Here is a 67,302-nt window from a genome sequence, read left to right on the forward strand (position 1 = left end):
CTGCTGGCCCCTCTCATTCCCTACCTGAGCTGCTTCCCCCTAACTTACCTAGCTGAGCTCCTTGCCCCTCGCTACGTACTTGAGCAGATGTTTGCTCACTTGGCTTCCTTACTGGTTGTCCCCTCCCTTCCCTACCTCACCTGCTATCCCTTCCTTTTCCCTAGCTGAGCTGCATGCCCTTCCTTTTCCCTAGCTGAGCTGCATGCCCTTCCTTTTCCCTAGCTGAGCTGCATGCCCTTCCTTTTCCCTAGCTGAGCTGCATGCCCTTCCTTTTCCCTAGCTGAGCTGCATGCCCTTCCTTTTCCCTACCTGAGCTGCATGCCCTTCCTTTTCCCTACCTGAGCTGCATGCCCTTCCTTTTCCCTACCTGAGCTGCATGCCCTTCCTTTTCCCTACCTGAGCTGCATGCCCTTCCTTTTCCCTACCTGAGCTGCATGCCCTTCCTTTTCCCTACCTGAGCTGCATGCCCTTCCTTTTCCCTACCTGAGCTGCATGCCCTTCCTTTTCCCTACCTGAGCTGCTGTCCCCTCCCTTCCCTACCTGAGCTGCTTGCCCCTCGCCTCCTTTTTCTTGGTGCTCTTGCCTTTTCCTGCTACTCACTCCCAATCTCAACACTTGCCTGCTCTGCTTGCTGCTCTGACAAGTGCCTCTTAACTCTGCTCGCAGCTTCTCTCCTTCTGCATGCCCTTCTCTATTCCCTTCTCGTGCCCTTCAGGCTTCTGCTCCCCTTGCTGAGCAAGCCCATGCCCGGTAGCTCCCCTTCAACCTCCTCCGCCCTTTGCCTTTCTCCACACAGATGCTTGCTTCTGGCCAGCACTCCTGCCCGCTGCCTAGCCCACAGCCCGCATCTCTTGGGGAGACAGCAAGGTGGCCTGGAGCTACCCACACCTCCTCCCGGGCACGGCTTCTCAGCTTTGCTTCAAGCCCACAAAAAGCCCCAAGGAGCTCCTCTTACCTTTGGGCTCAGCTTCTTCTCCTGCCGTGCAGCTCCTGTGCCAGTCCGGGGCTCAGCTCTTCCCACACTCCACCATTCCTGCAAGATTGCTTTCTCTCATTCACTGCCTTCCTTTGCTTTCCTTTGCCCTGCTACCCTTAGCTTCCCTACTTGCTTCCTCTACATTTACGTGCACCGCTTTGTACTTCTGAGTCTCTTCTTTGCCTCTTCTTTCTCTATTTTCCCTTCAACCCTCCCCTCCCCCCTCCCTCCCATTTTTCCCTTCCTCCCCTCCCCTCTCTCCTCTCCCCCCCTCTTTCCCTTCCCCTCCCCTCCCGTACCCCCCCTTTTCTCCCTTTCCCCTCCCCTTCCCCCTTGCCTTATGGCAAACTCACCTTTCCTGCTCTTCACTCCCTCCTTCTTCATTCTCCTGCCTTTTGCTGCTACTCTCGCCCTGCTTTCCCTTGCTGTGCTCTGCTTTGCTTTCTCTACATTTTGGCCATCCAGTCTTTTCTCAGCTGTTATTCTTGACTGTTTACTTGGCTTTTTTCTTCTTTTCTCATTTCTTTTTTTTCTGACCTTTTTGGGCTTTTTTCTTTTTCTTCTTTTTTTATGCTTTCGTTTCTTTTTTCATTTCATTGCACTTGTTCTTTTTTTTTCTCTCTTTTCGTTTTTTGTTTTCATCTATTTTTTCTCATTTTAATTTTGGTTTTCTTTTTTCATTTTCACTCTTTTTTTCTTTTTTTTTTTTCCTAATTTTTTCATTGCACTTTTCTTTTTTATTTCATTTTTCTCTCTCTTTTCTCATTTTTTTCTATTTTCATTTTTTCTTTTTCATCTTGGTTTTCTCTTTTTGTTTTCCATTTTTTTTTTCTTTTTTCCTTTTTTATTTTTTTCCTTTATTACTCTTTTTTTTCCCTTTCTCTTTTTTCTTTCACCTTTTTTTCTTGTTTTTCATTTTTCTTTTTTTTTTTTTTATAATCATAGGTACTCCTGAAACCCCCTTTAAGCCCTCCCTACCCTCCCCATTCTTTCTTTTCACCCTCACCTCCCCCCTTGCCCTATCCTACCATTCCCTTGCCTGCTCTTCTTACCTGCGCTGCTGTCCCTTCCTTTACCTACCTGAGCTGCTTGTTCCAAAAATTACCTAGCTGACCTGCTTGCCCCTCGCTTTCCTAGCTGAGCTGCTGGCCCCTCTCATTCCCTACCTGAGCTGCTTCCCCCTAACTTACCTAGCTGAGCTCCTTGCCCCTCGCTACGTACTTGAGCAGATGTATGCTCACTTGGCTTCCTTACTGGTTGTCCCCTCCCTTCCCTAGCTGAGCTGCATGCCCTTCCTTTTCCCTAGCTGAGCTGCATGCCCTTCCTTTTCCCTAGCTGAGCTGCATGCCCTTCCTTTTCCCTAGCTGAGCTGCATGCCCTTCCTTTTCCCTAGCTGAGCTGCATGCCCTTCCTTTTCCCTAGCTGAGCTGCATGCCCTTCCTTTTCCCTAGCTGAGCTGCATGCCCTTCCTTTTCCCTAGCTGAGCTGCATGCCCTTCCTTTTCCCTAGCTGAGCTGCATGCCCTTCCTTTTCCCTACCTGAGCTGCATGCCCTTCCTTTTCCCTAGCTGAGCTGCATGCCCTTCCTTTTCCCTAGCTGAGCTGCATGCCCTTCCTTTTCCCTAGCTGAGCTGCATGCCCTTCCTTTTCCCTAGCTGAGCTGCATGCCCTTCCTTTTCCCTAGCTGAGCTGCATGCCCTTCCTTTTCCCTAGCTGAGCTGCATGCCCTTCCTTTTCCCTAGCTGAGCTGCTGTCCCCTCCCTTCCCTAGCTGAGCTGCATGCCCTTCCTTTTCCCTACCTGAGCTGCTTGCCCCTCCCCTCCTTTTTCTTGGTGCTCTTGCCTTTTCCTGCTACTCACTCCCAATCTCAACAATTGCCTGCTCTGCTTGCTGCTCTGACAAGTGCCTCTTAACTCTGCTCGCAGCTTCTCTCCTTCTGCATGCCCTTCTCTATTCCCTTCTCGTGCCCTTCAGGCTTCTGCTCCCCTTGCTGAGCAAGCCCATGCCCGGTAGCTCCCCTTCAACCTCCTCCGCCCTTTGCCTTTCTCCACACAGATGCTTGCTTCTGGCCAGCACTCCTGCCCGCTGCCTAGCCCACAGCCCGCATCTCTTGGGGAGACAGCAAGGTGGCCTGGAGCTACCCACACCTCCTCCCGGGCACGGCTTCTCAGCTTTGCTTCAAGCCCACAAAAAGCCCCAAGGAGCTCCTCTTACCTTTGGGCTCAGCTTCTTCTCCTGCCGTGCAGCTCCTGTGCCAGGCCGGGGCTCAGCTCTTCCCACACTCCACCATTCCTGCAAGATTGCTTTCTCTCATTCACTGCCTTCCTTTGCTTTCCTTTGCCCTGCTACCCTTAGCTTCCCTACTTGCTTCCTCTACATTTACGTGCACCGCTTTGTACTTCTGAGTCTCTTCTTTGCCTCTTCTTTCTCTATTTTCCCTTCAACCCTCCCCTCCCCCCTCCCTCCCATTTTTCCCTTCCTGCCCTCCCCTCTCTCCTCTCCCCCCTCCTTCCCTTCCCCTCCCCTCCCCTCCCGTACCCCCCCTTTTCTCCCTTTCCCCTCCCCTTCCCCCTTGCCTTATGGCAAACTCACCTTTCCTGCTCTTCACTCCCTCCTTCTTCATTCTCCTGCCTTTTGCTGCTACTCTCGCCTTGCTTTCCCTTGCTGTGCTCTGCTTTGCTTTCTCTACATTTTGGCCATCCAGTCTTTTCTCAGCTGTTATTCTTGACTGTTTACTTGGCTTTTTTCTTCTTTTCTCATTTCTTTTTTTTCTGACCTTTTTGGGCTTTTTTCTTTTTCTTCTTTTTTTTATGCTTTCGTTTCTTTTTTCATTTCATTGCACGTGTTCTTTTTTTTTTTCTCTTTTCGTTTTTTTTTTGTTTTCATCTATTTTTTCTCATTTTCATCTTGGTTTTCTTTTTTCATTTTCACTCTTTTTTTCTTTTTTTTTTTCCTAATTTTTTCATTGCACTTCTCTTTTTTATTTCATTTTTCTCTCTCTTTTCTCATTTTTTTCTATTTTCATCTTTTTCTTTTTCATCTTGGTTTTCTCTTTTTGTTTTCCATTTTTTTTTTCTTTTTTCCTTTTTTATTTTTTTCCTTTATTACTCTTTTTTTTCCCTTTCTCTTTTTTCTTTCACCTTTTTTTCTTGTTTTTCATTTTTCTTTTTTTTTTTTTTTTTTTATAATCATAGGTACTCCTGAAACCCCCTTTAAGCCCTCCCTACCCTCCCCATTCTTTCTTTTCACCCTCACCTCCCCCCTTGCCCTATCCTACCATTCCCTTGCCTGCTCTTCTTACCTGCGCTGCTGTCCCTTCCTTTACCTACCTGAGCTGCTTGTTCCAAAAATTACCTAGCTGACCTGCTTGCCCCTCGCTTTCCTAGCTGAGCTGCTGGCCCCTCTCATTCCCTACCTGAGCTGCTTCCCCCTAACTTACCTAGCTGAGCTCCTTGCCCCTCGCTACGTACTTGAGCAGATGTTTGCTCACTTGGCTTCCTTACTGGTTGTCCCCTCCCTTCCCTACCTTACCTGCTATCCCTTCCTTTTCCCTAGCTGAGCTGCATGCCCTTCCTTTTCCCTAGCTGAGCTGCATGCCCTTCCTTTTCCCTAGCTGAGCTGCATGCCCTTCCTTTTCCCTAGCTGAGCTGCATGCCCTTCCTTTTCCCTAGCTGAGCTGCATGCCCTTCCTTTTCCCTAGCTGAGCTGCATGCCCTTCCTTTTCCCTAGCTGAGCTGCATGCCCTTCCTTTTCCCTACCTGAGCTGCATGCCCTTCCTTTTCCCTAGCTGAGCTGCATGCCCTTCCTTTTCCCTACCTGAGCTGCTGTCCCCTCCCTTCCCTAGCTGAGCTGCATGCCCTTCCTTTTCCCTACCTGAGCTGCTTGCCCCTCGCCTCCTTTTTCTTGGTGCTCTTGCCTTTTCCTGCTACTCACTCCCAATCTCAACAATTGCCTGCTCTGCTTGCTGCTCTGACAAGTGCCTCTTAGCTCTGCTCGCAGCTTCTCTCCTTCTGCATGCCCTTCTCTATTCCCTTCTCGTGCCCTTCAGGCTTCTGCTCCCCTTGCTGAGCAAGCCCATGCCCGGTAGCTCCCCTTCAACCTCCTCCGCCCTTTGCCTTTCTCCACACAGATGCTTGCTTCTGGCCAGCACTCCTGCCCGCTGCCTAGCCCACAGCCCGCATCTCTTGGGGAGACAGCAAGGTGGCCTGGAGCTACCCACACCTCCTCCCGGGCACGGCTTCTCAGCTTTGCTTCAAGCCCACAAAAAGCCCCAAGGAGCTCCTCTTACCTTTGGGCTCAGCTTCTTCTCCTGCCGTGCAGCTCCTGTGCCAGGCCGGGGCTCAGCTCTTCCCACACTCCACCATTCCTGCAAGATTGCTTTCTCTCATTCACTGCCTTCCTTTGCTTTCCTTTGCCCTGCTACCCTTAGCTTCCCTACTTGCTTCCTCTACATTTACGTGCACCGCTTTGTACTTCTGAGTCTCTTCTTTGCCTCTTCTTTCTCTATTTTCCCTTCAACCCTCCCCTCCCCCCTCCCTCCCATTTTTCCCTTCCTCCCCTCCCCTCTCTCCTCTCCCCCCCTCTTTCCCTTCCCCTCCCCTCCTGTACCCCCCTTTTCTCCCTTTCCCCTCCCCTTCCCCCTTGCCTTATGGCAAACTCACCTTTCCTGCTCTTCACTCCCTCCTTCTTCATTCTCCTGCCTTTTGCTGCTACTCTCGCCTTGCTTTCCCTTGCTGTGCTCTGCTTTGCTTTCTCTACATTTTGGCCATCCAGTCTTTTCTCAGCTGTTATTCTTGACTGTTTACTTGGCTTTTTTCTTCTTTTCTCATTTCTTTTTTTTCTGACCTTTTTGGGCTTTTTTCTTTTTCTTCTTTTTTTATGCTTTCGTTTCTTTTTTCATTTCATTGCACTTGTTCTTTTTTTTTCTCTCTTTTCGTTTTTTTTTTGTTTTCATCTATTTTTTCTCATTTTCATCTTGGTTTTCTTTTTTCATTTTCACTCTTTTTTTCTTTTTTTTTTTTCCTAATTTTTTCATTGCACTTTTCTTTTTTATTTCATTTTTCTCTCTCTTTTCTCATTTTTTTCTATTTTCATCTTTTTCTTTTTCATCTTGGTTTTCTCTTTTTGTTTTCCATTTTTTTTTTCTTTTTTCCTTTTTTATTTTTTTCCTTTATTACTCTTTTTTTTCCCTTTCTCTTTTTTCTTTCACCTTTTTTTCTTGTTTTTCATTTTTCTTTTTTTTTTTTTTTTATAATCATAGGTACTCCTGAAACCCCCTTTAAGCCCTCCCTACCCTCCCCATTCTTTCTTTTCACCCTCACCTCCCCCCTTGCCCTATCCTACCATTCCCTTGCCTGCTCTTCTTACCTGCGCTGCTGTCCCTTCCTTTACCTACCTGAGCTGCTTGTTCCAAAAATTACCTAGCTGACCTGCTTGCCCCTCGCTTTCCTAGCTGAGCTGCTGGCCCCTCTCATTCCCTACCTGAGCTGCTTCCCCCTAACTTACCTAGCTGAGCTCCTTGCCCCTCGCTACGTACTTGAGCAGATGTTTGCTCACTTGGCTTCCTTACTGGTTGTCCCCTCCCTTCCCTACCTCACCTGCTATCCCTTCCTTTTCCCTACCTGAGCTGCATGCCCTTCCTTTTCCCTAGCTGAGCTGCATGCCCTTCCTTTTCCCTAGCTGAGCTGCATGCCCTTCCTTTTCCCTAGCTGAGCTGCATGCCCTTCCTTTTCCCTAGCTGAGCTGCATGCCCTTCCTTTTCCCTAGCTGAGCTGCATGCCCTTCCTTTTCCCTACCTGAGCTGCATGCCCTTCCTTTTCCCTACCTGAGCTGCATGCCCTTCCTTTTCCCTACCTGAGCTGCATGCCCTTCCTTTTCCCTACCTGAGCTGCATGCCCTTCCTTTTCCCTACCTGAGCTGCATGCCCTTCCTTTTCCCTACCTGAGCTGCTGTCCCCTCCCTTCCCTACCTGAGCTGCTTGCCCCTCGCCTCCTTTTTCTTGGTGCTCTTGCCTTTTCCTGCTACTCACTCCCAATCTCAACACTTGCCTGCTCTGCTTGCTGCTCTGACAAGTGCCTCTTAACTCTGCTCGCAGCTTCTCTCCTTCTGCATGCCCTTCTCTATTCCCTTCTCGTGCCCTTCAGGCTTCTGCTCCCCTTGCTGAGCAAGCCCATGCCCGGTAGCTCCCCTTCAACCTCCTCCGCCCTTTGCCTTTCTCCACACAGATGCTTGCTTCTGGCCAGCACTCCTGCCCGCTGCCTAGCCCACAGCCCGCATCTCTTGGGGAGACAGCAAGGTGGCCTGGAGCTACCCACACCTCCTCCCGGGCACGGCTTCTCAGCTTTGCTTCAAGCCCACAAAAAGCCCCAAGGAGCTCCTCTTACCTTTGGGCTCAGCTTCTTCTCCTGCCGTGCAGCTCCTGTGCCAGGCCGGGGCTCAGCTCTTCCCACACTCCACCATTCCTGCAAGATTGCTTTCTCTCATTCACTGCCTTCCTTTGCTTTCCTTTGCCCTGCTACCCTTAGCTTCCCTACTTGCTTCCTCTACATTTACGTGCACCGCTTTGTACTTCTGAGTCTCTTCTTTGCCTCTTCTTTCTCTATTTTCCCTTCAACCCTCCCCTCCCCCCTCCCTCCCATTTTTCCCTTCCTCCCCTCCCCTCTCTCCTCTCCCCCCCTCTTTCCCTTCCCCTCCCCTCCCGTACCCCCCCTTTTCTCCCTTTCCCCTCCCCTTCCCCCTTGCCTTATGGCAAACTCACCTTTCCTGCTCTTCACTCCCTCCTTCTTCATTCTCCTGCCTTTTGCTGCTACTCTCGCCCTGCTTTCCCTTGCTGTGCTCTGCTTTGCTTTCTCTACATTTTGGCCATCCAGTCTTTTCTCAGCTGTTATTCTTGACTGTTTACTTGGCTTTTTTCTTCTTTTCTCATTTCTTTTTTTTCTGACCTTTTTGGGCTTTTTTCTTTTTCTTCTTTTTTTATGCTTTCGTTTCTTTTTTCATTTCATTGCACTTGTTCTTTTTTTTTCTCTCTTTTCGTTTTTTGTTTTCATCTATTTTTTCTCATTTTAATTTTGGTTTTCTTTTTTCATTTTCACTCTTTTTTTCTTTTTTTTTTTTCCTAATTTTTTCATTGCACTTTTCTTTTTTATTTCATTTTTCTCTCTCTTTTCTCATTTTTTTCTATTTTCATTTTTTCTTTTTCATCTTGGTTTTCTCTTTTTGTTTTCCATTTTTTTTTTCTTTTTTCCTTTTTTATTTTTTTCCTTTATTACTCTTTTTTTTCCCTTTCTCTTTTTTCTTTCACCTTTTTTTCTTGTTTTTCATTTTTCTTTTTTTTTTTTTTATAATCATAGGTACTCCTGAAACCCCCTTTAAGCCCTCCCTACCCTCCCCATTCTTTCTTTTCACCCTCACCTCCCCCCTTGCCCTATCCTACCATTCCCTTGCCTGCTCTTCTTACCTGCGCTGCTGTCCCTTCCTTTACCTACCTGAGCTGCTTGTTCCAAAAATTACCTAGCTGACCTGCTTGCCCCTCGCTTTCCTAGCTGAGCTGCTGGCCCCTCTCATTCCCTACCTGAGCTGCTTCCCCCTAACTTACCTAGCTGAGCTCCTTGCCCCTCGCTACGTACTTGAGCAGATGTATGCTCACTTGGCTTCCTTACTGGTTGTCCCCTCCCTTCCCTAGCTGAGCTGCATGCCCTTCCTTTTCCCTAGCTGAGCTGCATGCCCTTCCTTTTCCCTAGCTGAGCTGCATGCCCTTCCTTTTCCCTAGCTGAGCTGCATGCCCTTCCTTTTCCCTAGCTGAGCTGCATGCCCTTCCTTTTCCCTAGCTGAGCTGCATGCCCTTCCTTTTCCCTAGCTGAGCTGCTTGCCCCTCCCCTCCTTTTTCTTGGTGCTCTTGCCTTTTCCTGCTACTCACTCCCAATCTCAACACTTGCCTGCTCTGCTTACTGCTCTGACAAGTGCCTCTTAACTCTGCTCGCAGCTTCTCTCCTTCTGCATGCCCTTCTCTATTCCCTTCTCGTGCCCTTCAGGCTTCTGCTCCTCTTGCTGAGCAAGCCCATGCCCGGTAGCTCCCCTTCAACCTCCTCCGCCCTTTGCCTTTCTCCACACAGATGCTTGCTTCTGGCCAGCACTCCTGCCCGCTGCCTAGCCCACAGCCCGCATCTCTTGGGGAGACAGCAAGGTGGCCTGGAGCTACCCACACCTCCTCCCGGGCACGGCTTCTCAGCTTTGCTTCAAGCCCACAAAAAGCCCCAAGGAGCTCCTCTTACCTTTGGGCTCAGCTTCTTCTCCTGCCGTGCAGCTCCTGTGCCAGGCCGGGGCTCAGCTCTTCCCACACTCCACCATTCCTGCAAGATTGCTTTCTCTCATTCACTGCCTTCCTTTGCTTTCCTTTGCCCTGCTACCCTTAGCTTCCCTACTTGCTTCCTCTACATTTACGTGCACCGCTTTGTACTTCTGAGTCTCTTCTTTGCCTCTTCTTTCTCTATTTTCCCTTCAACCCTCCCCTCCCCCCTCCCTCCCATTTTTCCCTTCCTCCCCTCCCCTCTCTCCTCTCCCCCCTCCTTCCCTTCCCCTCCCCTCCCGTACCCCCCCTTTTCTCCCTTTCCCCTCCCCTTCCCCCTTGCCTTATGGCAAACTCACCTTTCCTGCTCTTCACTCCCTCCTTCTTCATTCTCCTGCCTTTTGCTGCTACTCTCGCCTTGCTTTCCCTTGCTGTGCTCTGCTTTGCTTTCTCTACATTTTGGCCATCCAGTCTTTTCTCAGCTGTTATTCTTGACTGTTTACTTGGCTTTTTTCTTCTTTTCTCATTTCTTTTTTTTCTGACCTTTTTGGGCTTTTTTCTTTTTCTTCTTTTTTTATGCTTTCGTTTCTTTTTTCATTTCATTGCACGTGTTCTTTTTTTTTTCTCCCTTCCTTTTTTTTTTTTGTTTTCATCTATTTTTTCTCATTTTCATCTTGGTTTTCTTTTTCCTTTTCACTCTTTTTTTCTTTTTTTTTTATTCTTTTTTTCTTTTTTTTTCATTGCACTTTTCTTTTTTATTTCATTTTTCTCTCTCTTTTCTCATTTTTTTCTATTTTCATCGTTTTCTTTTTCATCTTGGTTTTCTCTTTTTGTTTTCCATTTTTTTCCATTTTTTTCTTTTTTATTTTTTTCCTTTATTACTCTTTTTTTTCCCTTTCTCTTTTTTCTTTCACCTTTTTTTCTTGTTTTTCATTTTTCTTTTTTTTTTTTTTTTTTTTTTTTTATAATCATAGGTACTCCTGAAACCCCCTTTAAGCCCTCCCTACCCTCCCCATTCTTTCTTTTCACCCTCACCTCCCCCCTTGCCCTATCCTACCATTCCCTTGCCTGCTCTTCTTACCTGCGCTGCTGTCCCTTCCTTTACCTGCCTGAGCTGCTTGTTCCAAAAATTACCTAGCTGACCTGCTTGCCCCTCGCTTTCCTAGCTGAGCTGCTGGCCCCTCTCATTCCCTACCTGAGCTGCTTCCCCCTAACTTACCTAGCTGAGCTCCTTGCCCCTCGCTACGTACTTGAGCAGATGTTTGCTCACTTGGCTTCCTTACTGGTTGTCCCCTCACTTACCTACCTCACCTGCTATCCACTCACCTTCCCAGCTTAGCTGCTGTCCCCTCCCTTCCCTACCTGAGCTGCATGCCCTTCCTTTTCCCTAGCTGAGCTGCATGCCCTTCCTTTTCCCTAGCTGAGCTGCATGCCCTTCCTTTTCCCTACCTGAGCTGCTTGCCCCTCGCCTCCTTTTTCTTGGTGCTCTTGCCTTTTCCTGCTACTCACTCCCAATCTCAACAATTGCCTGCTCTGCTTGCTGCTCTGACAAGTGCCTCTTAACTCTGCTCGCAGCTTCTCTCCTTCTGCATGCCCTTCTCTATTCCCTTCTCGTGCCCTTCAGGCTTCTGCTCCCCTTGCTGAGCAAGCCCATGCCCGGTAGCTCCCCTTCAACCTCCTCCGCCCTTTGCCTTTCTCCACACAGATGCTTGCTTCTGGCCAGCACTCCTGCCCGCTGCCTAGCCCACAGCCCGCATCTCTTGGGGAGACAGCAAGGTGGCCTGGAGCTACCCACACCTCCTCCCGGGCACGGCTTCTCAGCTTTGCTTCAAGCCCACAAAAAGCCCCAAGGAGCTCCTCTTACCTTTGGGCTCAGCTTCTTCTCCTGCCGTGCAGCTCCTGTGCCAGGCCGGGGCTCAGCTCTTCCCACACTCCACCATTCCTGCAAGATTGCTTTCTCTCATTCACTGCCTTCCTTTGCTTTCCTTTGCCCTGCTACCCTTAGCTTCCCTACTTGCTTCCTCTACATTTACGTGCACCGCTTTGTACTTCTGAGTCTCTTCTTTGCCTCTTCTTTATTTTCCCTTCAACCCTCCCCTCCCCCCTCCCTCCCATTTTTCTCTTCGTTTCCTCCCCTCTCTCCTCTCCCCCCCTCTTTCCCTTCCCCTCCCCTCCTGTACCCCCCTTTTCTCCCTTTCCCCTCCCCTTCCCCCTTGCCTTATGGCAAACTCACCTTTCCTGCTCTTCACTCCCTCCTTCTTCATTCTCCTGCCTTTTGCTGCTACTCTCGCCTTGCTTTCCCTTGCTGTGCTCTGCTTTGCTTTCTCTACATTTTGGCCATCCAGTCTTTTCTCAGCTGTTATTCTTGACTGTTTACTTGGCTTTTTTCTTCTTTTCTCATTTCTTTTTTTTCTGACCTTTTTGGGCTTTTTTCTTTTTCTTCTTTTTTTATGCTTTCGTTTCTTTTTTCATTTCATTGCACTTGTTCTTTTTTTTTCTCTCTTTTCGTTTTTTTTTTGTTTTCATCTATTTTTTCTCATTTTCATCTTGGTTTTCTTTTTTCATTTTCACTCTTTTTTTCTTTTTTTTTTTTTCCTAATTTTTTCATTGCACTTTTCTTTTTTATTTCATTTTTCTCTCTCTTTTCTCATTTTTTTCTATTTTCATCTTTTTCTTTTTCATCTTGGTTTTCTCTTTTTGTTTTCCATTTTTTTTTTCTTTTTTCCTTTTTTATTTTTTTCCTTTATTACTCTTTTTTTTCCCTTTCTCTTTTTTCTTTCACCTTTTTTTCTTGTTTTTCATTTTTCTTTTTTTTTTTTTTTTTTTTTATAATCATAGGTACTCCTGAAACCCCCTTTAAGCCCTCCCTACCCTCCCCATTCTTTCTTTTCACCCTCACCTCCCCCCTTGCCCTATCCTACCATTCCCTTGCCTGCTCTTCTTACCTGCGCTGCTGTCCCTTCCTTTACCTACCTGAGCTGCTTGTTCCAAAAATTACCTAGCTGACCTGCTTGCCCCTCGCTTTCCTAGCTGAGCTGCTGGCCCCTCTCATTCCCTACCTGAGCTGCTTCCCCCTAACTTACCTAGCTGAGCTCCTTGCCCCTCGCTACGTACTTGAGCAGATGTTTGCTCACTTGGCTTCCTTACTGGTTGTCCCCTCCCTTCCCTACCTCACATGCTATCCCTTCCTTTTCCCTAGCTGAGCTGCATGCCCTTCCTTTTCCCTAGCTGAGCTGCATGCCCTTCCTTTTCCCTAGCTGAGCTGCATGCCCTTCCTTTTCCCTAGCTGAGCTGCATGCCCTTCCTTTTCCCTAGCTGAGCTGCATGCCCTTCCTTTTCCCTAGCTGAGCTGCATGCCCTTCCTTTTCCCTAGCTGAGCTGCATGCCCTTCCTTTTCCCTAGCTGAGCTGCATGCCCTTCCTTTTCCCTAGCTGAGCTGCATGCCCTTCCTTTTCCCTAGCTGAGCTGCATGCCCTTCCTTTTCCCTAGCTGAGCTGCATGCCCTTCCTTTTCCCTACCTGAGCTGCATGCCCTTCCTTTTCCCTACCTGAGCTGCATGCCCTTCCTTTTCCCTACCTGAGCTGCATGCCCTTCCTTTTCCCTACCTGAGCTGCATGCCCTTCCTTTTCCCTACCTGAGCTGCATGCCCTTCCTTTTCCCTACCTGAGCTGCATGCCCTTCCTTTTCCCTACCTGAGCTGCTTGCCCCTCCCTTCCCTACCTGAGCTGCTTGCCCCTCGCCTCCTTTTTCTTGGTGCTCTTGCCTTTTCCTGCTACTCACTCCCAATCTCAACACTTGCCTGCTCTGCTTGCTGCTCTGACAAGTGCCTCTTAACTCTGCTCGCAGCTTCTCTCCTTCTGCATGCCCTTCTCTATTCCCTTCTCGTGCCCTTCAGGCTTCTGCTCCCCTTGCTGAGCAAGCCCATGCCCGGTAGCTCCCCTTCAACCTCCTCCGCCCTTTGCCTTTCTCCACACAGATGCTTGCTTCTGGCCAGCACTCCTGCCCGCTGCCTAGCCCACAGCCCGCATCTCTTGGGGAGACAGCAAGGTGGCCTGGAGCTACCCACACCTCCTCCCGGGCACGGCTTCTCAGCTTTGCTTCAAGCCCACAAAAAGCCCCAAGGAGCTCCTCTTACCTTTGGGCTCAGCTTCTTCTCCTGCCGTGCAGCTCCTGTGCCAGGCCGGGGCTCAGCTCTTCCCACACTCCACCATTCCTGCAAGATTGCTTTCTCTCATTCACTGCCTTCCTTTGCTTTCCTTTGCCCTGCTACCCTTAGCTTCCCTACTTGCTTCCTCTACATTTACGTGCACCGCTTTGTACTTCTGAGTCTCTTCTTTGCCTCTTCTTTCTCTATTTTCCCTTCAACCCTCCCCTCCCCCCTCCCTCCCATTTTTCCCTTCCTGCCCTCCCCTCTCTCCTCTCCCCCCCTCCTTCCCTTCCCCTCCCCTCCCCTCCCGTACCCCCCCTTTTCTCCCTTTCCCCTCCCCTTCCCCCTTGCCTTATGGCAAACTCACCTTTCCTGCTCTTCACTCCCTCCTTCTTCATTCTCCTGCCTTTTGCTGCTACTCTCGCCTTGCTTTCCCTTGCTGTGCTCTGCTTTGCTTTCTCTACATTTTGGCCATCCAGTCTTTTCTCAGCTGTTATTCTTGACTGTTTACTTGGCTTTTTTCTTCTTTTCTCATTTCTTTTTTTTCTGACCTTTTTGGGCTTTTTTCTTTTTCTTCTTTTTTTTATGCTTTCGTTTCTTTTTTCATTTCATTGCACGTGTTCTTTTTTTTTTCTCCCTTCCTTTTTTTTTTTTGTTTTCATCTATTTTTTCTCATTTTCATCTTGGTTTTCTTTTTTCATTTTCACTCTTTTTTTCTTTTTTTTTTATTCTTTTTTTCTTTTTTTTTCATTGCACTTTTCTTTTTTATTTCATTTTTCTCTCTCTTTTCTCATTTTTTTCTATTTTCATTTTTTCTTTTTCATCTTGGTTTTCTCTTTTTGTTTTCCATTTTTTTCTTTTTTCCTTTTTTATTTTTTTCCTTTATTACTCTTTTTTTTCCCTTTCTCTTTTTTCTTTCACCTTTTTTTCTTGTTTTTCATTTTTCTTTTTTTTTTTTTTTTTTTTTTTTATAATCATAGGTACTCCTGAAACCCCCTTTAAGCCCTCCCTACCCTCCCCATTCTTTCTTTTCACCCTCACCTCCCCCCTTGCCCTATCCTACCATTCCCTTGCCTGCTCTTCTTACCTGCGCTGCTGTCCCTTCCTTTACCTACCTGAGCTGCTTGTTCCAAAAATTACCTAGCTGACCTGCTTGCCCCTCGCTTTCCTAGCTGAGCTGCTGGCCCCTCTCATTCCCTACCTGAGCTGCTTCCCCCTAACTTACCTAGCTGAGCTCCTTGCCCCTCGCTACGTACTTGAGCAGATGTTTGCTCACTTGGCTTCCTTACTGGATGTCCCCTCCCTTCCCTACCTCACCTGCTATCCCCTCCCTTCCCTACCTGAGCTGCATGCCCTTCCTTTTCCCTAGCTGAGCTGCATGCCCTTCCTTTTCCCTAGCTGAGCTGCATGCCCTTCCTTTTCCCTAGCTGAGCTGCATGCCCTTCCTTTTCCCTAGCTGAGCTGCATGCCCTTCCTTTTCCCTAGCTGAGCTGCATGCCCTTCCTTTTCCCTAGCTGAGCTGCATGCCCTTCCTTTTCCCTAGCTGAGCTGCATGCCCTTCCTTTTCCCTAGCTGAGCTGCATGCCCTTCCTTTTCCCTAGCTGAGCTGCATGCCCTTCCTTTTCCCTAGCTGAGCTGCATGCCCTTCCTTTTCCCTAGCTGAGCTGCATGCCCTTCCTTTTCCCTAGCTGAGCTGCATGCCCTTCCTTTTCCCTACCTGAGCTGCATGCCCTTCCTTTTCCCTACCTGAGCTGCATGCCCTTCCTTTTCCCTACCTGAGCTGCTGTCCCCTCCCTTCCCTACCTGAGCTGCATGCCCTTCCTTTTCCCTACCTGAGCTCCTTGCCCCTCGCCTCCTTTTTCTTGGTGCTCTTGCCTTTTCCTGCTACTCACTCCCAATCTCAACAATTGCCTGCTCTGCTTGCTGCTCTGACAAGTGCCTCTTAACTCTGCTCGCAGGTTCTCTCCTTCTGCATGCCCTTCTCTATTCCCTTCTCGTGCCCTTCAGGCTTCTGCTCCCCTTGCTGAGCAAGCCCATGCCCGGTAGCTCCCCTTCAACCTCCTCCGCCCTTTGCCTTTCTCCACACAGATGCTTGCTTCTGGCCAGCACTCCTGCCCGCAGCCTAGCCTACAGCCCGCATCTCTTGGGGAGACAGCAAGGTGGCCTGGAGCTCCCCACACCTCCTCCCGGGCACGGCTTCTCAGCTTTGCTTCAAGCCCACAAAAAGCCCCAAGGAGCTCCTCTTACCTTTGGGCTCCGCTTCTTCTCCTGCCGTGCAGCTCCTGTGCCAGGCCGGGGCACAGCTCTTCCCACACTCCACCATTCCTGCAAGATTGCTTTCTCTCATTCACTGCCTTCCTTTGCTTTCCTTTGCCCTGCTACCCTTAGCTTCCCTACTTGCTTCCTCTACATTTACGTGCACCGCTTTGTACTTCTGAGTCTCTTCTTTGACTCTTCTTTCTCTATTTTCCCTTCAACTCTCCCCTCCCCCCTCCCTCCCATTTTTCCCTTCCTCCCCTCCCCTCTCTCCTCTCCCCCCCTCCTTCCCTTCCCCTCCCCTCCTGTACCCCCCCTTTTCTCCCTTTCCCCTCCCCTTCCCCCTTGCCTTATGGCAAACTCACCTTTCCTGCTCTTCACTCCCTCCTTCTTCATTCTCCTGCCTTTTGCTGCTACTCTCGCCTTGCTTTCCCTTGCTGTGCTCTGCTTTGCTTTCTCTACATTTTGGCCATCCAGTCTTTTCTCAGCTGTTATTCTTGACTGTTTACTTGGCTTTTTTCTTCTTTTCTCATTTCTTTTTTTTCTGACCTTTTTGGGCTTTTTTCTTTTTCTTCTTTTTTTATGCTTTCGTTTCTTTTTTCATTTCATTGCACTTGTTCTTTTTTTTTCTCTCTTTTCGTTTTTTTTTTGTTTTCATCTATTTTTTCTCATTTTCATCTTGGTTTTCTTTTTTCATTTTCACTCTTTTTTTCTTTTTTTTTTTTTCCTAATTTTTTCATTGCACTTTTCTTTTTTATTTCATTTTTCTCTCTCTTTTCTCATTTTTTTCTATTTTCATCTTTTTCTTTTTCATCTTGGTTTTCTCTTTTTGTTTTCCATTTTTTTTTTCTTTTTTCCTTTTTTATTTTTTTCCTTTATTACTCTTTTTTTTCCCTTTCTCTTTTTTCTTTCACCTTTTTTTCTTGTTTTTCATTTTTCTTTTTTTTTTTTTTTTTTTTTTATAATCATAGGTACTCCTGAAACCCCCTTTAAGCCCTCCCTACCCTCCCCATTCTTTCTTTTCACCCTCACCTCCCCCCTTGCCCTATCCTACCATTCCCTTGCCTGCTCTTCTTACCTGCGCTGCTGTCCCTTCCTTTACCTACCTGAGCTGCTTGTTCCAAAAATTACCTAGCTGACCTGCTTGCCCCTCGCTTTCCTAGCTGAGCTGCTGGCCCCTCTCATTCCCTACCTGAGCTGCTTCCCCCTAACTTACCTAGCTAAGCTCCTTGCCCCTCGCTACGTACTTGAGCAGATGTATGCTCACTTGGCTTCCTTACTGGTTGTCCCCTCCCTTCCCTACCTCACCTGCTATCCCCTCCCTTCCCTAGCTGAGCTGCATGCCCTTCCTTTTCCCTAGCTGAGCTGCATGCCCTTCCTTTTCCCTAGCTGAGCTGCATGCCCTTCCTTTTCCCTAGCTGAGCTGCATGCCCTTCCTTTTCCCTAGCTGAGCTGCATGCCCTTCCTTTTCCCTAGCTGAGCTGCATGCCCTTCCTTTTCCCTAGCTGAGCTGCATGCCCTTCCTTTTCCCTAGCTGAGCTGCATGCCCTTCCTTTTCCCTAGCTGAGCTGCATGCCCTTCCTTTTCCCTAGCTGAGCTGCATGCCCTTCCTTTTCCCTAGCTGAGCTGCATGCCCTTCCTTTTCCCTAGCTGAGCTGCATGCCCTTCCTTTTCCCTAGCTGAGCTGCATGCCCTTCCTTTTCCCTAGCTGAGCTGCATGCCCTTCCTTTTCCCTAGCTGAGCTGCATGCCCTTCCTTTTCCCTAGCTGAGCTGCATGCCCTTCCTTTTCCCTAGCTGAGCTGCTGTCCCCTCCCTTCCCTAGCTGAGCTGCATGCCCTTCCTTTTCCCTAGCTGAGCTGCTGTCCCCTCCCTTCCCTAGCTGAGCTGCATGCCCTTCCTTTTCCCTACCTGAGCTGCTTGCCCCTCGCCTCCTTTTTCTTGGTGCTCTTGCCTTTTCCTGCTACTCACTCCCAATCTCAACACTTGCCTGCTCTGCTTGCTGCTCTGACAAGTGCCTCTTAACTCTGCTCGCAGCTTCTCTCCTTCTGCATGCCCTTCTCTATTCCCTTCTCGTGCCCTTCAGGCTTCTGCTCCTCTTGCTGAGCAAGCCCATGCCCGGTAGCTCCCCTTCAACCTCCTCCGCCCTTTGCATTTCTCCACATAGATGCTTGCTTCTGGCCAGCTCTCCTGCCCGCTGCCTAGCCCACAGCCCGTATCTCTTGGGGAGACAGCAAGGTGGCCTGGAGCTACCCACACCTCCTCCCGGGCACGGCTTCTCAGCTTTGCTTTAAGCCCACAAAAAGCCCCAAGGAGCTCCTCTTACCTTTGGGCTCAGCTTCTTCTCCTGCCGTGCAGCTCCTGTGCCAGGCCGGGGCTCAGCTCTTCCCACACTCCACCATTCCTGCAAGATTGCTTTCTCTCATTCACTGCCTTCCTTTGCTTTCCTTTGCCCTGCTACCCTTAGCTTCCATACTTGCTTCCTCTACATTTACGTGCACCGCTTTTTACTTCTGAGTCTCTTCTTTGCCTCTTCTTTCTCTATTTTCCTTTCAACCCTCCCCTCCCCCCTCCCTCCCATTTTTCCCTTCCTCCCCTCCCCTCTCTCCTCTCCCCCCCTCCTTCCCTTCCCCTCCCCTCCTGTACCCCCCCTTTTCTCCCTTTCCCCTCCCCTTCCCCCTCGCCTTATGGCAAACTCACCTTTCCTGCTCTTCACTCCCTCCTTCTTCATTCTCCTGCCTTTTGCTGCTACTCTCGCCTTGCTTTCCCTTGCTGTGCTCTGCTTTGCTTTCTCTACATTTTGGCCATCCAGTCTTTTCTCAGCTGTTATTCTTGACTGTTTACTTGGCTTTTTTCTTCTTTTCTCATTTCTTTTTTTTCTGACCTTTTTGGGCTTTTTTCTTTTTCTTCTTTTTTTATGCTTTCGTTTCTTTTTTCATTTCATTGCACTTGTTCTTTTTTTTTTTTTTTTCGCTTTTCCTTTTTTTTTTTTGTTTTCATCTATTTTTTCTCATTTTCATCTTGGTTTTCTATTTTCATTTTCACTCTTTTTTTCTTTTTTTTTATTCTTTTTTTCTTTTTTTTCATTGCACTTTTCTTTTTTATTTCATTTTTCTCTCTCTTTTCTCATTTTTTTCTATTTTCATCTTTTTCTTTTTCATCTTGGTTTTCTCTTTTTGTTTTCCATTTTTTTTTTCTTTTTTCCTTTTTTATTTTTTTCCTTTATTACTCTTTTTTTTCCCTTTCTCTTTTTTCTTTCACTTTTTTTTCTTGGTTTTCATTTTTTCTTTTTTTTTTTTTATAATCATAGGTACTCCTGAAACCCCCTTTAAGCCCTCCCTACCCTCCCCATTCTTTCTTTTCACCCTCACCTCCCCCCTTGCCCTATCCTACCATTCCCTTGCCTGCTCTTCTTACCTGCGCTGCTGTCCCTTCCTTTACCTACCTGAGCTGCTTGTTCCAAAAATTACCTAGCTGACCTGCTTGCCCCTCGCTTTCCTAGCTGAGCTGCTGGCCCCTCTCATTCCCTACCTGAGCTGCTTCCCCCTAACTTACCTAGCTGAGCTCCTTGCCCCTCGCTACGTACTTGAGCAGATGTTTGCTCACTTGGCTTCCTTACTGGTTGTCCCCTCACTTACCTACCTCACCTGCTATCCACTCACTTTCCCAGCTTAGCTGCTGTCCCCTCCCTTCCCTACCTGAGCTGCATGCCCTTCCTTTTCCCTACCTGAGCTGCATGCCCTTCCTTTTCCCTACCTGAGCTGCTGTCCCCTCCCTTCCCTACCTGAGCTGCATGCCCTTCCTTTTCCCTACCTGAGCTGCTTGCCCCTCGCCTCCTTTTTCTTGGTGCTCTTGCCTTTTCCTGCTACTCACTCCCAATCTCAACACTTGCCTGCTCTGCTTGCTGCTCTGACAAGTGCCTCTTAACTCTGCTCGCAGCTTCTCTCCTTCTGCATGCCCTTCTCTATTCCCTTCTCGTGCCCTTCAGGCTTCTGCTCCCCTTGCTGAGCAAGCCCATGCCCGGTAGCTCCCCTTCAACCTCCTCCGCCCTTTGCCTTTCTCCACACAGATGCTTGCTTCTGGCCAGCACTCCTGCCCGCTGCCTAGCCCACAGCCCGCATCTCTTGGGGAGACAGCAAGGTGGCCTGGAGCTACCCACACCTCCTCCCGGGCACGGCTTCTCAGCTTTGCTTCAAGCCCACAAAAAGCCCCAAGGAGCTCCTCTTACCTTTGGGCTCAGCTTCTTCTCCTGCCGTGCAGCTCCTGTGCCAGGCCGGGGCTCAGCTCTTCCCACACTCCACCATTCCTGCAAGATTGCTTTCTCTCATTCACTGCCTTCCTTTGCTTTCCTTTGCCCTGCTACCCTTATCTTCCCTACTTGCTTCCTCTACATTTACGTGCATCGCTTTGTACTTCTGAGTCTCTTCTTTGCCTCTTCTTTCTCTATTTTCCTTTCAACCCTCCCCTCCCCCCTCCCTCCCATTTTTCCCTTCCTCCCCTCCCCTCTCTCCTCTCCCCCCCTCCTTCCCTTCCCCTCCCCTCCCGTACCCCCCCTTTTCTCCCTTTCCCCTCCCCTTCCCCCTCGCCTTATGGCAAACTCACCTTTCCTGCTCTTCACTCCCTCCTTCTTCATTCTCCTGCCTTTTGCTGCTACTCTCGCCTTGCTTTCCCTTGCTGTGCTCTGCTTTGCTTTCTCTACATTTTGGCCATCCAGTCTTTTCTCAGCTGTTATTCTTGACTGTTTACTTGGCTTTTTTCTTCTTTTCTCATTTCTTTTTTTTCTGACCTTTTTGGGCTTTTTTCTTTTTCTTCTTTTTTTATGCTTTCGTTTCTTTTTTCATTTCATTGCACTTGTTCTTTTTTTTTCTCTCTTTTCGTTTTTTTTTTGTTTTCATCTATTTTTTCTCATTTTCATCTTGGTTTTCTTTTTTCATTTTCACTCTTTTTTTCTTTTTTTTTTTTCCTAATTTTTTCATTGCACTTTTCTTTTTTATTTCATTTTTCTCTCTCTTTTCTCATTTTTTTCTATTTTCATCTTTTTCTTTTTCATCTTGGTTTTCTCTTTTTGTTTTCCATTTTTTTTTTCTTTTTTCCTTTTTTATTTTTTTCCTTTATTACTCTTTTTTTTCCCTTTCTCTTTTTTCTTTCACCTTTTTTTCTTGTTTTTCATTTTTCTTTTTTTTTTTTTTTTATAATCATAGGTACTCCTGAAACCCCCTTTAAGCCCTCCCTACCCTCCCCATTCTTTCTTTTCACCCTCACCTCCCCCCTTGCCCTATCCTACCATTCCCTTGCCTGCTCTTCTTACCTGCGCTGCTGTCCCTTCCTTTACCTACCTGAGCTGCTTGTTCCAAAATTACCTAGCTGACCTGCTTGCCCCTCGCTTTCCTAGCTGAGCTGCTGGCCCCTCTCATTCCCTACCTGAGCTGCTTCCCCCTAACTTACCTAGCTGAGCTCCTTGCCCCTCGCTACGTACTTGAGCAGATGTTTGCTCACTTGGCTTCCTTACTGGTTGTCCCCTCCCTTCCCTAGCTGAGCTGCATGCCCTTCCTTTTCCCTAGCTGAGCTGCATGCCCTTCCTTTTCCCTAGCTGAGCTGCATGCCCTTCCTTTTCCCTAGCTGAGCTGCATGCCCTTCCTTTTCCCTAGCTGAGCTGCATGCCCTTCCTTTTCCCTAGCTGAGCTGCATGCCCTTCCTTTTCCCTAGCTGAGCTGCATGCCCTTCCTTTTCCCTAGCTGAGCTGCATGCCCTTCCTTTTCCCTAGCTGAGCTGCATGCCCTTCCTTTTCCCTAGCTGAGCTGCATGCCCTTCCTTTTCCCTAGCTGAGCTGCATGCCCTTCCTTTTCCCTAGCTGAGCTGCATGCCCTTCCTTTTCCCTAGCTGAGCTGCATGCCCTTCCTTTTCCCTAGCTGAGCTGCATGCCCTTCCTTTTCCCTAGCTGAGCTGCATGCCCTTCCTTTTCCCTAGCTGAGCTGCATGCCCTTCCTTTTCCCTAGCTGAGCTGCATGCCCTTCCTTTTCCCTAGCTGAGCTGCATGCCCTTCCTTTTCCCTAGCTGAGCTGCATGCCCTTCCTTTTCCCTAGCTGAGCTGCATGCCCTTCCTTTTCCCTAGCTGAGCTGCATGCCCTTCCTTTTCCCTAGCTGAGCTGCATGCCCTTCCTTTTCCCTAGCTGAGCTGCTGTCCCCTCCCTTCCCTAGCTGAGCTGCATGCCCTTCCTTTTCCCTACCTGAGCTGCATGCCCCTCCCCTCCTTTTTCTTGGTGCTCTTGCCTTTTCCTGCTACTCACTCCCAATCTCAACACTTGCCTGCTCTGCTTGCTGCTCTGACAAGTGCCTCTTAACTCTGCTCGCAGCTTCTCTCCTTCTGCATGCCCTTCTCTATTCCCTTCTCGTGCCCTTCAGGCTTCTGCTCCCCTTGCTGAGCAAGCCCATGCCCGGTAGCTCCCCTTCAACCTCCTCCGCCCTTTGCCTTTCTCCACACAGATGCTTGCTTCTGGCCAGCACTCCTGCCCGCTGCCTAGCCCACAGCCCGCATCTCTTGGGGAGACAGCAAGGTGGCCTGGAGCTACCCACACCTCCTCCCGGGCACGGCTTCTCAGCTTTGCTTCAAGCCCACAAAAAGCCCCAAGGAGCTCCTCTTACCTTTGGGCTCAGCTTCTTCTCCTGCCGTGCAGCTCCTGTGCCAGGCCGGGGCTCAGCTCTTCCCACACTCCACCATTCCTGCAAGATTGCTTTCTCTCATTCACTGCCTTCCTTTGCTTTCCTTTGCCCTGCTACCCTTAGCTTCCCTACTTGCTTCCTCTACATTTACGTGCACCGCTTTGTACTTCTGAGTCTCTTCTTTGCCTCTTCTTTCTCTATTTTCCCTTCAACCCTCCCCTCCCCCCTCCCTCCCATTTTTCCCTTCCTCCCCTCCCCTCTCTCCTCTCCCCCCCTCCTTCCCTTCCCCTCCCCTCCTGTACCCCCCCTTTTCTCCCTTTCCCCTCCCCTTCCCCTCGCCTTATGGCAAACTCACCTTTCCTGCTCTTCACTCCCTCCTTCTTCATTCTCCTGCCTTTTGCTGCTACTCTCGCCTTGCTTTCCCTTGCTGTGCTCTGCTTTGCTTTCTCTACATTTTGGCCATCCAGTCTTTTCTCAGCTGTTATTCTTGACTGTTTACTTGGCTTTTTTCTTCTTTTCTCATTTCTTTTTTTTCTGACCTTTTTGGGCTTTTTTCTTTTTCTTCTTTTTTTTATGCTTTCGTTTCTTTTTTCATTTCATTGCACTTGTTCTTTTTTTTTTTTTCTCTTTTCCTTTTTTTTTTTGTTTTCATCTATTTTTTCTCATTTTCATCTTGGTTTTCTTTTTTCATTTTCACTCTTTTTTTCTTTTTTTTTATTCTTTTTTTCTTTTTTTTCATTGCACTTTTCTTTTTTATTTCATTTTTCTCTCTCTTTTCTCATTTTTTTCTTTTTTCATTTTTTCTTTTTCATCTTGGTTTTCTCTTTTTGTTTTCCATTTTTTTTTTCTTTTTTCCTTTTTTATTTTTTTCCTTTATTACTCTTTTTTTTCCCCTTTCTCTTTTTTCTTTCACTTTTTTTTCTTGGTTTTCATTTTTTCTTTTTTTTTTTTTATAATCATAGGTACTCCTGAAACCCCCTTTAAGCCCTCCCTACCCTCCCCATTCTTTCTTTTCACCCTCACCTCCCCCCTTGCCCTATCCTACCATTCCCTTGCCTGCTCTTCTTACCTGCGCTGCTGTCCCTTCCTTTACCTACCTGAGCTGCTTGTTCCAAAAATTACCTAGCTGACCTGCTTGCCCCTCGCTTTCCTAGCTGAGCTGCTGGCCCCTCTCATTCCCTACCTGAGCTGCTTCCCCCTAACTTACCTAGCTGAGCTCCTTGCCCCTCGCTACGTACTTGAGCAGATGTATGCTCACTTGGCTTCCTTACTGGTTGTCCCCTCCCTTCCCTAGCTGAGCTGCATGCCCTTCCTTTTCCCTAGCTGAGCTGCATGCCCTTCCTTTTCCCTAGCTGAGCTGCATGCCCTTCCTTTTCCCTAGCTGAGCTGCATGCCCTTCCTTTTCCCTAGCTGAGCTGCATGCCCTTCCTTTTCCCTAGCTGAGCTGCATGCCCTTCCTTTTCCCTAGCTGAGCTGCATGCCCTTCCTTTTCCCTAGCTGAGCTGCATGCCCTTCCTTTTCCCTAGCTGAGCTGCTTGCCCCTCCCCTCCTTTTTCTTGGTGCTCTTGCCTTTTCCTGCTACTCACTCCCAATCTCAACAATTGCCTGCTCTGCTTGCTGCTCTGACAAGTGCCTCTTAACTCTGCTCGCAGCTTCTCTCCTTCTGCATGCCTTTCTCTATTCCCTTCTCGTGCCCTTCAGGCTTCTGCTCCCCTTGCTGAGCAAGCCCATGCCCGGTAGCTCCCCTTCAACCTCCTCCGCCCTTTGCCTTTCTCCACACAGATGCTTGCTTCTGGCCAGCACTCCTGCCCGCAGCCTAGCCTACAGCCCGCATCTCTTGGGGAGACAGCAAGGTGGCCTGGAGCTACCCACACCTCCTCCCGGGCACGGCTTCTCAGCTTTGCTTCAAGCCCACAAAAAGCCCCAAGGAGCTCCTCTTACCTTTGGGCTCCGCTTCTTCTCCTGCCGTGCAGCTCCTGTGCCAGGCCGGGGCACAGCTCTTCCCACACTCCACCATTCCTGCAAGATTGCTTTCTCTCATTCACTGCCTTCCTTTGCTTTCCTTTGCCCTGCTACCCTTAGCTTCCCTACTTGCTTCCTCTACATTTACGTGCACCGCTTTGTACTTCTGAGTCTCTTCTTTGACTCTTCTTTCTCTATTTTCCCTTCAACTCTCCCCTCCCCCCTCCCTCCCATTTTTCCCTTCCTCCCCTCCCCTCTCTCCTCTCCCCCCCTCCTTCCCTTCCCCTCCCCTCCTGTACCCCCCCTTTTCTCCCTTTCCCCTCCCCTTCCCCCTTGCCTTATGGCAAACTCACCTTTCCTGCTCTTCACTCCCTCCTTCTTCATTCTCCTGCCTTTTGCTGCTACTCTCGCCTTGCTTTCCCTTGCTGTGCTCTGCTTTGCTTTCTCTACATTTTGGCCATCCAGTCTTTTCTCAGCTGTTATTCTTGACTGTTTACTTGGCTTTTTTCTTCTTTTCTCATTTCTTTTTTTTCTGACCTTTTTGGGCTTTTTTCTTTTTCTTCTTTTTTTATGCTTTCGTTTCTTTTTTCATTTCATTGCACTTGTTCTTTTTTTTTCTCTCTTTTCGTTTTTTTTTAGTTTTCATCTATTTTTTCTCATTTTCATCTTGGTTTTCTTTTTTCATTTTCACTCTTTTTTTCTTTTTTTTTTTTCCTAATTTTTTCATTGCACTTTTCTTTTTTATTTCATTTTTCTCTCTCTTTTCTCATTTTTTTCTATTTTCATCTTTTTCTTTTTCATCTTGGTTTTCTCTTTTTGTTTTCCATTTTTTTTTTCTTTTTTCCTTTTTTATTTTTTTCCTTTATTACTCTTTTTTTTCCCTTTCTCTTTTTTCTTTCACCTTTTTTTCTTGTTTTTCATTTTTCTTTTTTTTTTTTTTTTTTTTTTTTATAATCATAGGTACTCCTGAAACCCCCTTTAAGCCCTCCCTACCCTCCCCATTCTTTCTTTTCACCCTCACCTCCCCCCTTGCCCTATCCTACCATTCCCTTGCCTGCTCTTCTTACCTGCGCTGCTGTCCCTTCCTTTACCTACCTGAGCTGCTTGTTCCAAAAATTACCTAGCTGACCTGCTTGCCCCTCGCTTTCCTAGCTGAGCTGCTGGCCCCTCTCATTCCCTACCTGAGCTGCTTCCCCCTAACTTACCTAGCTGAGCTCCTTGCCCCTCGCTACGTACTTGAGCAGATGTATGCTCACTTGGCTTCCTTACTGGTTGTCCCCTCCCTTCCCTACCTCACCTGCTATCCCCTCCCTTCCCTACCTCACCTGCATGCCCTTCCTTTTCCCTAGCTGAGCTGCATGCCCTTCCTTTTCCCTAGCTGAGCTGCATGCCCTTCCTTTTCCCTAGCTGAGCTGCATGCCCTTCCTTTTCCCTAGCTGAGCTGCATGCCCTTCCTTTTCCCTAGCTGAGCTGCATGCCCTTCCTTTTCCCTAGCTGAGCTGCATGCCCTTCCTTTTCCCTAGCTGAGCTGCATGCCCTTCCTTTTCCCTAGCTGAGCTGCATGCCCTTCCTTTTCCCTAGCTGAGCTGCATGCCCTTCCTTTTCCCTAGCTGAGCTGCATGCCCTTCCTTTTCCCTAGCTGAGCTGCTGTCCCCTCCCTTCCCTAGCTGAGCTGCATGCCCTTCCTTTTCCCTACCTGAGCTGCTGTCCCCTCCCTTCCCTAGCTGAGCTGCATGCCCTTCCTTTTCCCTACCTGAGCTGCTTGCCCCTCGCCTCCTTTTTCTTGGTGCTCTTGCCTTTTCCTGCTACTCACTCCCAATCTCAACACTTGCCTGCTCTGCTTGCTGCTCTGACAAGTGCCTCTTAACTCTGCTCGCAGCTTCTCTCCTTCTGCATGCCCTTCTCTATTCCCTTCTCGTGCCCTTCAGGCTTCTGCTCCTCTTGCTGAGCAAGCCCATGCCCGGTAGCTCCCCTTCAACCTCCTCCGCCCTTTGCATTTCTCCACATAGATGCTTGCTTCTGGCCAGCTCTCCTGCCCGCTGCCTAGCCCACAGCCCGCATCTCTTGGGGAGACAGCAAGGTGGCCTGGAGCTACCCACACCTCCTCCCGGGCACGGCTTCTCAGCTTTGCTTTAAGCCCACAAAAAGCCCCAAGGAGCTCCTCTTACCTTTGGGCTCAGCTTCTTCTCCTGCCGTGCAGCTCCTGTGCCAGGCCGGGGCTCAGCTCTTCCCACACTCCACCATTCCTGCAAGATTGCTTTCTCTCATTCACTGCCTTCCTTTGCTTTCCTTTGCCCTGCTACCCTTAGCTTCCATACTTGCTTCCTCTACATTTACGTGCACCGCTTTTTACTTCTGAGTCTCTTCTTTGCCTCTTCTTTCTCTATTTTCCTTTCAACCCTCCCCTCCCCCCTCCCTCCCATTTTTCCCTTCCTCCCCTCCCCTCTCTCCTCTCCCCCCTCCTTCCCTTCCCCTCCCCTCCTGTACCCCCCCTTTTCTCCCTTTCCCCTCCCCTTCCCCCTCGCCTTATGGCAAACTCACCTTTCCTGCTCTTCACTCCCTCCTTCTTCATTCTCCTGCCTTTTGCTGCTACTCTCGCCTTGCTTTCCCTTGCTGTGCTCTGCTTTGCTTTCTCTACATTTTGGCCATCCAGTCTTTTCTCAGCTGTTATTCTTGACTGTTTACTTGGCTTTTATCTTCTTTTCTCATTTCTTTTTTTTCTGACCTTTTTGGGCTTTTTTCTTTTTCTTCTTTTTTTTATGCTTTCGTTTCTTTTTTCATTTCATTGCACTTGTTCTTTTTTTTTTTTCTCTTTTCCTTTTTTTTTTTGTTTTCATCTATTTTTTCTCATTTTCATCTTGGTTTTCTTTTTTCATTTTCACTCTTTTTTTCTTTTTTTTTATTCTTTTTTTCTTTTTTTTCATTGCACTTTTCTTTTTTATTTCATTTTTCTCTCTCTTTTCTCATTTTTTTCTATTTTCATTTTTTCTTTTTCATCTTGGTTTTCTCTTTTTGTTTTCCATTTTTTTTTTCTTTTTTCCTTTTTTATTTTTTTCCTTTATTACTCTTTTTTTTCCCTTTCTCTTTTTTCTTTCACTTTTTTTTCTTGGTTTTCATTTTTTCTTTTTTTTTTTTATAATCATAGGTACTCCTGAAACCCCCTTTAAGCCCTCCCTACCCTCCCCATTCTTTCTTTTCACCCTCACCTCCCCCCTTGCCCTATCCTACCATTCCCTTGCCTGCTCTTCTTACCTGCGCTGCTGTCCCTTCCTTTACCTACCTGAGCTGCTTGTTCCAAAAATTACCTAGCTGACCTGCTTGCCCCTCGCTTTCCTAGCTGAGCTGCTGGCCCCTCTCATTCCCTACCTGAGCTGCTTCCCCCTAACTTACCTAGCTGAGCTCCTTGCCCCTCGCTACGTACTTGAGCAGATGTTTGCTCACTTGGCTTCCTTACTGGTTGTCCCCTCACTTACCTACCTCACCTGCTATCCACTCACTTTCCCAGCTTAGCTGCTGTCCCCTCCCTTCCCTACCTGAGCTGCATGCCCTTCCTTTTCCCTACCTGAGCTGCATGCCCTTCCTTTTCCCTACCTGAGCTGCTGTCCCCTCCCTTCCCTAGCTGAGCTGCATGCCCTTCCTTTTCCCTACCTGAGCTGCTTGCCCCTCGCCTCCTTTTTCTTGGTGCTCTTGCCTTTTCCTGCTACTCACTCCCAATCTCAACACTTGCCTGCTCTGCTTGCTGCTCTGACAAGTGCCTCTTAACTCTGCTCGCAGCTTCTCTCCTTCTGCATGCCCTTCTCTATTCCCTTCTCGTGCCCTTCAGGCTTCTGCTCCCCTTGCTGAGCAAGCCCATGCCCGGTAGCTCCCCTTCAACCTCCTCCGCCCTTTGCCTTTCTCCACACAGATGCTTGCTTCTGGCCAGCACTCCTGCCCGCTGCCTAGCCCACAGCCCGCATCTCTTGGGGAGACAGCAAGGTGGCCTGGAGCTACCCACACCTCCTCCCGGGCACAGCTTCTCAGCTTTGCTTCAAGCCCACAAAAAGCCCCAAGGAGCTCCTCTTACCTTTGGGCTCAGCTTCTTCTCCTGCCGTGCAGCTCCTGTGCCAGGCCGGGGCTCAGCTCTTCCCACACTCCACCATTCCTGCAAGATTGCTTTCTCTCATTCACTGCCTTCCTTTGCTTTCCTTTGCCCTGCTACCCTTAGCTTCCCTACTTGCTTCCTCTACATTTACGTGCATCGCTTTTTACTTCTGAGTCTCTTCTTTGCCTCTTCTTTCTCTATTTTCCTTTCAACCCTCCCCTCCCCCCTCCCTCCCATTTTTCCCTTCCTCCCCTCCCCTCTCTCCTCTCCCCCCCTCCTTCCCTTCCCCTCCCCTCCCGTACCCCCCCTTTTCTCCCTTTCCCCTCCCCTTCCCCCTCGCCTTATGGCAAACTCACCTTTCCTGCTCTTCACTCCCTCCTTCTTCATTCTCCTGCCTTTTGCTGCTACTCTCGCCTTGCTTTCCCTTGCTGTGCTCTGCTTTGCTTTCTCTACATTTTGGCCATCCAGTCTTTTCTCAGCTGTTATTCTTGACTGTTTACTTGGCTTTTTTCTTCTTTTCTCATTTCTTTTTTTTCTGACCTTTTTGGGCTTTTTTCTTTTTCTTCTTTTTTTATGCTTTCGTTTCTTTTTTCATTTCATTGCACTTGTTCTTTTTTTTTTTTCGCTTTTCCTTTTTTTTTTTTTGTTTTCATCTATTTTTTCTCATTTTCATCTTGGTTTTCTTTTTTCATTTTCACTCTTTTTTTCTTTTTTTTTTATTCTTTTTTTCTTATTTTTTCATTGCACTTTTCTTTTTTATTTCATTTTTCTCTCTCTTTTCTCATTTTTTTCTATTTTCATCTTTTTCTTTTTCATCTTGGTTTTCTCTTTTTGTTTTCCATTTTTTTTTTCTTTTTTCCTTTTTTATTTTTTTCCTTTATTACTCTTTTTTTTCCCTTTATTACTCTTTTTTTTCCCTTTCTCTTTTTTCTTTCACCTTTTTTTCTTGTTTTTCATTTTTCTTTATTTTTTTTTTTTTTATAATCATAGGTACTCCTGAAACCCCCTTTAAGCCCTCCCTACCCTCCCCATTCTTTCTTTTCACCCTCACCTCCCCCCTTGCCCTATCCTACCATTCCCTTGCCTGCTCTTCTTACCTGCGCTGCTGTCCCTTCCTTTACCTACCTGAGCTGCTTGTTCCAAAAATTACCTAGCTGACCTGCTTGCCCCTCGCTTTCCTAGCTGAGCTGCTGGCCCCTCTCATTCCCTACCTGAGCTGCTTCCCCCTAACTTACCTAGCTGAGCTCCTTGCCCCTCGCTACGTACTTGAGCAGATGTATGCTCACTTGGCTTCCTTACTGGTTGTCCCCTCCCTTCCCTAGCTGAGCTGCATGCCCTTCCTTTTCCCTAGCTGAGCTGCATGCCCTTCCTTTTCCCTAGCTGAGCTGCATGCCCTTCCTTTTCCCTAGCTGAGCTGCATGCCCTTCCTTTTCCCTAGCTGAGCTGCATGCCCTTCCTTTTCCCTAGCTGAGCTGCATGCCCTTCCTTTTCCCTAGCTGAGCTGCATGCCCTTCCTTTTCCCTAGCTGAGCTGCATGCCCTTCCTTTTCCCTAGCTGAGCTGCATGCCCTTCCTTTTCCCTAGCTGAGCTGCATGCCCTTCCTTTTCCCTAGCTGAGCTGCATGCCCTTCCTTTTCCCTAGCTGAGCTGCATGCCCTTCCTTTTCCCTAGCTGAGCTGCATGCCCTTCCTTTTCCCTAGCTGAGCTGCTGTCCCCTCCCTTCCCTAGCTGAGCTGCATGCCCTTCCTTTTCCCTACCTGAGCTGCATGCCCCTCCCCTCCTTTTTCTTGGTGCTCTTGCCTTTTCCTGCTACTCACTCCCAATCTCAACACTTGCCTGCTCTGCTTGCTGCTCTGACAAGTGCCTCTTAACTCTGCTCGCAGCTTCTCTCCTTCTGCATGCCCTTCTCTATTCCCTTCTCGTGCCCTTCAGGCTTCTGCTCCCCTTGCTGAGCAAGCCCATGCCCGGTAGCTCCCCTTCAACCTCCTCCGCCCTTTGCCTTTCTCCACACAGATGCTTGCTTCTGGCCAGCACTCCTGCCCGCTGCCTAGCCCACAGCCCGCATCTCTTGGGGAGACAGCAAGGTGGCCTGGAGCTACCCACACCTCCTCCCGGGCACGGCTTCTCAGCTTTGCTTCAAGCCCACAAAAAGCCCCAAGGAGCTCCTCTTACCTTTGGGCTCAGCTTCTTCTCCTGCCGTGCAGCTCCTGTGCCAGGCCGGGGCTCAGCTCTTCCCACACTCCACCATTCCTGCAAGATTGCTTTCTCTCATTCACTGCCTTCCTTTGCTTTCCTTTGCCCTGCTACCCTTAGCTTCCCTACTTGCTTCCTCTACATTTACGTGCACCGCTTTGTACTTCTGAGTCTCTTCTTTGCCTCTTCTTTCTCTATTTTCCCTTCAACCCTCCCCTCCCCCCTCCCTCCCATTTTTCCCTTCCTCCCCTCCCCTCTCTCCTCTCCCCCCTCCTTCCCTTCCCCTCCCCTCCTGTACCCCCCCTTTTCTCCCTTTCCCCTCCCCTTCCCCTCGCCTTATGGCAAACTCACCTTTCCTGCTCTTCACTCCCTCCTTCTTCATTCTCCTGCCTTTTGCTGCTACTCTCGCCTTGCTTTCCCTTGCTGTGCTCTGCTTTGCTTTCTCTACATTTTGGCCATCCAGTCTTTTCTCAGCTGTTATTCTTGACTGTTTACTTGGCTTTTTTCTTCTTTTCTCATTTCTTTTTTTTCTGACCTTTTTGGGCTTTTTTCTTTTTCTTCTTTTTTTTATGCTTTCGTTTCTTTTTTCATTTCATTGCACTTGTTCTTTTTTTTTTTTTCTCTTTTCCTTTTTTTTTTTGTTTTCATCTATTTTTTCTCATTTTCATCTTGGTTTTCTTTTTCCTTTTCACTCTTTTTTTCTTTTTTTTTATTCTTTTTTTCTTTTTTTTCATTGCACTTTTCTTTTTTATTTCATTTTTCTCTCTCTTTTCTCATTTTTTTCTATTTTCATCTTTTTCTTTTTCATCTTGGTTTTCTCTTTTTGTTTTCCATTTTTTTTTTCTTTTTTCCTTTTTTATTTTTTTCCTTTATTACTCTTTTTTTTCCCCTTTCTCTTTTTTCTTTCACTTTTTTTTCTTGGTTTTCATTTTTTCTTTTTTTTTTTTTATAATCATAGGTACTCCTGAAACCCCCTTTAAGCCCTCCCTACCCTCCCCATTCTTTCTTTTCACCCTCACCTCCCCCCTTGCCCTATCCTACCATTCCCTTGCCTGCTCTTCTTACCTGCGCTGCTGTCCCTTCCTTTACCTACCTGAGCTGCTTGTTCCAAAAATTACCTAGCTGACCTGCTTGCCCCTCGCTTTCCTAGCTGAGCTGCTGGCCCCTCTCATTCCCTACCTGAGCTGCTTCCCCCTAACTTACCTAGCTGAGCTCCTTGCCCCTCGCTACGTACTTGAGCAGATGTATGCTCACTTGGCTTCCTTACTGGTTGTCCCCTCCCTTCCCTAGCTGAGCTGCATGCCCTTCCTTTTCCCTAGCTGAGCTGCATGCCCTTCCTTTTCCCTAGCTGAGCTGCATGCCCTTCCTTTTCCCTAGCTGAGCTGCATGCCCTTCCTTTTCCCTACCTGAGCTGCATGCCCTTCCTTTTCCCTACCTGAGCTGCATGCCCTTCCTTTTCCCTAGCTGAGCTGCTTGCCCCTCCCCTCCTTTTTCTTGGTGCTCTTGCCTTTTCCTGCTACTCACTCCCAATCTCAACACTTGCCTGCTCTGCTTGCTGCTCTGACAAGTGCCTCTTAACTCTGCTCGCAGCTTCTCTCCTTCTGCATGCCCTTCTCTATTCCCTTCTCGTGCCCTTCAGGCTTCTGCTCCCCTTGCTGAGCAAGCCCATGCCCGGTAGCTCCCCTTCAACCTCCTCCGCCCTTTGCCTTTCTCCACACAGATGCTTGCTTCTGGCCAGCTCTCCTGCCCGCTGCCTAGCCCACAGCCCGCATCTCTTGGGGAGACAGCAAGGTGGCCTGGAGCTACCCACACCTCCTCCCGGGCACGGCTTCTCAGCTTTGCTTCAAGCCCACAAAAAGCCCCAAGGAGCTCCTCTTACCTTTGGGCTCAGCTTCTTCTCCTGCCGTGCAGCTCCTGTGCCAGGCCGGGGCTCAGCTCTTCCCACACTCCACCATTCCTGCAAGATTGCTTTCTCTCATTCACTGCCTTCCTTTGCTTTCCTTTGCCCTGCTACCCCTAGCTTCCCTACTTGCTTCCTCTACATTTACGTGCACCGCTTTGTACTTCTGAGTCTCTTCTTTGCCTCTTCTTTCTCTATTTTCCCTTCAACCCTCCCCTCCCCCCTCCCTCCCATTTTTCCCTTCCTGCCCTCCCCTCTCTCCTCTCCCCCCCTGCTTCCCTTCCCCTCCCCTCCCCTCCCGTACCCCCCCTTTTCTCCCTTTCCCCTCCCCTTCCCCCTTGCCTTATGGCAAACTCACCTTTCCTGCTCTTCACTCCCTCCTTCTTCATTCTCCTGCCTTTTGCTGCTACTCTCGCCTTGCTTTCCCTTGCTGTGCTCTGCTTTGCTTTCTCTACATTTTGGCCATCCAGTCTTTTCTCAGCTGTTATTCTTGACTGTTTACTTGGCTTTTTTCTTCTTTTCTCATTTCTTTTTTTTCTGACCTTTTTGGGCTTTTTTCTTTTTCTTCTTTTTTTTATGCTTTCGTTTCTTTTTTCATTTCATTGCACGTGTTCTTTTTTTTTTCTCCCTTCCTTTTTTTTTTTTGTTTTCATCTATTTTTTCTCATTTTCATCTTGGTTTTCTTTTTTCATTTTCACTCTTTTTTTCTTTTTTTTTTATTCTTTTTTTCTTTTTTTTTTCATTGCACTTTTCTTTTTTATTTCATTTTTCTCTCTCTTTTCTCATTTTTTTCTATTTTCATTTTTTCTTTTTCATCTTGGTTTTCTCTTTTTGTTTTCCATTTTTTTTTTCTTTTTTCCTTTTTTATTTTTTTCCTTTATTACTCTTTTTTTTCCCTTTCTCTTTTTTCTTTCACCTTTTTTTCTTGTTTTTCATTTTTCTTTTTTTTTTTTTTTTTTTTTTTTATAATCATAGGTACTCCTGAAACCCCCTTTAAGCCCTCCCTACCATCCCCATTCTTTCTTTTCACCCTCACCTCCCCCCTTGCCCTATCCTACCATTCCCTTGCCTGCTCTTCTTACCTGCGCTGCTGTCCCTTCCTTTACCTACCTGAGCTGCTTGTTCCAAAAATTACCTAGCTGACCTGCTTGCCCCTCGCTTTCCTAGCTGAGCTGCTGGCCCCTCTCATTCCCTACCTGAGCTGCTTCCCCCTAACTTACCTAGCTGAGCTCCTTGCCCCTCGCTACGTACTTGAGCAGATGTTTGCTCACTTGGCTTCCTTACTGGTTGTCCCCTCCCTTCCCTACCTGAGCTGCATGCCCTTCCTTTTCCCTACCTGAGCTGCATGCCCTTCCTTTTCCCTAGCTGAGCTGCATGCCCTTCCTTTTCCCTACCTGAGCTGCATGCCCTTCCTTTTCCCTACCTGAGCTGCATGCCCTTCCTTTTCCCTACCTGAGCTGCATGCCCTTCCTTTTCCCTACCTGAGCTGCATGCCCTTCCTTTTCCCTACCTGAGCTGCATGCCCTTCCTTTTCCCTACCTGAGCTGCATGCCCTTCCTTTTCCCTACCTGAGCTGCATGCCCTTCCTTTTCCCTACCTGAGCTGCTGTCCCCTCCCTTCCCTACCTGAGCTGCATGCCCTTCCTTTTCCCTAACTGAGCTGCTGTCCCCTCCCTTCCCTAGCTGAGCTGCATGCCCTTCCTTTTCCCTACCTGAGCTCCTTGCCCCTCGCCTCCTTTTTCTTGGTGCTCTTGCCTTTTCCTGCTACTCACTCCCAATCTCAACAATTGCCTGCTCTGCTTGCTGCTCTGACAATTGCCTCTTAACTCTGCTCGCAGCTTCTCTCCTTCTGCATGCCTTTCTCTATTCCCTTCTCGTGCCCTTCAGGATTCTGCTCCCCTTGCTGAGCAAGCCCATGCCCGGTAGCTCCCCTTCAACCTCCTCCGCCCTTTGCCTTTCTCCACACAGATGCTTGCTTCTGGCCAGCACTCCTGCCCGCTGCCTAGCGTACAGCCCGCATCTCTTGGGGAGACAGCAAGGTGGCCTGGAGCTACCCACACCTCCTCCCGGGCACGGCTTCTCAGCTTTGCTTCAAGCCCACAAAAAGCCCCAAGGAGCTCCTCTTACCTTTGGGCTCCGCTTCTTCTCCTGCCGTGCAGCTCCTGTGCCAGGCCGGGGCACAGCTCTTCCCACACTCCACCATTCCTGCAAGATTGCTTTCTCTCATTCACTGCCTTCCTTTGCTTTCCTTTGCCCTGCTACCCCTAGCTTCCCTACTTGCTTCCTCTACATTTACGTGCACCGCTTTGTACTTCTGAGTCTCTTCTTTGCCTCTTCTTTCTCTATTTTCCCTTCAACCCTCCCCTCCCCCCTCCCTCCCATTTTTCCCTTCCTCCCCTCCCCTCTCTCCTCTCCCCCCCTCTTTCCCTTCCCCTCCCCTCCTGTACCCCCCCTTTTCTCCCTTTCCCCTCCCCTTCCCCCTTGCCTTATGGCAAACTCACCTTTCCTGCTCTTCACTCCCTCCTTCTTCATTCTCCTGCCTTTTGCTGCTACTCTCGCCTTGCTTTCCCTTGCTGTGCTCTGCTTTGCTTTCTCTACATTTTGGCCATCCAGTCTTTTCTCAGCTGTTATTCTTGACTGTTTACTTGGCTTTTTTCTTCTTTTCTCATTTCTTTTTTTTCTGACCTTTTTGGGCTTTTTTCTTTTTCTTCTTTTTTTATGCTTTCGTTTCTTTTTTCATTTCATTGCACTTGTTCTTTTTTTTTCTCTCTTTTCGTTTTTTTTTTGTTTTCATCTATTTTTTCTCATTTTCATCTTGGTTTTCTTTTTTCATTTTCACTTTTTTTTTCTTTTTTTTTTTTCCTAATTTTTTCATTGCACTTTTCTTTTTTATTTCATTTTTCTCTCTCTTTTCTCATTTTTTTCTATTTTCATTTTTTCTTTTTCATCTTGGTTTTCTCTTTTTGTTTTCCATTTTTTTTTTCTTTTTTCCTTTTTTATTTTTTTCCTTTATTACTCTTTTTTTTCCCTTTCTCTTTTTTCTTTCACCTTTTTTTCTTGTTTTTCATTTTTCTTTTTTTTTTTTTTTTTTTTATAATCATAGGTACTCCTGAAACCCCCTTTAAGCCCTCCCTACCCTCCCCATTCTTTCTTTTCACCCTCACCTCCCCCCTTGCCCTATCCTACCATTCCCTTGCCTGCTCTTCTTACCTGCGCTGCTGTCCCTTCCTTTACCTACCTGAGCTGCTTGTTCCAAAAATTACCTAGCTGACCTGCTTGCCCCTCGCTTTCCTAGCTGAGCTGCTGGCCCCTCTCATTCCCTACCTGAGCTGCTTCCCCCTAACTTACCTAGCTGAGCTCCTTGCCCCTCGCTACGTACTTGAGCAGATGTATGCTCACTTGGCTTCCTTACTGGTTGTCCCCTCCCTTCCCTACCTCACCTGCTATCCCCTCCCTTCCCTAGCTGAGCTGCATGCCCTTCCTTTTCCCTAGCTGAGCTGCATGCCCTTCCTTTTCCCTAGCTGAGCTGCATGCCCTTCCTTTTCCCTAGCTGAGCTGCATGCCCTTCCTTTTCCCTAGCTGAGCTGCATGCCCTTCCTTTTCCCTAGCTGAGCTGCATGCCCTTCCTTTTCCCTAGCTGAGCTGCATGCCCTTCCTTTTCCCTAGCTGAGCTGCATGCCCTTCCTTTTCCCTAGCTGAGCTGCATGCCCTTCCTTTTCCCTAGCTGAGCTGCATGCCCTTCCTTTTCCCTAGCTGAGCTGCATGCCCTTCCTTTTCCCTAGCTGAGCTGCATGCCCTTCCTTTTCCCTAGCTGAGCTGCATGCCCTTCCTTTTCCCTAGCTGAGCTGCATGCCCTTCCTTTTCCCTAGCTGAGCTGCATGCCCTTCCTTTTCCCTAGCTGAGCTGCATGCCCTTCCTTTTCCCTAGCTGAGCTGCATGCCCTTCCTTTTCCCTAGCTGAGCTGCATGCCCTTCCTTTTCCCTAGCTGAGCTGCATGCCCTTCCTTTTCCCTAGCTGAGCTGCATGCCCTTCCTTTTCCCTAGCTGAGCTGCTGTCCCCTCCCTTCCCTAGCTGAGCTGCATGCCCTTCCTTTTCCCTACCTGAGCTGCATGCCCCTCCCCTCCTTTTTCTTGGTGCTCTTGCCTTTTCCTGCTACTCACTCCCAATCTCAACACTTGCCTGCTCTGCTTGCTGCTCTGACAAGTGCCTCTTAACTCTGCTCGCAGCTTCTCTCCTTCTGCATGCCCTTCTCTATTCCCTTCTCGTGCCCTTCAGGATTCTGCTCCCCTTGCTGAGCAAGCCCATGCCCGGTAGCTCCCCTTCAACCTCCTCCGCCCTTTGCCTTTCTCCACACAGATGCTTGCTTCTGGCCAGCACTCCTGCCCGCTGCCTAGCCCACAGCCCGCATCTCTTGGGGAGACAGCAAGGTGGCCTGGAGCTACCCACACCTCCTCCCGGGCACGGCTTCTCAGCTTTGCTTCAAGCCCACAAAAAGCCCCAAGGAGCTCCTCTTACCTTTGGGCTCAGCTTCTTCTCCTGCCGTGCAGCTCCTGTGCCAGGCCGGGGCTCAGCTCTTCCCACACTCCACCATTCCTGCAAGATTGCTTTCTCTCATTCACTGCCTTCCTTTGCTTTCCTTTGCCCTGCTACCCTTAGCTTCCCTACTTGCTTCCTCTACATTTACGTGCACCGCTTTGTACTTCTGAGTCTCTTCTTTGCCTCTTCTTTCTCTATTTTCCCTTCAACCCTCCCCTCCCCCCTCCCTCCCATTTTTCCCTTCCTCCCCTCCCCTCTCTCCTCTCCCCCCCTCCTTCCCTTCCCCTCCCCTCCTGTACCCCCCCTTTTCTCCCTTTCCCCTCCCCTTCCCCTCGCCTTATGGCAAACTCACCTTTCCTGCTCTTCACTCCCTCCTTCTTCATTCTCCTGCCTTTTGCTGCTACTCTCGCCTTGCTTTCCCTTGCTGTGCTCTGCTTTGCTTTCTCTACATTTTGGCCATCCAGTCTTTTCTCAGCTGTTATTCTTGACTGTTTACTTGGCTTTTTTCTTCTTTTCTCATTTCTTTTTTTTCTGACCTTTTTGGGCTTTTTTCTTTTTCTTCTTTTTTTTATGCTTTCGTTTCTTTTTTCATTTCATTGCACTTGTTCTTTTTTTTTTTTTCTCTTTTCCTTTTTTTTTTTGTTTTCATCTATTTTTTCTCATTTTCATCTTGGTTTTCTTTTTTCATTTTCACTCTTTTTTTCTTTTTTTTTATTCTTTTTTTCTTTTTTTTCATTGCACTTTTCTTTTTTATTTCATTTTTCTCTCTCTTTTCTCATTTTTTTCTTTTTTCATTTTTTCTTTTTCATCTTGGTTTTCTCTTTTTGTTTTCCATTTTTTTTTTCTTTTTTCCTTTTTTATTTTTTTCCTTTATTACTCTTTTTTTTCCCCTTTCTCTTTTTTCTTTCACTTTTTTTTCTTGGTTTTCATTTTTTCTTTTTTTTTTTTTATAATCATAGGTACTCCTGAAACCCCCTTTAAGCCCTCCCTACCCTCCCCATTCTTTCTTTTCACCCTCACCTCCCCCCTTGCCCTATCCTACCATTCCCTTGCCTGCTCTTCTTACCTGCGCTGCTGTCCCTTCCTTTACCTACCTGAGCTGCTTGTTCCAAAAATTACCTAGCTGACCTGCTTGCCCCTCGCTTTCCTAGCTGAGCTGCTGGCCCCTCTCATTCCCTACCTGAGCTGCTTCCCCCTAACTTACCTAGCTGAGCTCCTTGCCCCTCGCTACGTACTTGAGCAGATGTTTGCTCACTTGGCTTCCTTACTGGTTGTCCCCTCCCTTCCCTACCTCACCTGCTATCCCCTCCCTTCCCTACCTGAGCTGCATGCCCTTCCTTTTCCCTACCTGAGCTGCATGCCCTTCCTTTTCCCTACCTGAGCTGCATGCCCTTCCTTTTCCCTACCTGAGCTGCATGCCCTTCCTTTTTCCTACCTGAGCTGCATGCCCTTCCTTTTCCCTACCTGAGCTGCATGCCCTTCCTTTTCCCTACCTGAGCTGCATGCCCTTCCTTTTCCCTACCTGAGCTGCATGCCCTTCCTTTTCCCTACCTGAGCTGCATGCCCTTCCTTTTCCCTACCTGAGCTGCATGCCCTTCCTTTTCCCTACCTGAGCTGCATGCCCTTCCTTTTCCCTACCTGAGCTGCATGCCCTTCCTTTTCCCTACCTGAGCTGCATGCCCTTCCTTTTCCCTACCTGAGCTGCATGCCCTTCCTTTTCCCTACCTGAGCTGCATGCCCTTCCTTTTCCCTACCTGAGCTGCATGCCCTTCCTTTTCCCTACCTGAGCTGCTGTCCCCTCCCTTCCCTACCTGAGCTGCATGCCCTTCCTTTTCCCTAACTGAGCTGCTGTCCCCTCCCTTCCCTAGCTGAGCTGCATGCCCTTCCTTTTCCCTACCTGAGCTCCTTGCCCCTCGCCTCCTTTTTCTTGGTGCTCTTGCCTTTTCCTGCTACTCACTCCCAATCTCAACAATTGCCTGCTCTGCTTGCTGCTCTGACAATTGCCTCTTAACTCTGCTCGCAGCTTCTCTCCTTCTGCATGCCTTTCTCTATTCCCTTCTCGTGCCCTTCAGGATTCTGCTCCCCTTGCTGAGCAAGCCCATGCCCGATAGCTCCCCTTCAACCTCCTCCGCCCTTTGCCTTTCTCCACACAGATGCTTGCTTCTGGCCAGCACTCCTGCCCGCAGCCTAGCGTACAGCCCGCATCTCTTGGGGAGACAGCAAGGTGGCCTGGAGCTACCCACACCTCCTCCCGGGCACGGCTTCTCAGCTTTGCTTCAAGCCCACAAAAAGCCCCAAGGAGCTCCTCTTACCTTTGGGCTCCGCTTCTTCTCCTGCCGTGCAGCTCCTGTGCCAGGCCGGGGCACAGCTCTTCCCACACTCCACCATTCCTGCAAGATTGCTTTCTCTCATTCACTGCCTTCCTTTGCTTTCCTTTGCCCTGCTACCCCTAGCTTCCCTACTTGCTTCCTCTACATTTACGTGCACCGCTTTGTACTTCTGAGTCTCTTCTTTGCCTCTTCTTTCTCTATTTTCCCTTCAACCCTCCCCTCCCCCCTCCCTCCCATTTTTCCCTTCCTCCCCTCCCCTCTCTCCTCTCCCCCCCTCTTTCCCTTCCCCTCCCCTCCTGTACCCCCCCTTTTCTCCCTTTCCCCTCCCCTTCCCCCTTGCCTTATGGCAAACTCACCTTTCCTGCTCTTCACTCCCTCCTTCTTCATTCTCCTGCCTTTTGCTGCTACTCTCGCCTTGCTTTCCCTTGCTGTGCTCTGCTTTGCTTTCTCTACATTTTGGCCATCCAGTCTTTTCTCAGCTGTTATTCTTGACTGTTTACTTGGCTTTTTTCTTCTTTTCTCATTTCTTTTTTTTCTGACCTTTTTGGGCTTTTTTCTTTTTCTTCTTTTTTTATGCTTTCGTTTCTTTTTTCATTTCATTGCACTTGTTCTTTTTTTTTCTCTCTTTTCGTTTTTTTTTTGTTTTCATCTATTTTTTCTCATTTTCATCTTGGTTTTCTTTTTTCATTTTCACTTTTTTTTTCTTTTTTTTTTTTCCTAATTTTTTCATTGCACTTTTCTTTTTTATTTCATTTTTCTCTCTCTTTTCTCATTTTTTTCTATTTTCATTTTTTCTTTTTCATCTTGGTTTTCTCTTTTTGTTTTCCATTTTTTTTTCTTTTTTCCTTTTTTATTTTTTTCCTTTATTACTCTTTTTTTTCCCTTTCTCTTTTTTCTTTCACCTTTTTTTCTTGTTTTTCATTTTTCTTTTTTTTTTTTTTTTTTTTTTTATAATCATAGGTACTCCTGAAACCCCCTTTAAGCCCTCCCTACCCTCCCCATTCTTTCTTTTCACCCTCACCTCCCCCCTTGCCCTATCCTACCATTCCCTTGCCTGCTCTTCTTACCTGCGCTGCTGTCCCTTCCTTTACCTACCTGAGCTGCTTGTTCCAAAAATTACCTAGCTGACCTGCTTGCCCCTCGCTTTCCTAGCTGAGCTGCTGGCCCCTATCATTCCCTACCTGAGCTGCTTCCCCCTAACTTACCTAGCTGAGCTCCTTGCCCCTCGCTACGTACTTGAGCAGATGTATGCTCACTTGGCTTCCTTACTGGTTGTCCCCTCCCTTCCCTACCTCACCTGCTATCCCCTCCCTTCCCTAGCTGAGCTGCATGCCCTTCCTTTTCCCTAGCTGAGCTGCATGCCCTTCCTTTTCCCTAGCTGAGCTGCATGCCCTTCCTTTTCCCTAGCTGAGCTGCATGCCCTTCCTTTTCCCTAGCTGAGCTGCATGCCCTTCCTTTTCCCTAGCTGAGCTGCATGCCCTTCCTTTTCCCTAGCTGAGCTGCATGCCCTTCCTTTTCCCTAGCTGAGCTGCATGCCCTTCCTTTTCCCTAGCTGAGCTGCATGCCCTTCCTTTTCCCTAGCTGAGCTGCATGCCCTTCCTTTTCCCTAGCTGAGCTGCATGCCCTTCCTTTTCCCTAGCTGAGCTGCATGCCCTTCCTTTTCCCTAGCTGAGCTGCATGCCCTTCCTTTTCCCTAGCTGAGCTGCATGCCCTTCCTTTTCCCTAGCTGAGCTGCATGCCCTTCCTTTTCCCTAGCTGAGCTGCATGCCCTTCCTTTTCCCTAGCTGAGCTGCTGTCCCCTCCCTTCCCTAGCTGAGCTGCATGCCCTTCCTTTTCCCTACCTGAGCTGCATGCCCCTCCCCTCCTTTTTCTTGGTGCTCTTGCCTTTTCCTGCTACTCACTCCCAATCTCAACACTTGCCTGCTCTGCTTGCTGCTCTGACAAGTGCCTCTTAACTCTGCTCGCAGCTTCTCTCCTTCTGCATGCCCTTCTCTATTCCCTTCTCGTGCCCTTCAGGCTTCTGCTCCCCTTGCTGAGCAAGCCCATGCCCGGTAGCTCCCCTTCAACCTCCTCCGCCCTTTGCCTTTCTCCACACAGATGCTTGCTTCTGGCCAGCACTCCTGCCCGCTGCCTAGCCCACAGCCCGCATCTCTTGGGGAGACAGCAAGGTGGCCTGGAGCTACCCACACCTCCTCCCGGGCACGGCTTCTCAGCTTTGCTTCAAGCCCACAAAAAGCCCCAAGGAGCTCCTCTTACCTTTGGGCTCAGCTTCTTCTCCTGCCGTGCAGCTCCTGTGCCAGGCCGGGGCTCAGCTCTTCCCACACTCCACCATTCCTGCAAGATTGCTTTCTCTCATTCACTGCCTTCCTTTGCTTTCCTTTGCCCTGCTACCCTTAGCTTCCCTACTTGCTTCCTCTACATTTACGTGCACCGCTTTGTACTTCTGAGTCTCTTCTTTGCCTCTTCTTTCTCTATTTTCCCTTCAACCCTCCCCTCCCCCCTCCCTCCCATTTTTCCCTTCCTCCCCTCCCCTCTCTCCTCTCCCCCCCTCCTTCCCTTCCCCTCCCCTCCCGTACCCCCCCTTTTCTCCCTTTCCCCTCCCCTTCCCCTCGCCTTATGGCAAACTCACCTTTCCTGCTCTTCACTCCCTCCTTCTTCATTCTCCTGCCTTTTGCTGCTACTCTCGCCTTGCTTTCCCTTGCTGTGCTCTGCTTTGCTTTCTCTACATTTTGGCCATCCAGTCTTTTCTCAGCTGTTATTCTTGACTGTTTACTTGGCTTTTTTCTTCTTTTCTCATTTCTTTTTTTTCTGACCTTTTTGGGCTTTTTTCTTTTTCTTCTTTTTTTTATGCTTTCGTTTCTTTTTTCATTTCATTGCACTTGTTCTTTTTTTTTTTTCTCTTTTCCTTTTTTTTTTTGTTTTCATCTATTTTTTCTCATTTTCATCTTGGTTTTCTTTTTTCATTTTCACTCTTTTTTTCTTTTTTTTTATTCTTTTTTTCTTTTTTTTCATTGCACTTTTCTTTTTTATTTCATTTTTCTCTCTCTTTTCTCATTTTTTTCTATTTTCATTTTTTCTTTTTCATCTTGGTTTTCTCTTTTTGTTTTCCATTTTTTTTTTCTTTTTTCCTTTTTTATTTTTTTCCTTTATTACTCTTTTTTTTCCCTTTCTCTTTTTTCTTTCACCTTTTTTTCTTGTTTTTCATTTTTTTTTTTTTTTTTTTTTTTTTTTTTTTTATAATCATAGGTACTCCTGAAACCCCCTTTAAGCCCTCCCTACCCTCCCCATTCTTTCTTTTCACCCTCACCTCCCCCCTTGCCCTATCCTACCATTCCCTTGCCTGCTCTTCTTACCTGCGCTGCTGTCCCTTCCTTTACCTACCTGAGCTGCTTGTTCCAAAAATTACCTAGCTGACCTGCTTGCCCCTCGCTTTCCTAGCTGAGCTGCTGGCCCCTCTCATTCCCTACCTGAGCTGCTTCCCCCTAACTTACCTAGCTGAGCTCCTTGCCCCTCGCTACGTACTTGAGCAGATGTTTGCTCACTTGGCTTCCTTACTGGTTGTCCCCTCCCTTCCCTACCTCACCTGCTATCCCCTCCCTTCCCTACCTGAGCTGCATGCCCTTCCTTTTCCCTAGCTGAGCTGCATGCCCTTCCTTTTCCCTAGCTGAGCTGCATGCCCTTCCTTTTCCCTACCTGAGCTGCATGCCCTTCCTTTTCCCTACCTGAGCTGCATGCCCTTCCTTTTCCCTACCTGAGCTGCATGCCCTTCCTTTTCCCTACCTGAGCTGCATGCCCTTCCTTTTCCCTACCTGAGCTGCATGCCCTTCCTTTTCCCTACCTGAGCTGCATGCCCTTCCTTTTCCCTACCTGAGCTGCTGTCCCCTCCCTTCCCTACCTGAGCTGCATGCCCTTCCTTTTCCCTAACTGAGCTGCTGTCCCCTCCCTTCCCTAGCTGAGCTGCATGCCCTTCCTTTTCCCTACCTGAGCTCCTTGCCCCTCGCCTCCTTTTTCTTGGTGCTCTTGCCTTTTCCTGCTACTCACTCCCAATCTCAACACTTGCCTGCTCTGCTTGCTGCTCTGACAATTGCCTCTTAACTCTGCTCGCAGCTTCTCTCCTTCTGCATGCCTTTCTCTATTCCCTTCTCGTGCCCTTCAGGATTCTGCTCCCCTTGCTGAGCAAGCCCATGCCCGGTAGCTCCCCTTCAACCTCCTCCGCCCTTTGCCTTTCTCCACACAGATGCTTGCTTCTGGCCAGCACTCCTGCCCGCAGCCTAGCGTACAGCCCGCATCTCTTGGGGAGACAGCAAGGTGGCCTGGAGCTACCCACACCTCCTCCCGGGCACGGCTTCTCAGCTTTGCTTCAAGCCCACAAAAAGCCCCAAGGAGCTCCTCTTACCTTTGGGCTCCGCTTCTTCTCCTGCCGTGCAGCTCCTGTGCCAGGCCGGGGCACAGCTCTTCCCACACTCCACCATTCCTGCAAGATTGCTTTCTCTCATTCACTGCCTTCCTTTGCTTTCCTTTGCCCTGCTACCCCTAGCTTCCCTACTTGCTTCCTCTACATTTACGTGCACCGCTTTGTACTTCTGAGTCTCTTCTTTGCCTCTTCTTTCTCTATTTTCCCTTCAACCCTCCCCTCCCCCCTCCCTCCCATTTTTCCCTTCCTCCCCTCCCCTCTCTCCTCTCCCCCCCTCTTTCCCTTCCCCTCCCCTCCTGTACCCCCCCTTTTCTCCCTTTCCCCTCCCCTTCCCCCTTGCCTTATGGCAAACTCACCTTTCCTGCTCTTCACTCCCTCCTTCTTCATTCTCCTGCCTTTTGCTGCTACTCTCGCCTTGCTTTCCCTTGCTGTGCTCTGCTTTGCTTTCTCTACATTTTGGCCATCCAGTCTTTTCTCAGCTGTTATTCTTGACTGTTTACTTGGCTTTTTTCTTCTTTTCTCATTTCTTTTTTTTCTGACCTTTTTGGGCTTTTTTCTTTTTCTTCTTTTTTTATGCTTTCGTTTCTTTTTTCATTTCATTGCACTTGTTCTTTTTTTTTCTCTCTTTTCGTTTTTTTTTTGTTTTCATCTATTTTTTCTCATTTTCATCTTGGTTTTCTTTTTTCATTTTCACTTTTTTTTTCTTTTTTTTTTTTTCCTAATTTTTTCATTGCACTTTTCTTTTTTATTTCATTTTTCTCTCTCTTTTCTCATTTTTTTCTATTTTCATTTTTTCTTTTTCATCTTGGTTTTCTCTTTTTGTTTTCCATTTTTTTTTTCTTTTTTCCTTTTTTATTTTTTTCCTTTATTACTCTTTTTTTTCCCTTTCTCTTTTTTCTTTCACCTTTTTTTCTTGTTTTTCATTTTTCTTTTTTTTTTTTTTTTTTTATAATCATAGGTACTCCTGAAACCCCCTTTAAGCCCTCCCTACCCTCCCCATTCTTTCTTTTCACCCTCACCTCCCCCCTTGCCCTATCCTACCATTCCCTTGCCTGCTCTTCTTACCTGCGCTGCTGTCCCTTCCTTTACCTACCTGAGCTGCTTGTTCCAAAAATTACCTAGCTGACCTGCTTGCCCCTCGCTTTCCTAGCTGAGCTGCTGGCCCCTCTCATTCCCTACCTGAGCTGCTTCCCCCTAACTTACCTAGCTGAGCTCCTTGCCCCTCGCTACGTACTTGAGCAGATGTATGCTCACTTGGCTTCCTTACTGGTTGTCCCCTCCCTTCCCTACCTCACCTGCTATCCCCTCCCTTCCCTAGCTGAGCTGCATGCCCTTCCTTTTCCCTAGCTGAGCTGCATGCCCTTCCTTTTCCCTAGCTGAGCTGCATGCCCTTCCTTTTCCCTAGCTGAGCTGCATGCCCTTCCTTTTCCCTAGCTGAGCTGCATGCCCTTCCTTTTCCCTAGCTGAGCTGCATGCCCTTCCTTTTCCCTAGCTGAGCTGCATGCCCTTCCTTTTCCCTAGCTGAGCTGCATGCCCTTCCTTTTCCCTAGCTGAGCTGCATGCCCTTCCTTTTCCCTAGCTGAGCTGCATGCCCTTCCTTTTCCCTAGCTGAGCTGCATGCCCTTCCTTTTCCCTAGCTGAGCTGCATGCCCTTCCTTTTCCCTAGCTGAGCTGCATGCCCTTCCTTTTCCCTAGCTGAGCTGCATGCCCTTCCTTTTCCCTAGCTGAGCTGCTGTCCCCTCCCTTCCCTAGCTGAGCTGCATGCCCTTCCTTTTCCCTACCTGAGCTGCTGTCCCCTCCCTTCCCTAGCTGAGCTGCATGCCCTTCCTTTTCCCTACCTGAGCTGCTTGCCCCTCGCCTCCTTTTTCTTGGTGCTCTTGCCTTTTCCTGCTACTCACTCCCAATCTCAACACTTGCCTGCTCTGCTTGCTGCTCTGACAAGTGCCTCTTAACTCTGCTCGCAGCTTCTCTCCTTCTGCATGCCCTTCTCTATTCCCTTCTCGTGCCCTTCAGGCTTCTGCTCCCCTTGCTGAGGAAGCCCATGCCCGGTAGCTCCCCTTCAACCTCCTCCGCCCTTTGCATTTCTCCACATAGATGCTTGCTTCTGGCCAGCTCTCCTGCCCGCTGCCTAGCCCACAGCCCGCATCTCTTGGGGAGACAGCAAGGTGGCCTGGAGCTACCCACACCTCCTCCCGGGCACGGCTTCTCAGCTTTGCTTTAAGCCCACAAAAAGCCCCAAGGAGCTCCTCTTACCTTTGGGCTCAGCTTCTTCTCCTGCCGTGCAGCTCCTGTGCCAGGCCGGGGCTCAGCTCTTCCCACACTCCACCATTCCTGCAAGATTGCTTTCTCTCATTCACTGCCTTCCTTTGCTTTCCTTTGCCCTGCTACCCTTAGCTTCCATACTTGCTTCCTCTACATTTACGTGCACCGCTTTTTACTTCTGAGTCTCTTCTTTGCCTCTTCTTTCTCTATTTTCCTTTCAACCCTCCCCTCCCCCCTCCCTCCCATTTTTCCCTTCCTCCCCTCCCCTCTCTCCTCTCCCCCCCTCCTTCCCTTCCCCTCCCCTCCTGTACCCCCCCTTTTCTCCCTTTCCCCTCCCCTTCCCCCTCGCCTTATGGCAAACTCACCTTTCCTGCTCTTCACTCCCTCCTTCTTCATTCTCCTGCCTTTTGCTGCTACTCTCGCCTTGCTTTCCCTTGCTGTGCTCTGCTTTGCTTTCTCTACATTTTGGCCATCCAGTCTTTTCTCAGCTGTTATTCTTGACTGTTTACTTGGCTTTTTTCTTCTTTTCTCATTTCTTTTTTTTCTGACCTTTTTGGGCTTTTTTCTTTTTCTTCTTTTTTTATGCTTTCGTTTCTTTTTTCATTTCATTGCACTTGTTCTTTTTTTTTTTTCGCTTTTCCTTTTTTTTTTTTGTTTTCATCTATTTTTTCTCATTTTCATCTTGGTTTTCTTTTTTCATTTTCACTCTTTTTTTCTTTTTTTTTAATTCTTTTATTCTTTTTTTTTTCATTGCACTTTTCTTTTTTATTTCATTTTTCTCTCTCTTTTCTCATTTTTTTCTATTTTCATCTTTTTCTTTTTCATCTTGGTTTTCTCTTTTTGTTTTCCATTTTTTTTTTCTTTTTTCCTTTTTTATTTTTTTCCTTTATTACTCTTTTTTTTCCCTTTCTCTTTTTTCTTTCACCTTTTTTTCTTGTTTTTCATTTTTCTTTTTTTTTTTTTTATAATCATAGGTACTCCTGAAACCCCCTTTAAGCCCTCCCTACCCTCCCCATTCTTTCTTTTCACCCTCACCTCCCCCCCTTGCCCTATCCTACCATTCCCTTGCCTGCTCTTCTTACCTGCGCTGCTGTCCCTTCCTTTACCTACCTGAGCTGCTTGTTCCAAAAATTACCTAGCTGACCTGCTTGCCCCTCGCTTTCCTAGCTGAGCTGCTGGCCCCTCTCATTCCCTACCTGAGCTGCTTCCCCCTAACTTACCTAGCTGAGCTCCTTGCCCCTCGCTACGTACTTGAGCAGATGTTTGCTCACTTGGCTTCCTTACTGGTTGTCCCCTCACTTACCTACCTCACCTGCTATCCACTCACTTTCCCAGCTTAGCTGCTGTCCCCTCCCTTCCCTACCTGAGCTGCATGCCCTTCCTTTTCCCTACCTGAGCTGCATGCCCTTCCTTTTCCCTACCTGAGCTGCTGTCCCCTCCCTTCCCTACCTGAGCTGCATGCCCTTCCTTTTCCCTACCTGAGCTGCTTGCCCCTCGCCTCCTTTTTCTTGGTGCTCTTGCCTTTTCCTGCTACTCACTCCCAATCTCAACACTTGCCTGCTCTGCTTGCTGCTCTGACAAGTGCCTCTTAACTCTGCTCGCAGCTTCTCTCCTTCTGCATGCCCTTCTCTATTCCCTTCTCGTGCCCTTCAGGCTTCTGCTCCCCTTGCTGAGCAAGCCCATGCCCGGTAGCTCCCCTTCAACCTCCTCCGCCCTTTGCCTTTCTCCACACAGATGCTTGCTTCTGGCCAGCACTCCTGCCCGCTGCCTAGCCCACAGCCCGCATCTCTTGGGGAGACAGCAAGGTGGCCTGGAGCTACCCACACCTCCTCCCGGGCACAGCTTCTCAGCTTTGCTTCAAGCCCACAAAAAGCCCCAAGGAGCTCCTCTTACCTTTTGGCTCAGCTTCTTCTCCTGCCGTGCAGCTCCTGTGCCAGGCCGGGGCTCAGCTCTTCCCACACTCCACCATTCCTGCAAGATTGCTTTCTCTCATTCACTGCCTTCCTTTGCTTTCCTTTGCCCTGCTACCCTTAGCTTCCCTACTTGCTTCCTCTACATTTACGTGCATCGCTTTTTACTTCTGAGTCTCTTCTTTGCCTCTTCTTTCTCTATTTTCCTTTCAACCCTCCCCTCCCCCCTCCCTCCCATTTTTCCCTTCCTCCCCTCCCCTCTCTCCTCTCCCCCCCTCCTTCCCTTCCCCTCCCCTCCCGTACCCCCCCTTTTCTCCCTTTCCCCTCCCCTTCCCCCTTGCCTTATGGCAAACTCACCTTTCCTGCTCTTCACTCCCTCCTTCTTCATTCTCCTGCCTTTTGCTGCTACTCTCGCCTTGCTTTCCCTTGCTGTGCTCTGCTTTGCTTTCTCTACATTTTGGCCATCCAGTCTTTTCTCAGCTGTTATTCTTGACTGTTTACTTGGCTTTTTTCTTCTTTTCTCATTTCTTTTTTTTCTGACCTTTTTGGGCTTTTTTCTTTTTCTTCTTTTTTTATGCTTTCGTTTCTTTTTTCATTTCATTGCACTTGTTCTTTTTTTTTTTTCGCTTTTCCTTTTTTTTTTTTGTTTTCATCTATTTTTTCTCATTTTCATCTTGGTTTTCTTTTTTCATTTTCACTCTTTTTTTCTTTTTTTTTTATTCTTTTTTTCTTATTTTTTCATTGCACTTTTCTTTTTTATTTCATTTTTCTCTCTCTTTTCTCATTTTTTTCTATTTTCATCTTTTTCTTTTTCATCTTGGTTTTCTCTTTTTGTTTTCCATTTTTTTCTTTTTTCCTTTTTTATTTTTTTCCTTTATTACTCTTTTTTTTCCCTTTCTCTTTTTTCTTTCACCTTTTTTTCTTGTGTTTCATTTTTCTTTATTTTTTTTTTTTTTTATAATCATAGGTACTCCTGAAACCCCCTTTAAGCCCTCCCTACCCTCCCCATTCTTTCTTTTCACCCTCACCTCCCCCCTTGCCCTATCCTACCATTCCCTTGCCTGCTCTTCTTACCTGCGCTGCTGTCCCTTCCTTTACCTACCTGAGCTGCTTGTTCCAAAAATTACCTAGCTGACCTGCTTGCCCCTCGCTTTCCTAGCTGAGCTGCTGGCCCCTCTCATTCCCTACCTGAGCTGCTTCCCCCTAACTTACCTAGCTGAGCTCCTTGCCCCTCGCTACGTACTTGAGCAGATGTATGCTCACTTGGCTTCCTTACTGGTTGTCCCCTCCCTTCCCTAGCTGAGCTGCATGCCCTTCCTTTTCCCTAGCTGAGCTGCATGCCCTTCCTTTTCCCTAGCTGAGCTGCATGCCCTTCCTTTTCCCTAGCTGAGCTGCATGCCCTTCCTTTTCCCTAGCTGAGCTGCATGCCCTTCCTTTTCCCTAGCTGAGCTGCATGCCCTTCCTTTTCCCTAGCTGAGCTGCATGCCCTTCCTTTTCCCTAGCTGAGCTGCATGCCCTTCCTTTTCCCTAGCTGAGCTGCATGCCCTTCCTTTTCCCTAGCTGAGCTGCATGCCCTTCCTTTTCCCTAGCTGAGCTGCATGCCCTTCCTTTTCCCTAGCTGAGCTGCATGCCCTTCCTTTTCCCTAGCTGAGCTGCATGCCCTTCCTTTTCCCTAGCTGAGCTGCATGCCCTTCCTTTTCCCTAGCTGAGCTGCATGCCCTTCCTTTTCCCTAGCTGAGCTGCATGCCCTTCCTTTTCCCTAGCTGAGCTGCATGCCCTTCCTTTTCCCTAGCTGAGCTGCATGCCCTTCCTTTTCCCTACCTGAGCTGCTGTCCCCTCCCTTCCCTAGCTGAGCTGCTGTCCCCTCCCTTCCCTAGCTGAGCTGCATGCCCTTCCTTTTCCCTACCTGAGCTGCTTGCCCCTCGCCTCCTTTTTCTTGGTGCTCTTGCCTTTTCCTGCTACTCACTCCCAATCTCAACACTTGCCTGCTCTGCTTGCTGCTCTGACAAGTGCCTCTTAACTCTGCTCGCAGCTTCTCTCCTTCTGCATGCCCTTCTCTATTCCCTTCTCGTGCCCTTCAGGCTTCTGCTCCCCTTGCTGAGCAAGCCCATGCCCGGTAGCTCCCCTTCAACCTCCTCCGCCCTTTGCCTTTCTCCACACAGATGCTTGCTTCTGGCCAGCTCTCCTGCCCGCTGCCTAGCCCACAGCCCGCATCTCTTGGGGAGACAGCAAGGTGGCCTGGAGCTACCCACACCTCCTCCCGGGCACGGCTTCTCAGCTTTGCTTTAAGCCCACAAAAAGCCCCAAGGAGCTCCTCTTACCTTTGGGCTCAGCTTCTTCTCCTGCCGTGCAGCTCCTGTGCCAGGCCGGGGCTCAGCTCTTCCCACACTCCACCATTCCTGCAAGATTGCTTTCTCTCATTCACTGCCTTCCTTTGCTTTCCTTTGCCCTGCTACCCTTAGCTTCCATACTTGCTTCCTCTACATTTACGTGCACCGCTTTTTACTTCTGAGTCTCTTCTTTGCCTCTTCTTTCTCTATTTTCCTTTCAACCCTCCCCTCCCCCCTCCCTCCCATTTTTCCCTTCCTCCCCTCCCCTCTCTCCTCTCCCCCCCTCCTTCCCTTCCCCTCCCCTCCTGTACCCCCCCTTTTCTCCCTTTCCCCTCCCCTTCCCCCTCGCCTTATGGCAAACTCACCTTTCCTGCTCTTCACTCCCTCCTTCTTCATTCTCCTGCCTTTTGCTGCTACTCTCGCCTTGCTTTCCCTTGCTGTGCTCTGCTTTGCTTTCTCTACATTTTGGCCATCCAGTCTTTTCTCAGCTGTTATTCTTGACTGTTTACTTGGCTTTTTTCTTCTTTTCTCATTTCTTTTTTTTCTGACCTTTTTGGGCTTTTTTCTTTTTCTTCTTTTTTTATGCTTTCGTTTCTTTTTTCATTTCATTGCACTTGTTCTTTTTTTTTTTTTCGCTTTTCCTTTTTTTTTTTGTTTTCATCTATTTTTTCTCATTTTCATCTTGGTTTTCTTTTTTCATTTTCACTCTTTTTTTCTTTTTTTTTTATTCTTTTTTTCTTTTTTTTTTCATTGCACTTTTCTTTTTTATTTCATTTTTCTCTCTCTTTTCTCATTTTTTTCTATTTTCATCTTTTTCTTTTTCATCTTGGTTTTCTCTTTTTGTTTTCCATTTTTTTTTTCTTTTTTCCTTTTTTATTTTTTTCCTTTATTACTCTTTTTTTTCCCTTTCTCTTTTTTCTTACACCTTTTTTTCTTGTTTTTCATTTTTCTTTTTTTTTTTTTTATAATCATAGGTACTCCTGAAACCCCCTTTAAGCCCTCCCTACCCTCCCCATTCTTTCTTTTCACCCTCACCTCCCCCCTTGCCCTATCCTACCATTCCCTTGCCTGCTCTTCTTACCTGCGCTGCTGTCCCTTCCTTTACCTACCTGAGCTGCTTGTTCCAAAAATTACCTAGCTGACCTGCTTGCCCCTCGCTTTCCTAGCTGAGCTGCTGGCCCCTCTCATTCCCTACCTGAGCTGCTTCCCCCTAACTTACCTAGCTGAGCTCCTTGCCCCTCGCTACGTACTTGAGCAGATGTTTGCTCACTTGGCTTCCTTACTGGTTGTCCCCTCACTTACCTACCTCACCTGCTATCCACTCACTTTCCCAGCTTAGCTGCTGTCCCCTCCCTTCCCTACCTGAGCTGCATGCCCTTCCTTTTCCCTACCTGAGCTGCTGTCCCCTCCCTTCCCTACCTGAGCTGCATGCCCTTCCTTTTCCCTACCTGAGCTGCTTGCCCCTCGCCTCCTTTTTCTTGGTGCTCTTGCCTTTTCCTGCTACTCACTCCCAATCTCAACACTTGCCTGCTCTGCTTGCTGCTCTGACAAGTGCCTCTTAACTCTGCTCGCAGCTTCTCTCCTTCTGCATGCCCTTCTCTATTCCCTTCTCGTGCCCTTCAGGCTTCTGCTCCCCTTGCTGAGCAAGCCCATGCCCGGTAGCTCCCCTTCAACCTCCTCCGCCCTTTGCCTTTCTCCACACAGATGCTTGCTTCTGGCCAGCACTCCTGCCCGCTGCCTAGCCCACAGCCCGCATCTCTTGGGGAGACAGCAAGGTGGCCTGGAGCTACCCACACCTCCTCCCGGGCACGGCTTCTCAGCTTTGCTTCAAGCCCACAAAAAGCCCCAAGGAGCTCCTCTTACCTTTGGGCTCAGCTTCTTCTCCTGCCGTGCAGCTCCTGTGCCAGGCCGGGGCTCAGCTCTTCCCACACTCCACCATTCCTGCAAGATTGCTTTCTCTCATTCACTGCCTTCCTTTGCTTTCCTTTGCCCTGCTACCCTTAGCTTCCCTACTTGCTTCCTCTACATTTACGTGCATCGCTTTTTACTTCTGAGTCTCTTCTTTGCCTCTTCTTTCTCTATTTTCCTTTCAACCCTCCCCTCCCCCCTCCCTCCCATTTTTCCCTTCCTCCCCTCCCCTCTCTCCTCTCCCCCCCTCCTTCCCTTCCCCTCCCCTCCCGTACCCCCCCTTTTCTCCCTTTCCCCTCCCCTTCCCCCTTGCCTTATGGCAAACTCACCTTTCCTGCTCTTCACTCCCTCCTTCTTCATTCTCCTGCCTTTTGCTGCTACTCTCGCCTTGCTTTCCCTTGCTGTGCTCTGCTTTGCTTTCTCTACATTTTGGCCATCCAGTCTTTTCTCAGCTGTTATTCTTGACTGTTTACTTGGCTTTTTTCTTCTTTTCTCATTTCTTTTTTTTCTGACCTTTTTGGGCTTTTTTCTTTTTCTTCTTTTTTTATGCTTTCGTTTCTTTTTTCATTTCATTGCACTTGTTCTTTTTTTTTTTTCGCTTTTCCTTTTTTTTTTTTGTTTTCATCTATTTTTTCTCATTTTCATCTTGGTTTTCTTTTTTCATTTTCACTCTTTTTTTCTTTTTTTTTTATTCTTTTTTTCTTATTTTTTCATTGCACTTTTCTTTTTTATTTCATTTTTCTCTCTCTTTTCTCATTTTTTTCTATTTTCATCTTTTTCTTTTTCATCTTGGTTTTCTCTTTTTGTTTTCCATTTTTTTCTTTTTTCCTTTTTTATTTTTTTCCTTTATTACTCTTTTTTTTCCCTTTCTCTTTTTTCTTTCACCTTTTTTTCTTGTGTTTCATTTTTCTTTATTTTTTTTTTTTTTATAATCATAGGTACTCCTGAAACCCCCTTTAAGCCCTCCCTACCCTCCCCATTCTTTCTTTTCACCCTCACCTCCCCCCTTGCCCTATCCTACCATTCCCTTGCCTGCTCTTCTTACCTGCGCTGCTGTCCCTTCCTTTACCTACCTGAGCTGCTTGTTCCAAAAATTACCTAGCTGACCTGCTTGCCCCTCGCTTTCCTAGCTGAGCTGCTGGCCCCTCTCATTCCCTACCTGAGCTGCTTCCCCCTAACTTACCTAGCTGAGCTCCTTGCCCCTCGCTACGTACTTGAGCAGATGTATGCTCACTTGGCTTCCTTACTGGTTGTCCCCTTCCTTTTCCCTAGCTGAGCTGCATGCCCTTCCTTTTCCCTAGCTGAGCTGCATGCCCTTCCTTTTCCCTAGCTGAGCTGCATGCCCTTCCTTTTCCCTAGCTGAGCTGCATGCCCTTCCTTTTCCCTAGCTGAGCTGCATGCCCTTCCTTTTCCCTAGCTGAGCTGCATGCCCTTCCTTTTCCCTAGCTGAGCTGCATGCCCTTCCTTTTCCCTAGCTGAGCTGCATGCCCTTCCTTTTCCCTAGCTGAGCTGCATGCCCTTCCTTTTCCCTAGCTGAGCTGCATGCCCTTCCTTTTCCCTAGCTGAGCTGCATGCCCTTCCTTTTCCCTAGCTGAGCTGCATGCCCTTCCTTTTCCCTAGCTGAGCTGCATGCCCTTCCTTTTCCCTAGCTGAGCTGCATGCCCTTCCTTTTCCCTAGCTGAGCTGCATGCCCTTCCTTTTCCCTACCTGAGCTGCTGTCCCCTCCCTTCCCTAGCTGAGCTGCATGCCCTTCCTTTTCCCTACCTGAGCTGCTTGCCCCTCGCCTCCTTTTTCTTGGTGCTCTTGCCTTTTCCTGCTACTCACTCCCAATCTCAACACTTGCCTGCTCTGCTTGCTGCTCTGACAAGTGCCTCTTAACTCTGCTCGCAGCTTCTCTCCTTCTGCATGCCCTTCTCTATTCCCTTCTCGTGCCCTTCAGGCTTCTGCTCCCCTTGCTGAGCAAGCCCATGCCCGGTAGCTCCCCTTCAACCTCCTCCGCCCTTTGCCTTTCTCCACACAGATGCTTGCTTCTGGCCAGCTCTCCTGCCCGCTGCCTAGCCCACAGCCCGCATCTCTTGGGGAGACAGCAAGGTGGCCTGGAGCTACCCACACCTCCTCCCGGGCACGGCTTCTCAGCTTTGCTTTAAGCCCACAAAAAGCCCCAAGGAGCTCCTCTTACCTTTGGGCTCAGCTTCTTCTCCTGCCGTGCAGCTCCTGTGCCAGGCCGGGGCTCAGCTCTTCCCACACTCCACCATTCCTGCAAGATTGCTTTCTCTCATTCACTGCCTTCCTTTGCTTTCCTTTGCCCTGCTACCCTTAGCTTCCATACTTGCTTCCTCTACATTTACGTGCACCGCTTTTTACTTCTGAGTCTCTTCTTTGCCTCTTCTTTCTCTATTTTCCTTTCAACCCTCCCCTCCCCCCTCCCTCCCATTTTTCCCTTCCTCCCCTCCCCTCTCTCCTCTCCCCCCCTCCTTCCCTTCCCCTCCCCTCCTGTACCCCCCCTTTTCTCCCTTTCCCCTCCCCTTCCCCCTCGCCTTATGGCAAACTCACCTTTCCTGCTCTTCACTCCCTCCTTCTTCATTCTCCTGCCTTTTGCTGCTACTCTCGCCTTGCTTTCCCTTGCTGTGCTCTGCTTTGCTTTCTCTACATTTTGGCCATCCAGTCTTTTCTCAGCTGTTATTCTTGACTGTTTACTTGGCTTTTTTCTTCTTTTCTCATTTCTTTTTTTTCTGACCTTTTTGGGCTTTTTTCTTTTTCTTCTTTTTTTATGCTTTCGTTTCTTTTTTCATTTCATTGCACTTGTTCTTTTTTTTTTTTTCGCTTTTCCTTTTTTTTTTTGTTTTCATCTATTTTTTCTCATTTTCATCTTGGTTTTCTTTTTTCATTTTCACTCTTTTTTTCTTTTTTTTTTATTCTTTTTTTCTTTTTTTTTTCATTGCACTTTTCTTTTTTATTTCATTTTTCTCTCTCTTTTCTCATTTTTTTCTATTTTCATCTTTTTCTTTTTCATCTTGGTTTTCTCTTTTTGTTTTCCATTTTTTTTTTCTTTTTTCCTTTTTTATTTTTTTCCTTTATTACTCTTTTTTTTCCCTTTCTCTTTTTTCTTACACCTTTTTTTCTTGTTTTTCATTTTTCTTTTTTTTTTTTTTATAATCATAGGTACTCCTGAAACCCCCTTTAAGCCCTCCCTACCCTCCCCATTCTTTCTTTTCACCCTCACCTCCCCCCTTGCCCTATCCTACCATTCCCTTGCCTGCTCTTCTTACCTGCGCTGCTGTCCCTTCCTTTACCTACCTGAGCTGCTTGTTCCAAAAATTACCTAGCTGACCTGCTTGCCCCTCGCTTTCCTAGCTGAGCTGCTGGCCCCTCTCATTCCCTACCTGAGCTGCTTCCCCCTAACTTACCTAGCTGAGCTCCTTGCCCCTCGCTACGTACTTGAGCAGATGTTTGCTCACTTGGCTTCCTTACTGGTTGTCCCCTCACTTACCTACCTCACCTGCTATCCACTCACTTTCCCAGCTTAGCTGCTGTCCCCTCCCTTCCCTACCTGAGCTGCATGCCCTTCCTTTTCCCTACCTGAGCTGCTGTCCCCTCCCTTCCCTACCTGAGCTGCATGCCCTTCCTTTTCCCTACCTGAGCTGCTTGCCCCTCGCCTCCTTTTTCTTGGTGCTCTTGCCTTTTCCTGCTACTCACTCCCAATCTCAACACTTGCCTGCTCTGCTTGCTGCTCTGACAAGTGCCTCTTAACTCTGCTCGCAGCTTCTCTCCTTCTGCATGCCCTTCTCTATTCCCTTCTCGTGCCCTTCAGGCTTCTGCTCCCCTTGCTGAGCAAGCCCATGCCCGGTAGCTCCCCTTCAACCTCCTCCGCCCTTTGCCTTTCTCCACACAGATGCTTGCTTCTGGCCAGCTCTCCTGCCCGCTGCCTAGCCCACAGCCCGCATCTCTTGGGGAGACAGCAAGGTGGCCTGGAGCTACCCACACCTCCTCCCGGGCACGGCTTCTCAGCTTTGCTTTAAGCCCACAAAAAGCCCCAAGGAGCTCCTCTTACCTTTGGGCTCAGCTTCTTCTCCTGCCGTGCAGCTCCTGTGCCAGGCCGGGGCTCAGCTCTTCCCACACTCCACCATTCCTGCAAGATTGCTTTCTCTCATTCACTGCCTTCCTTTGCTTTCCTTTGCCCTGCTACCCTTAGCTTCCATACTTGCTTCCTCTACATTTACGTGCACCGCTTTTTACTTCTGAGTCTCTTCTTTGCCTCTTCTTTCTCTATTTTCCTTTCAACCCTCCCCTCCCCCCTCCCTCCCATTTTTCCCTTCCTCCCCTCCCCTCTCTCCTCTCCCCCCCTCCTTCCCTTCCCCTCCCCTCCTGTACCCCCCCTTTTCTCCCTTTCCCCTCCCCTTCCCCCTCGCCTTATGGCAAACTCACCTTTCCTGCTCTTCACTCCCTCCTTCTTCATTCTCCTGCCTTTTGCTGCTACTCTCGCCTTGCTTTCCCTTGCTGTGCTCTGCTTTGCTTTCTCTACATTTTGGCCATCCAGTCTTTTCTCAGCTGTTATTCTTGACTGTTTACTTGGCTTTTTTCTTCTTTTCTCATTTCTTTTTTTTCTGACCTTTTTGGGCTTTTTTCTTTTTCTTCTTTTTTTATGCTTTCGTTTCTTTTTTCATTTCATTGCACTTGTTCTTTTTTTTTTTTTCGCTTTTCCTTTTTTTTTTTTGTTTTCATCTATTTTTTCTCATTTTCATCTTGGTTTTCTTTTTTCATTTTCACTCTTTTTTTCTTTTTTTTTTATTCTTTTTTTCTTTTTTTTTTCATTGCACTTTTCTTTTTTATTTCATTTTTCTCTCTCTTTTCTCATTTTTTTCTATTTTCATCTTTTTCTTTTTCATCTTGGTTTTCTCTTTTTGTTTTCCATTTTTTTTTTCTTTTTTCCTTTTTTATTTTTTTCCTTTATTACTCTTTTTTTTCCCTTTCTCTTTTTTCTTACACCTTTTTTTCTTGTTTTTCATTTTTCTTTTTTTTTTTTTTATAATCATAGGTACTCCTGAAACCCCCTTTAAGCCCTCCCTACCCTCCCCATTCTTTCTTTTCACCCTCACCTCCCCCCTTGCCCTATCCTACCATTCCCTTGCCTGCTCTTCTTACCTGCGCTGCTGTCCCTTCCTTTACCTACCTGAGCTGCTTGTTCCAAAAATTACCTAGCTGACCTGCTTGCCCCTCGCTTTCCTAGCTGAGCTGCTGGCCCCTCTCATTCCCTACCTGAGCTGCTTCCCCCTAACTTACCTAGCTGAGCTCCTTGCCCCTCGCTACGTACTTGAGCAGATGTTTGCTCACTTGGCTTCCTTACTGGTTGTCCCCTCACTTACCTACCTCACCTGCTATCCACTCACTTTCCCAGCTTAGCTGCTGTCCCCTCCCTTCCCTACCTGAGCTGCATGCCCTTCCTTTTCCCTACCTGAGCTGCTGTCCCCTCCCTTCCCTACCTGAGCTGCATGCCCTTCCTTTTCCCTACCTGAGCTGCTTGCCCCTCGCCTCCTTTTTCTTGGTGCTCTTGCCTTTTCCTGCTACTCACTCCCAATCTCAACACTTGCCTGCTCTGCTTGCTGCTCTGACAAGTGCCTCTTAACTCTGCTCGCAGCTTCTCTCCTTCTGCATGCCCTTCTCTATTCCCTTCTCGTGCCCTTCAGGCTTCTGCTCCCCTTGCTGAGCAAGCCCATGCCCGGTAGCTCCCCTTCAACCTCCTCCGCCCTTTGCCTTTCTCCACACAGATGCTTGCTTCTGGCCAGCACTCCTGCCCGCTGCCTAGCCCACAGCCCGCATCTCTTGGGGAGACAGCAAGGTGGCCTGGAGCTACCCACACCTCCTCCCGGGCACGGCTTCTCAGCTTTGCTTCAAGCCCACAAAAAGCCCCAAGGAGCTCCTCTTACCTTTGGGCTCAGCTTCTTCTCCTGCCGTGCAGCTCCTGTGCCAGGCCGGGGCTCAGCTCTTCCCACACTCCACCATTCCTGCAAGATTGCTTTCTCTCATTCACTGCCTTCCTTTGCTTTCCTTTGCCCTGCTACCCTTAGCTTCCCTACTTGCTTCCTCTACATTTACGTGCATCGCTTTTTACTTCTGAGTCTCTTCTTTGCCTCTTCTTTCTCTATTTTCCTTTCAACCCTCCCCTCCCCCCTCCCTCCCATTTTTCCCTTCCTCCCCTCCCCTCTCTCCTCTCCCCCCCTCCTTCCCTTCCCCTCCCCTCCCGTACCCCCCCTTTTCTCCCTTTCCCCTCCCCTTCCCCCTCGCCTTATGGCAAACTCACCTTTCCTGCTCTTCACTCCCTCCTTCTTCATTCTCCTGCCTTTTGCTGCTACTCTCGCCTTGCTTTCCCTTGCTGTGCTCTGCTTTGCTTTCTCTACATTTTGGCCATCCAGTCTTTTCTCAGCTGTTATTCTTGACTGTTTACTTGGCTTTTTTCTTCTTTTCTCATTTCTTTTTTTTCTGACCTTTTTGGGCTTTTTTCTTTTTCTTCTTTTTTTATGTATTCGTTTCTTTTTTCATTTCATTGCACTTGTTCTTTTTTATTTTTCGCTTTTCCTTTTTTTTTTTTGTTTTCATCTATTTTTTCTCATTTTCATCTTGGTTTTCTTTTTTCATTTTCACTCTTTTTTTCTTTTTTTTTTATTCTTTTTTTCTTATTTTTTCATTGCACTTTTCTTTTTTATTTCATTTTTCTCTCTCTTTTCTCATTTTTTTCTATTTTCATCTTTTTCTTTTTCATCTTGGTTTTCTCTTTTTGTTTTCCATTTTTTTTCTTTTTTCCTTTTTTATTTTTTTCCTTTATTACTCTTTTTTTTCCCTTTCTCTTTTTTCTTTCACCTTTTTTTCTTGTGTTTCATTTTTCTTTATTTTTTTTTTTTTATAATCATAGGTACTCCTGAAACCCCCTTTAAGCCCTCCCTACCCTCCCCATTCTTTCTTTTCACCCTCACCTCCCCCCTTGCCCTATCCTACCATTCCCTTGCCTGCTCTTCTTACCTGCGCTGCTGTCCCTTCCTTTACCTACCTGAGCTGCTTGTTCCAAAAATTACCTAGCTGACCTGCTTGCCCCTCGCTTTCCTAGCTGAGCTGCTGGCCCCTCTCATTCCCTACCTGAGCTGCTTCCCCCTAACTTACCTAGCTGAGCTCCTTGCCCCTCGCTACGTACTTGAGCAGATGTATGCTCACTTGGCTTCCTTACTGGTTGTCCCCTCCCTTCCCTAGCTGAGCTGCATGCCCTTCCTTTTCCCTAGCTGAGCTGCATGCCCTTCCTTTTCCCTAGCTGAGCTGCATGCCCTTCCTTTTCCCTAGCTGAGCTGCATGCCCTTCCTTTTCCCTAGCTGAGCTGCATGCCCTTCCTTTTCCCTAGCTGAGCTGCATGCCCTTCCTTTTCCCTAGCTGAGCTGCATGCCCTTCCTTTTCCCTAGCTGAGCTGCATGCCCTTCCTTTTCCCTAGCTGAGCTGCATGCCCTTCCTTTTCCCTAGCTGAGCTGCATGCCCTTCCTTTTCCCTAGCTGAGCTGCATGCCCTTCCTTTTCCCTAGCTGAGCTGCATGCCCTTCCTTTTCCCTAGCTGAGCTGCTTGCCCCTCGCCTCCTTTTTCTTGGTGCTCTTGCCTTTTCCTGCTACTCACTCCCAATCTCAACACTTGCCTGCTCTGCTTGCTGCTCTGACAAGTGCCTCTTAACTCTGCTCGCAGCTTCTCTCCTTCTGCATGCCCTTCTCTATTCCCTTCTCGTGCCCTTCAGGCTTCTGCTCCCCTTGCTGAGCAAGCCCATGCCCGGTAGCTCCCCTTCAACCTCCTCCGCCCTTTGCCTTTCTCCACACAGATGCTTGCTTCTGGCCAGCACTCCTGCCCGCTGCCTAGCCCACAGCCCGCATCTCTTGGGGAGACAGCAAGGTGGCCTGGAGCTACCCACACCTCCTCCCGGGCACGGCTTCTCAGCTTTGCTTCAAGCCCACAAAAAGCCCCAAGGAGCTCCTCTTACCTTTGGGCTCAGCTTCTTCTCCTGCCGTGCAGCTCCTGTGCCAGGCCGGGGCTCAGCTCTTCCCACACTCCACCATTCCTGCAAGATTGCTTTCTCTCATTCACTGCCTTCCTTTGCTTTCCTTTGCCCTGCTACCCTTAGCTTCCCTACTTGCTTCCTCTACATTTACGTGCACCGCTTTGTACTTCTGAGTCTCTTCTTTGCCTCTTCTTTCTCTATTTTCCCTTCAACCCTCCCCTCCCCCCTCCCTCCCATTTTTCCCTTCCTCCCCTCCCCTCTCTCCTCTCCCCCCTCCTTCCCTTCCCCTCCCCTCCTGTACCCCCCCTTTTCTCCCTTTCCCCTCCCCTTCCCCTCGCCTTATGGCAAACTCACCTTTCCTGCTCTTCACTCCCTCCTTCTTCATTCTCCTGCCTTTTGCTGCTACTCTCGCCTTGCTTTCCCTTGCTGTGCTCTGCTTTGCTTTCTCTACATTTTGGCCATCCAGTCTTTTCTCAGCTGTTATTCTTGACTGTTTACTTGGCTTTTTTCTTCTTTTCTCATTTCTTTTTTTTCTGACCTTTTTGGGCTTTTTTCTTTTTCTTCTTTTTTTTATGCTTTCGTTTCTTTTTTCATTTCATTGCACTTGTTCTTTTTTTTTTTTTCTCTTTTCCTTTTTTTTTTTGTTTTCATCTATTTTTTCTCATTTTCATCTTGGTTTTCTTTTTTCATTTTCACTCTTTTTTTCTTTTTTTTTATTCTTTTTTTCTTTTTTTTCATTGCACTTTTCTTTTTTATTTCATTTTTCTCTCTCTTTTCTCATTTTTTTCTATTTTCATTTTTTCTTTTTCATCTTGGTTTTCTCTTTTTGTTTTCCATTTTTTTTTTCTTTTTTCCTTTTTTATTTTTTTCCTTTATTACTCTTTTTTTTCCCTTTCTCTTTTTTCTTTCACCTTTTTTTCTTGTTTTTCATTTTTTTTTTTTTTTTTTTTATAATCATAGGTACTCCTGAAACCCCCTTTAAGCCCTCCCTACCCTCCCCATTCTTTCTTTTCACCCTCACCTCCCCCCTTGCCCTATCCTACCATTCCCTTGCCTGCTCTTCTTACCTGCGCTGCTGTCCCTTCCTTTACCTACCTGAGCTGCTTGTTCCAAAAATTACCTAGCTGACCTGCTTGCCCCTCGCTTTCCTAGCTGAGCTGCTGGCCCCTCTCATTCCCTACCTGAGCTGCTTCCCCCTAACTTACCTAGCTGAGCTCCTTGCCCCTCGCTACGTACTTGAGCAGATGTTTGCTCACTTGGCTTCCTTACTGGTTGTCCCCTCACTTACCTACCTCACCTGCTATCCACTCACTTTCCCAGCTTAGCTGCTGTCCCCTCCCTTCCCTAGCTGAGCTGCATGCCCTTCCTTTTCCCTACCTGAGCTGCATGCTCTTCCTTTTCCCTACCTGAGCTGCTGTCCCCTCCCTTCCCTACCTGAGCTGCATGCCCTTCCTTTTCCCTACCTGAGCTGCTTGCCCCTCGCCTCCTTTTTCTTGGTGCTCTTGCCTTTTCCTGCTACTCACTCCCAATCTCAACACTTGCCTGCTCTGCTTGCTGCTCTGACAAGTGCCTCTTAACTCTGCTCGCAGCTTCTCTCCTTCTGCATGCCCTTCTCTATTCCCTTCTCGTGCCCTTCAGGCTTCTGCTCCCCTTGCTGAGCAAGCCCATGCCCGGTAGCTCCCCTTCAACCTCCTCCGCCCTTTGCCTTTCTCCACACAGATGCTTGCTTCTGGCCAGCACTCCTGCCCGCTGCCTAGCCCACAGCCCGCATCTCTTGGGGAGACAGCAAGGTGGCCTGGAGCTACCCACACCTCCTCCCGGGCACAGCTTCTCAGCTTTGCTTCAAGCCCACAAAAAGCCCCAAGGAGCTCCTCTTACCTTTGGGCTCAGCTTCTTCTCCTGCCGTGCAGCTCCTGTGCCAGGCCGGGGCTCAGCTCTTCCCACACTCCACCATTCCTGCAAGATTGCTTTCTCTCATTCACTGCCTTCCTTTGCTTTCCTTTGCCCTGCTACCCTTAGCTTCCCTACTTGCTTCCTCTACATTTACGTGCATCGCTTTTTACTTCTGAGTCTCTTCTTTGCCTCTTCTTTCTCTATTTTCCTTTCAACCCTCCCCTCCCCCCTCCCTCCCATTTTTCCCTTCCTCCCCTCCCCTCTCTCCTCTCCCCCCCTCCTTCCCTTCCCCTCCCCTCCCGTACCCCCCCTTTTCTCCCTTTCCCCTCCCCTTCCCCCTCGCCTTATGGCAAACTCACCTTTCCTGCTCTTCACTCCCTCCTTCTTCATTCTCCTGCCTTTTGCTGCTACTCTCGCCTTGCTTTCCCTTGCTGTGCTCTGCTTTGCTTTCTCTACATTTTGGCCATCCAGTCTTTTCTCAGCTGTTATTCTTGACTGTTTACTTGGCTTTTTTCTTCTTTTCTCATTTCTTTTTTTTCTGACCTTTTTGGGCTTTTTTCTTTTTCTTCTTTTTTTATGCTTTCGTTTCTTTTTTCATTTCATTGCACTTGTTCTTTTTTTTTTTTCGCTTTTCCTTTTTTTTTTTGTTTTCATCTATTTTTTCTCATTTTCATCTTGGTTTTCTTTTTTCATTTTCACTCTTTTTTTCTTTTTTTTTATTCTTTTTTTCTTATTTTTTCATTGCACTTTTCTTTTTTATTTCATTTTTCTCTCTCTTTTCTCATTTTTTTCTATTTTCATCTTTTTCTTTTTCATCTTGGTTTTCTCTTTTTGTTTTCCATTTTTTTTCTTTTTTCCTTTTTTATTTTTTTCCTTTATTACTCTTTTTTTTCCCTCTCTTTTTTCTTTCACCTTTTTTTCTTGTTTTTCATTTTTCTTTATTTTTTTTTTTTTTATAATCATAGGTACTCCTGAAACCCCCTTTAAGCCCTCCCTACCCTCCCCATTCTTTCTTTTCACCCTCACCTCCCCCCTTGCCCTATCCTACCATTCCCTTGCCTGCTCTTCTTACCTGCGCTGCTGTCCCTTCCTTTACCTACCTGAGCTGCTTGTTCCAAAAATTACCTAGCTGACCTGCTTGCCCCTCGCTTTCCTAGCTGAGCTGCTGGCCCCTCTCATTCCCTACCTGAGCTGCTTCCCCCTAACTTACCTAGCTGAGCTCCTTGCCCCTCGCTACGTACTTGAGCAGATGTATGCTCACTTGGCTTCCTTACTGGTTGTCCCCTCCCTTCCCTAGCTGAGCTGCATGCCCTTCCTTTTCCCTAGCTGAGCTGCATGCCCTTCCTTTTCCCTAGCTGAGCTGCATGCCCTTCCTTTTCCCTAGCTGAGCTGCATGCCCTTCCTTTTCCCTAGCTGAGCTGCATGCCCTTCCTTTTCCCTAGCTGAGCTGCATGCCCTTCCTTTTCCCTAGCTGAGCTGCATGCCCTTCCTTTTCCCTAGCTGAGCTGCATGCCCTTCCTTTTCCCTAGCTGAGCTGCATGCCCTTCCTTTTCCCTAGCTGAGCTGCATGCCCTTCCTTTTCCCTAGCTGAGCTGCATGCCCTTCCTTTTCCCTAGCTGAGCTGCATGCCCTTCCTTTTCCCTACCTGAGCTGCTTGCCCCTCGCCTCCTTTTTCTTGGTGCTCTTGCCTTTTCCTGCTACTCACTCCCAATCTCAACACTTGCCTGCTCTGCTTGCTGCTCTGACAAGTGCCTCTTAACTCTGCTCGCAGCTTCTCTCCTTCTGCATGCCCTTCTCTATTCCCTTCTCGTGCCCTTCAGGCTTCTGCTCCCCTTGCTGAGCAAGCCCATGCCCGGTAGCTCCCCTTCAACCTCCTCCGCCCTTTGCCTTTCTCCACACAGATGCTTGCTTCTGGCCAGCACTCCTGCCCGCTGCCTAGCCCACAGCCCGCATCTCTTGGGGAGACAGCAAGGTGGCCTGGAGCTACCCACACCTCCTCCCGGGCACGGCTTCTCAGCTTTGCTTCAAGCCCACAAAAAGCCCCAAGGAGCTCCTCTTACCTTTGGGCTCAGCTTCTTCTCCTGCCGTGCAGCTCCTGTGCCAGGCCGGGGCTCAGCTCTTCCCACACTCCACCATTCCTGCAAGATTGCTTTCTCTCATTCACTGCCTTCCTTTGCTTTCCTTTGCCCTGCTACCCTTAGCTTCCCTACTTGCTTCCTCTACATTTACGTGCACCGCTTTGTACTTCTGAGTCTCTTCTTTGCCTCTTCTTTCTCTATTTTCCCTTCAACCCTCCCCTCCCCCCTCCCTCCCATTTTTCCCTTCCTCCCCTCCCCTCTCTCCTCTCCCCCCCTCCTTCCCTTCCCCTCCCCTCCTGTACCCCCCCTTTTCTCCCTTTCCCCTTTCCTTCCCCTCGCCTTATGGCAAACTCACCTTTCCTGCTCTTCACTCCCTCCTTCTTCATTCTCCTGCCTTTTGCTGCTACTCTCGCCTTGCTTTCCCTTGCTGTGCTCTGCTTTGCTTTCTCTACATTTTGGCCATCCAGTCTTTTCTCAGCTGTTATTCTTGACTGTTTACTTGGCTTTTTTCTTCTTTTCTCATTTCTTTTTTTTCTGACCTTTTTGGGCTTTTTTCTTTTTCTTCTTTTTTTTATGCTTTCGTTTCTTTTTTCATTTCATTGCACTTGTTCTTTTTTTTTTTTCTCTTTTCCTTTTTTTTTTTTGTTTTCATCTATTTTTTCTCATTTTCATCTTGGTTTTCTTTTTTCATTTTCACTCTTTTTTTCTTTTTTTTTATTCTTTTTTTCTTTTTTTTCATTGCACTTTTCTTTTTTATTTCATTTTTCTCTCTCTTTTCTCATTTTTTTCTATTTTCATTTTTTCTTTTTCATCTTGGTTTTCTCTTTTTGTTTTCCATTTTTTTTTTTCTTTTTTCCTTTTTTATTTTTTTGCTTTATTACTCTTTTTTTTCCCTTTCTCTTTTTTCTTTCACCTTTTTTTCTTGTGTTTCATTTTTCTTTTTTTTTTTTTTTATAATCATAGGTACTCCTGAAACCCCCTTTAAGCCCTCCCTACCCTCCCCATTCTTTCTTTTCACCCTCACCTCCCCCCTTGCCCTATCCTACCATTCCCTTGCCTGCTCTTCTTACCTGCGCTGCTGTCCCTTCCTTTACCTACCTGAGCTGCTTGTTCCAAAAATTACCTAGCTGACCTGCTTGCCCCTCGCTTTCCTAGCTGAGCTGCTGGCCCCTCTCATTCCCTACCTGAGCTGCTTCCCCCTAACTTACCTAGCTGAGCTCCTTGCCCCTCGCTACGTACTTGAGCAGATGTTTGCTCACTTGGCTTCCTTACTGGTTGTCCCCTCACTTACCTACCTCACCTGCTATCCACTCACTTTCCCAGCTTAGCTGCTGTCCCCTCCCTTCCCTACCTGAGCTGCATGCCCTTCCTTTTCCCTACCTGAGCTGCATGCCCTTCCTTTTCCCTACCTGAGCTGCTGTCCCCTCCCTTCCCTACCTGAGCTGCATGCCCTTCCTTTTCCCTACCTGAGCTGCTTGCCCCTCGCCTCCTTTTTCTTGGTGCTCTTGCCTTTTCCTGCTACTCACTCCCAATCTCAACACTTGCCTGCTCTGCTTGCTGCTCTGACAAGTGCCTCTTAACTCTGCTCGCAGCTTCTCTCCTTCTGCATGCCCTTCTCTATTCCCTTCTCGTGCCCTTCAGGCTTCTGCTCCCCTTGCTGAGCAAGCCCATGCCCGGTAGCTCCCCTTCAACCTCCTCCGCCCTTTGCCTTTCTCCACACAGATGCTTGCTTCTGGCCAGCACTCCTGCCCGCTGCCTAGCCCACAGCCCGCATCTCTTGGGGAGACAGCAAGGTGGCCTGGAGCTACCCACACCTCCTCCCGGGCACGGCTTCTCAGCTTTGCTTCAAGCCCACAAAAAGCCCCAAGGAGCTCCTCTTACCTTTGGGCTCAGCTTCTTCTCCTGCCGTGCAGCTCCTGTGCCAGGCCGGGGCTCAGCTCTTCCCACACTCCACCATTCCTGCAAGATTGCTTTCTCTCATTCACTGCCTTCCTTTGCTTTCCTTTGCCCTGCTACCCTTAGCTTCCATACTTGCTTCCTCTACATTTACGTGCACCGCTTTGTACTTCTGAGTCTCTTCTTTGCCTCTTCTTTCTCTATTTTCCCTTCAACCCTCCCCTCCCCCCTCCCTCCCATTTTTCCCTTCCTCCCCTCCCCTCTCTCCTCTCCCCCCCTCCTTCCCTTCTTCTCCCCTCCTGTACCCCCCCTTTTCTCCCTTTCCCCTCCCCTTCCCCTCGCCTTATGGCAAACTCACCTTTCCTGCTCTTCACTCCCTCCTTCTTCATTCTCCTGCCTTTTGCTGCTACTCTCGCCTTGCTTTCCCTTGCTGTGCTCTGCTTTGCTTTCTCTACATTTTGGCCATCCAGTCTTTTCTCAGCTGTTATTCTTGACTGTTTACTTGGCTTTTTTCTTCTTTTCTCATTTCTTTTTTTCCTGACCTTTTTGGGCTTTTTTCTTTTTCTTCTTTTTTTATGTATTCGTTTCTTTTTTCATTTCATTGCACTTGTTCTTTTTTTTTTTTCGCTTTTCCTTTTTTTTTTTTTGTTTTCATCTATTTTTTCTCATTTTCATCTTGGTTTTCTTTTTTCATTTTCACTCTTTTTTTCTTTTTTTTTTATTCTTTTTTTCTTATTTTTTCATTGCACTTTTCTTTTTTATTTCATTTTTCTCTCTCTTTTCTCATTTTTTTCTATTTTCATTTTTTCTTTTTCATCTTGGTTTTCTCTTTTTGTTTTCCATTTTTTTTCTTTTTTCCTTTTTTATTTTTTTCCTTTATTACTCTTTTTTTTCCCTTTCTCTTTTTTCTTTCACCTTTTTTTCTTGTTTTTCATTTTTCTTTTTTTTTTTTTTTTATAATCATAGGTACTCCTGAAACCCCCTTTAAGCCCTCCCTACCCTCCCCATTCTTTCTTTTCACCCTCACCTCCCCCCTTGCCCTATCCTACCATTCCCTTGCCTGCTCTTCTTACCTGAGCTGCTGTCCCTTCCTTTACCTACCTGAGCTGCTTGTTCCAAAAATTACCTAGCTGACCTGCTTGCCCCTCGCTTTCCTAGCTGAGCTGCTGGCCCCTCTCATTCCCTACCTGAGCTGCTTCCCCCTAACTTACCTAGCTGAGCTCCTTGCCCCTCGCTACGTACTTGAGCAGATGTATGCTCACTTGGCTTCC

General features: G+C 47.9%; 5 long non-coding RNA genes across 7 annotated transcripts; all 5 read right to left on the minus strand.

Moving 5' to 3' along the window:
* Positions 1 to 755: 755 nt before the first annotated feature.
* LOC149914694 (uncharacterized) lies at positions 756 to 3,472 on the minus strand. Its single transcript, XR_016460256.1, has 2 exons — positions 3,190 to 3,472; positions 756 to 1,033 (listed from the first exon to the last, which is right to left on the minus strand). It is a non-coding gene; the product is annotated as an uncharacterized LOC149914694 (long non-coding RNA).
* A 9,722-nt stretch (positions 3,473 to 13,194) lies between these two features.
* Positions 13,195 to 15,918, minus strand: LOC149914695 (uncharacterized). Its single transcript, XR_016460303.1, has 2 exons — positions 15,654 to 15,918; positions 13,195 to 13,472 (listed from the first exon to the last, which is right to left on the minus strand). It is a non-coding gene; the product is annotated as an uncharacterized LOC149914695 (long non-coding RNA).
* Positions 15,919 to 22,102: 6,184 nt separating this feature from the next.
* Positions 22,103 to 24,526, minus strand: LOC149914696 (uncharacterized). The gene is made up of 2 exons (XR_016460274.1): positions 24,262 to 24,526; positions 22,103 to 22,380 (listed from the first exon to the last, which is right to left on the minus strand). It is a non-coding gene; the product is annotated as an uncharacterized LOC149914696 (long non-coding RNA).
* An 8,540-nt stretch (positions 24,527 to 33,066) lies between these two features.
* On the minus strand, positions 33,067 to 34,837 carry LOC149914697 (uncharacterized). Its single transcript, XR_016460309.1, has 2 exons — positions 34,167 to 34,837; positions 33,067 to 34,080 (listed from the first exon to the last, which is right to left on the minus strand). It is a non-coding gene; the product is annotated as an uncharacterized LOC149914697 (long non-coding RNA).
* A 2,754-nt stretch (positions 34,838 to 37,591) lies between these two features.
* On the minus strand, positions 37,592 to 43,972 carry LOC149914698 (uncharacterized). 3 transcript variants are annotated; one of them, XR_016460301.1, is made up of 3 exons: positions 43,717 to 43,972; positions 41,577 to 41,654; positions 37,592 to 39,380 (listed from the first exon to the last, which is right to left on the minus strand). It is a non-coding gene; the product is annotated as an uncharacterized LOC149914698 (long non-coding RNA). The 3 variants fall into 3 exon arrangements; XR_016460302.1 differs by lacking the exon at positions 41,577 to 41,654; XR_016460300.1 differs by lacking the exon at positions 43,717 to 43,972 and having other exon boundaries at positions 41,577 to 41,839.
* Positions 43,973 to 67,302: the final 23,330 nt, after the last annotated feature.

This window comes from Phasianus colchicus, chromosome 28, assembly GCF_987193195.1.
Source record: "Phasianus colchicus chromosome 28, bPhaCol1.hap1.1, whole genome shotgun sequence".
Classification (NCBI taxonomy): domain Eukaryota; kingdom Metazoa; phylum Chordata; class Aves; order Galliformes; family Phasianidae; genus Phasianus; species Phasianus colchicus.